The sequence below is a fragment of the Trifolium pratense genome, linkage group LG4, assembly GCF_020283565.1.
Source record: "Trifolium pratense cultivar HEN17-A07 linkage group LG4, ARS_RC_1.1, whole genome shotgun sequence".
Lineage (NCBI taxonomy): Eukaryota > Viridiplantae > Streptophyta > Magnoliopsida > Fabales > Fabaceae > Trifolium > Trifolium pratense.
In genome coordinates this window covers 55,069,081-55,140,853 of record NC_060062.1, presented here as the reverse complement: position 1 = coordinate 55,140,853, position 71,773 = coordinate 55,069,081, and the positions used below count along the sequence as shown (strand labels likewise).

At 32.3% G+C, this 71,773-nt stretch overlaps 9 protein-coding genes across 10 annotated transcripts; 4 read left to right on the top strand and 5 right to left on the bottom strand.

Moving 5' to 3' along the window:
• The first annotated feature begins 8,587 nt into the window (after positions 1–8,587).
• Positions 8,588–9,301, top strand: LOC123922950 (protein HAIKU1-like). Its single transcript, XM_045975606.1, has one exon. The coding sequence runs from the start codon at positions 8,588–8,590 to the stop codon at positions 9,299–9,301; it is 714 nt and encodes a 237-aa protein (XP_045831562.1).
• Positions 9,302–15,441: 6,140 nt separating this feature from the next.
• On the bottom strand, positions 15,442–16,139 carry LOC123922949 (ribonuclease-like storage protein). The gene is made up of 2 exons (XM_045975605.1): positions 15,978–16,139; positions 15,442–15,849 (listed from the first exon to the last, which is right to left on the bottom strand). Exons 1-2 carry the CDS (start codon positions 16,137–16,139, stop codon positions 15,442–15,444), a joined length of 570 nt encoding a protein of 189 aa, XP_045831561.1.
• Positions 16,140–21,233: 5,094 nt separating this feature from the next.
• On the top strand, positions 21,234–22,792 carry LOC123923554 (F-box protein CPR1-like). Its single transcript, XM_045976250.1, has one exon. The coding sequence runs from the start codon at positions 21,278–21,280 to the stop codon at positions 22,508–22,510; it is 1,233 nt and encodes a 410-aa protein (XP_045832206.1). The 5' UTR covers positions 21,234–21,277; the 3' UTR covers positions 22,511–22,792.
• An 855-nt stretch (positions 22,793–23,647) lies between these two features.
• LOC123924300 (mitochondrial carnitine/acylcarnitine carrier-like protein) lies at positions 23,648–26,665 on the bottom strand. Of its 2 annotated transcripts, none has more exons than XM_045977142.1 (3): positions 26,400–26,665; positions 24,395–24,786; positions 23,648–24,258 (listed from the first exon to the last, which is right to left on the bottom strand). In XM_045977142.1, exons 2-3 carry the CDS (start codon positions 24,784–24,786, stop codon positions 23,757–23,759), a joined length of 894 nt encoding a protein of 297 aa, XP_045833098.1. In that variant the 5' UTR covers positions 26,400–26,665; the 3' UTR covers positions 23,648–23,756. The 2 variants fall into 2 exon arrangements, with proteins under 2 accessions (XP_045833098.1, XP_045833100.1); XM_045977144.1 differs by having other exon boundaries at positions 24,395–24,801; positions 26,400–26,663.
• Positions 26,666–30,190: 3,525 nt separating this feature from the next.
• LOC123924763 lies at positions 30,191–33,990 on the top strand. The gene is made up of 8 exons (XM_045977730.1): positions 30,191–30,388; positions 30,575–30,652; positions 31,298–31,365; positions 31,474–31,614; positions 32,486–32,527; positions 33,106–33,242; positions 33,489–33,626; positions 33,700–33,990. Exons 2-8 carry the CDS (start codon positions 30,576–30,578, stop codon positions 33,826–33,828), a joined length of 732 nt encoding a protein of 243 aa, XP_045833686.1. The 5' UTR covers positions 30,191–30,388; position 30,575; the 3' UTR covers positions 33,829–33,990.
• Positions 33,991–35,234: 1,244 nt separating this feature from the next.
• On the bottom strand, positions 35,235–42,483 carry LOC123921479 (phosphoenolpyruvate carboxykinase (ATP) 1-like). The gene is made up of 13 exons (XM_045974045.1): positions 42,373–42,483; positions 41,739–41,925; positions 40,139–40,323; positions 39,438–39,591; positions 39,202–39,286; positions 38,880–38,980; positions 38,345–38,643; positions 37,367–37,540; positions 37,198–37,263; positions 36,755–36,933; positions 36,326–36,495; positions 36,053–36,221; positions 35,235–35,780 (listed from the first exon to the last, which is right to left on the bottom strand). Exons 2-13 carry the CDS (start codon positions 41,912–41,914, stop codon positions 35,637–35,639), a joined length of 1,902 nt encoding a protein of 633 aa, XP_045830001.1. The 5' UTR covers positions 41,915–41,925; positions 42,373–42,483; the 3' UTR covers positions 35,235–35,636.
• A 4,286-nt stretch (positions 42,484–46,769) lies between these two features.
• On the bottom strand, positions 46,770–56,428 carry LOC123923741 (tRNA-dihydrouridine(20) synthase [NAD(P)+]-like). The gene is made up of 9 exons (XM_045976463.1): positions 56,204–56,428; positions 55,999–56,104; positions 53,998–54,136; positions 52,460–52,568; positions 52,080–52,216; positions 50,170–50,306; positions 48,873–48,979; positions 48,492–48,619; positions 46,770–47,197 (listed from the first exon to the last, which is right to left on the bottom strand). Exons 1-9 carry the CDS (start codon positions 56,246–56,248, stop codon positions 47,119–47,121), a joined length of 987 nt encoding a protein of 328 aa, XP_045832419.1. The 5' UTR covers positions 56,249–56,428; the 3' UTR covers positions 46,770–47,118.
• Positions 56,429–56,723: 295 nt separating this feature from the next.
• LOC123922948 lies at positions 56,724–60,246 on the bottom strand. The gene is made up of 2 exons (XM_045975604.1): positions 60,114–60,246; positions 56,724–57,139 (listed from the first exon to the last, which is right to left on the bottom strand). Exons 1-2 carry the CDS (start codon positions 60,244–60,246, stop codon positions 56,724–56,726), a joined length of 549 nt encoding a protein of 182 aa, XP_045831560.1.
• Positions 58,922–62,922, top strand: LOC123923311 (protein RMD5 homolog). The gene is made up of 2 exons (XM_045975996.1): positions 58,922–59,066; positions 61,566–62,922. The coding sequence occupies exon 2, from the start codon at positions 61,608–61,610 to the stop codon at positions 62,769–62,771; it is 1,164 nt and encodes a 387-aa protein (XP_045831952.1). The 5' UTR covers positions 58,922–59,066; positions 61,566–61,607; the 3' UTR covers positions 62,772–62,922.
• The last annotated feature ends 8,851 nt before the right edge of the window (positions 62,923–71,773 follow it).

Below are 71,773 nucleotides of genomic sequence, written 5' to 3'. Positions count from 1 at the left end.
TATGAATGTAACAAGCTAACATCATGTAATTAGGATCATATATATAGAGAGATATATTTCATAATTGGAAGAAATAACACAGACCATATTTTACGTATTCAATATGCATGTTCCTAACCAATTAAAACTGATTAAAGAATTAGCTTCAACTAATGGTCATGATCATATACCAAGTGCCTGCATATCTAATACTTAGTCATGTAAGCATAATTCTTATAATAACAACAGTTGTGTTACCCGACCATATTTCAAGACATGATAGCACTAGATACCAAGTCAATTGAATTGAATGTGAGAAACTCAAATCCTCTCAATCTACTAAATAGTTCCAGCAAAGGAAATCACTGCGATTGAGTATAAGAAAAATGCAAAGTTTTTGATTGTGGCGGCTGTTCATGTGATGTGTGTTCCTCTTTTTCTTTTTGTGAGCAACCACTCTAATTATATGTTATTGTGAAAACAGTTTTTCTCCCATCAACTTAACCGTTACAAATTAATGGAAAATAAATCACAATAAATTAAATAAATAAGTAGTATGTCCAATATCATCAAATTAGGACTTAATTTTATTTATTTCCTCAAAATACACACTAGTATGCTACAACACACTAGTATGTTCTAGTACCCGATATGGGACTCAATTTTATTTTCAATTCACACACCAATGTGAACTTTGTTCCAACAGTAATTATTCTTAATTGGTAAGACTTAAAGTCATCTCTTATGTGATAGTGAGTATTAGAGACTAAAAATGAATATGGGTATATTTAGAATTAAAGGTACCACAAATATACTTAATTTTAATACACATTGTAAAGTTCTTAATTTGAATACAAATGAAAGCATCTAATTTAATAATATGAATATTGTGTAAAACTTATAGACATAATATATGAATGGAATCTCTGCCTTAAAAAATAGGGAAGTTGAAAACTTAAACTATCGATCAATTTGCAATTAACTAAACAATATGTAAATACTCATAAAATTTATATTTATGTATATATGATAGGAATAATTAATGGATTACACCACATCCTTTTATATGTGGAACGTTGCTTTTTAGGCCTCCTGTATTACTTTCAGACCCCCCATCTTGACCATTTTGCAAAATCATCAGAAACATAAATCGAATTTACGACATGAAAAAAATTGCATGCATAAACATTTTTTGGGATCAAAACATGACATTTTCTTATGAAGATGAAAAATTAAATTTAGTAATTTTGAATCGATAAAAAATTTATTCAACCCGATTAAATATAACGAATCACTGAAAATTAACAATATTACAATAAAATATATACACATTAAAAAATTTAAGTTCTTTTTTTTACTAGAAAATAAATGTTTTTTAATAATTATATACATTAATGATTAAGTGGTAAATAAATATTAATCTTTATAAACCAATAATATTAAAAAAATTGATAGGTAATAATATCGAAATATTAAAATCGTAGTTGGATCAATGATATTAAAAGTTTTAAAAGTTTTTTTTTGTTAGAATAATTAAAAAAGTTACTAAAATCATAAAAAAAAATAATTAAGAAAATACAAAATAATATTATTTATAGGATATTAGAATAATATTAAAATATTTGAATTTGTTGAAAAAACGTGAAAATCATATCTAAGTTCAACGATATGATGCATGATTTGATTTATTGTGAAAGGATATATTTACAAATATTAAAAAGTTGTGTTTAATACAAAAAACTTAATAAAGAAACAAAATCTGCATTAATTATTTTTTTTTTTTTTTGACAAATCTGTATTAATTGCGATATTATATTACTTGTTCAAGTGTTAATTTTTAGAAGAGATCTGTCCAAAAAAAAAATACTAGAAGATACTACTTGTTTGCTTCGTAAAACCACAACATATAAAAATCACAAAACCCCCTCACTCTCTCTAATCTCTTCCGCTATCACAAACACTAATTGAGTTGAAATGAAGAAATTTGTTAAAGTGGTTGAGACGAATGAAGAGGTAAAGGTAAACAACAATTCTTATATTCCTGATGATTTTTCCTTCTCTATTTTATCAAAACTACCTCTTAAATCTTTGAAGCGTTTTGGATGCGTAAGCAAATCATGGTCCCTATTATTTGAAAACCCTCATTTCATGAATATGTTGCGCAACCATTTCTTATCTAATAATCATCGTTCCAATTACGGTGTTACGTTATTCTTATTATATGACAGTGATCTACCTGTTCATTACACGCTATATTTGCTCTCCGATGACAGATTTGAGAATAGGGTCAAATTAGATTTGCCACCTCCAATTCAAGAGGTGGTTAGTACTCTTTATATTTTAAGTTCAACTAGTATTAATGGCATTCTCTGTCTCGGGAATCTGAGGAGTAGAGGAATGGTAAGTATCTTTCGAGCTGTATTATGGAACCCGGCTACTGCGGAATACATGTTCATTCCTCCCAGCCCTGACGAGGATGTACCTCCTTATCGAGATCCTGTTTGTCTGTTTGATGGATTTGGTTATGACCATATTAGAGATGACTATAAGCTGATTAGATATATTATATTTTTTGATCTAACCGATGATGATGAAGATGTGCCCTGGGAAGATAGATCTTATGACCCCTTGTTGGAGATATATAGTCTTAGAAATAACTCTTGGAGGATACTTGATATTGATATGCGTGATATTGCTCATTGTGCATATGATCAACCACAAGATGGTGCAGCAGTGTACATGGATGGAGTGTGTCATTGGTGGGCTAACAATGATTTATTTAATTTAACAGGCATTTTGGTGTCATATGACTTCAGCAACGAGGTGTTGTTTACAACACCTATGTTGTTAGACATGGTTGAAAGTTGTGATTTTATCGTAGATAGACGCTTGGTGGTGTTAAATGAGTCAATTGCTTTGATATCAAATTATTGCAAACCTACAACTTTTCACATTTCAATTTTGGGTGAACTCGGTGTGAAGGAATCATGGATCAAACTCTTTATTGTTGGACCCGTACCTTCCATTGAGTGTCCCATTGGATTCGGGAAAAAGGGCATTTGCTTCAAACAAAAAAATGATGAACTAGTTTGGATTGATATAAACACCCAGATAATTGATGAGATAGGTGTCAGAGCGGAAGGATATTCTTTTCAGATGGGAATTTACAAAGAAAGTCTTCTTTCAATTGGAGGAATAAATAATTAGTTGTCTTTCATGTTTTTCCCTAGGAATCATATGACGATGGTTATTAGGATTTCCAGCTTGTATGCAAAGTGTTTTGTCAAGTGTCTATAGTATTCAGTTTCTATATTCTTTTCTTATGGTTCAAAATTTCTATTAGAGTTGTGAAACTTTAATGCAGAGAAACTTGGCAATAGTACAAGGAGTGATTTTAATTTCATGTTAATTTTTTGTTTCCAAATAGTAAGTAAGGATATGTGTTTACTTATTTGCTTATTCATTTTCTTTTCCCACCCGGTTTCTCTATTTTGGTGCAATTGAATGTCTGTTGTGTTGGTATTTATATTCTTCCATCATAAGTCATATATTTGATTAAGGTTTCTGATGAGCTATAATGACAGTAACAATGTAATGAATGGAGTTCGGATGAATGTAGTTTGTATTAATATTATTGAAATAGGAACATTACAGAGCATTCAGGATATAGAGAGACCAATTCTCTTGGTAAATATCTTGGTGCTCCTTTGTTGGGGAGAGCTCCAAAAAGAGGTGATTTCAATTATGTTATTGAACATGTAAACGCTAAGCTTATGCATTGGAAAGCAAATCAACTCTCGTTTGCCGGTAGACTGACTTTGGCGAAGAGTGTGATGGAAGTCATTCCGGTATATCCGATGATGACTAATTTTATACCAAAAATTTGTATTAAAGAGATTCATAAACACTATTTTACCGTATATCTTTTTTTAGAAAAATAAATTATACTTGTAATTATCCTTAATTGGTAAGAGTTAAAAAAAGACTTAAATAAATTATACTTGTAATTATTCTTAATTGGTAAGACTTAAAGTCATCTCTTATGTGATAGTCAGTATTAGAGACTAAAAATGAACATGGGTTTATTTAGAATTAGAGGTACCACAAATATACTTAATTTTAATGTGTGTGAAGACAATGTTTATGATTTGAATTTAACAACTTGTGACATTATGAGTTTATGAAATTTTCATATTTTTTATGATTTTTTTTAGCTAATAATAACGACACTCCGGCCATTATCTTTCAAATTCTGCAGCAGTTGTCGAAAGATGATTCAGCAGTATTTGCTTGTGTTTTGTGGAGTATTTGGAAGCAACGTAATAATCAGATTTAGAATAATGTAATTGATGCTCAACATTTTGTTTTTTCCCGTGCTGTTAATATGTTGCAGGATTGGAAAGCATTCCGTATTGTCGCTTCCAAGCCAGGCCTGACTTTTCAGGACTCTGTGGTAAGATCTTGGCGTAGACCAACGACCGGCCGAGTGAAATGCAACATAGATGCTTCCTTCCCGCTGAGCTCTGACAGAGTTGGCATTGGGATTTGTATCAGAGACGAACATGGTGCTTTCGTTTTACCTAAAACGGAATGGTTCACACCAAAATGCGAGGTACACATTGGTGAAGCACTCGGTCTTCTGTCAGCGCTAAATTGGGTACATGAGCTCCAGCTAGGTCCTGTTGATTTTGAATTGGATTCAAAGAGAGTGGTTGATAGCTTCCATTCTTCAGTTAAAGATTACTCTGAATTTGGTTATGGATCATTGTAATCTTGTTTTTAATAATTATTATAGAAACTCTAGTGTAGAGTTTGTGCGGAGACAAGCAAATGAGGTTGCCCATTGTCTAGCTAAGGTGGCCACCAGTGCCAGCTACTAGCATGTGCAGGGTGTGCTACGTAGCCGGGCCTCAGTTTTATCGGGGCCTCAACAAAAATTTATATGATAGTAGATCTCTGCAAAATTATGAAAAAAATTTATTCACAAAAATAAAATAAGAACTCAATATTTTTTTTAACCTGTCTTTGTTAAAAAATAATTTCAAAGGCCCAACTAAAATGGCTAAGCTTCCGGAAAAAACATAAAGTGAACAAAAAAAATACAATATGAAGATTTGTTTCGATGAATTTACTTCAAAAACTGCTATAGAAGTTAAGTGTTGCACTTACATAGTTAAAATGTATTTTGTTGTGATTAATTAAAATATTAAAATATTAATCAAAAACTGCTATAGAAGTTAAGTGGAAGCACACTGATTCAGGTGAATTACAAATGAATGATGCATATTGTTTCAAAATGCAACCTCTTCAAGATTTACATTGGGCCAAAGTTATATGGAGTCCTGATATACCTCCCTCTAAATCTATTCTTGCTTGGAGGCTGATGCATAATAAAGTCCCAACTGATGAAAATCTTAAATCTAGAGGTTGTTATTTGCCTTCTATGTGCAATCTTTGCTGCAAATCTGAGGAGTCTTCCTTTCATATTTTCTTTGAATGTGAGTTTGCTGTCAATATTTGGTCATGGTTTGCAAGCTGTTTGGATATGGTAATGCACTTTACCTCCATGGAGGATATGTGGAAGATTTGTGACATGAATTGGTCTCCTCGGTGTAAGACCGTTATTACCTCAGCTTTGGTCAATTTCCTTAGCTCTATTTGGACCGCTAGAAATCACGCCAGGTTCAATGATAAACACACCAACTGGAGATCTTCGATATCCTTGATTGTTGCCAATACTTCTCTTTCGGGCAATCACTCTACAAAGACCTCTTCTTGCTCCATTAGAGATTTCATCATTTTGAAACATTTTAATGTAAACATTCATCATCCTAAAACTCCTGTCATCAAAGAAATTATTTGGCAGCCTCCTTTGTTCAATTGGGTTAAATGCAATATTGACGGTGCTTCAAAAGGCAATCCTGGCTTAGCTGGGTGTGGAGGTATTTTTAGGAATCAGAATGCAGATTTGTTGTATTGCTTTGCTGAGCCATTGGGCATTGCTTCCTCATATCAAGCTGAACTGTGTGCAGCAATGTCAGCTATAGAAGTTGCTCACAGAATGAAATGGCATAACATCTGGATTGAAACTGATTCAGCTCTTGTGGTCCTAGCGTTCCAAAACTCTAACTCTGTGATTTCTTGGAATTTAAGAAACCGATGGAACAATAGCATGTTTCTCTTTGGTCAATTGAATGGCATAGTGACTCATATTTACAGAGAAGGAAATCAAATTGCAGTCTCCCTTGCAAATCATGGTTGTGCTTTATCTTCTTTCACTTTTTGGCATCAAGCTCCTGTGTTTATTTCTGATAATTTAGCTAAAAACAAACTAGGTTTCTCAAGCTTTAGATATTGTACTTGATGGAGTTTTGGTTTTATGTCCCCTCCATATTGTATGTCGTTTTCTCTTTTTAATATATTTGGGGTTGGTTAGTTGTTTGCTACCACCCTTTTTGTTTAAAAAAAAAAAAGTTATAAGGATGACAATTTTTTATGTCATTAATGTTGTTTACAATTTAAATAAAAATTATTCTTTCTAAATTTTTTGCATTTTTTTTATTAAGGCTTCTATTCTTAATATTCGGAGCCGGGCCTCCAAATTGTCGGGACCGGCCCTGGTGGCCACATTATCAGCTAGTTTCCATATCTTGGTTCATGCTCCGAGTTGTATTGAACACATTTTAATTAAAGAAATGCTATAAGCACCCTTTTGTCAAAAAAAAAAACTATATAGAGACCGGTTTATTCACCGATTTAATCCGGTTTGTCATGCGATTCATTCAGTGACTCGGTGGTTCGACCAATGAACCAGTGACCCAGTACCCTCATCGATTCAATGTCCAGTCCGGTTTTTAAAACACTGGTTACAACTATCACAAAGAGGATAATAATATTGCTACTAGGGGAGAAAAAATAGTTACTGGTAGCAAGTTAATCTTTATTATTTTAATTTTTTTTTATGAACAATTCTAAATGGGAAAATCCTTCAAGTAAGTTTGAAATATTTTCAGATTTGTCATTTTCTTTTTCTTGCTCTATATTTGCATTTTTCTCACAAGTTGACTTAGGATTAGTTTTGGCTATTATTTCCAAGATTGAAACCATATTTATGGATCCTATTTTCTCAAAACCATAGCCAAGTTGTGTGCAAAGCGCATCAAGAGACCAATCGAAGCTCTTTAATTTTTTCAAAATTTCATCTATATATCGTCATAGACATCTCCTTATTAAATTTTTCTTGATTAACCATGAAATTTTCAAATTTAGCGTCTATGGATAATTTTTATGATTCAAGAGGTCATCAAGATTTGAAATTTTTTTGTTTGCTCTATTAGGAGAGGTGAAAATAGATTTTGATAAATCAGTTTTTAGAAACCCGAAAGACCAACCACAGTTTCAGCCTTAACCCTATCACCTCCACTATCAATTCATCCTTACTTTTATGATTATATTAAACATTATAAGGAATAAAATAATATTACTAGGATTTGGAAAAAATATATTATAAGGAATAAAAAAATATTGTAAGGAATAAAATAATATTATTAGGATTTGGGAAATAATCATTACAAAAAACAATATCACTATATTTTTTAACGTATAAAATATCACTATATTAAACACTCCATAGTTGGGCCTCTGGCCGTATTTTATGGCAAAAATAAATATTACATATTATATTTTAATTTTGTATTTCTCAATTCATGAACGATACATTAAGAATATTTTAAAACATTTACCAACATTTTATTGAATGTATTAAATAATTAGTCAAAAAAAAAATTAAAGACTTTTCATTTATATTATACTTTTACTTTTTTTATTTTGAAAGATTTTATACTTTTACTTATTAAACTAAATCCAACCTGTTCTCTTTTCTCTTTTGGTCAAATATACACTTACAAGAACTTAATAAATGGAATTTTCACAGATTTAGTAAAAAAAAAAATTGTTTAGAAAATAAAATTGAAAAACAAAGAAAACACTAAAATATAAAAACTATGTGATATATTTATTATTATAATATTATTTTGTGATTAAATTTGTAAATATTATAATGTAGTAATGATGTTCTCATGAAGAAAAAGAGTAATCATGAACTTTTAACCAACCACATTAAACTTTTTCACTATATATATAACACAATATTTTAAACCTAAAGAACCATATTTCAAGAGTATTATAAAAAAAATTGTTTGTCAACCAATTTGTATTTACAATGAATTTTCCGATTTTTTTCACTTGAACACCTTGATTAAATCCAAATTGTATTACCTAAAATACCATTCTACACCCTGCTCACTGAGCCGATATATTTTATAATGTGTCATATATAAAATTTTCATTTTCTTTACTCTTTCTCAGTTTTCTCAGTGTCATAGACTCTTGAGTCAAAGTTTTAATCTTTTTATAAATACGGGTTCCTTTTTCCTATGCTCTAAAGCAAGTGGGTCGGGTGTAGGTGATAATAAATTTTTTAAAAATTCTCGGTTTAGTTTTTTTTAATAGGTAGTGGTTTTATTTGGGTTGTTTTTGTTTTTGGCTGTTATTACTATTAATTATCAAAGTGGGACATTTTGACAATATAACTTTATCGGTTTGCAAAATGACGAATCTGAATTTTGGTATAAACAAATCAGGGAAAAACATAAAAAAGAGTCGTTTACAACAAATAATTGATTTTCGCAATAATGTTATAACTAGTGGTAGATATCGTTATCCCCAGGACAAAGTTCACAATATTCACAAAGATGATTTCAAGAGTTTTGTTCAGGATCATACTGGAAAACAATCTAATGGATCTAAATCTCTGGCTGAGAATGAGATAACAAGGTTGCAGAAGATTCGGCCTCCACCATTATCCATTACAAGGCCACAAATTCCAATTCAGGTTCCGGTTTCGGTGCAAATTATAACTTCTCCGCCAGCTCCTTACAATGTATTGTCTTCAAATGGTCCTCCTCTTGTTGACAATTCATGGACCAATATTGTTGAATCTCCAATTTCTGCTTTTGTGCGAAATTTTCTAAACTCTCCTCAAAAACAAATAATGAACAATGCTAACGTTCAATATCAACCAGACCATTTTCCTTTTCAAACACAAGTTGTTACAAATGTTCAGCATACTCAATCTACTTCTTCATTGGTTCCTAATCCTTTGATGCATCTGAATGCAACAAACCAAAATTTTACTATGAATGGTGGCAACCAATTTGTGAATGATTTCCCCGAATCACCAACTTTAGAATTCCTACTTTCTTCACCGACAAGTAACGAGAGTTTGTTATTCCCCCCTGGTCACTTTCTAAGCCTCTATTAGCTGAATTGGCTCTTCGTTCACAATTTCATATTTTGTAATAAATAATGAATTGATTGTCAAAATGCTTTGATTTTATTTATATTTATATACTATATATATATATATATATATATATATATATATATATATATATATATATATATATATATATATATATATACGATAAATTACAATCATATAAAAGAAATTTAAAGACTAATGAAATACCTAGAGCTGTCAAAATGGGCTAGCCCGAATGGACCGGTCCGCCAAGCCCAATTTTTTCTCGGGCTCGGACCTTGAAAATTCTAGCCCGAATTATTTCCGGGCTTTTAAGCCCGACCTGACAAAGCCCAATTAAAATATGGGCTAGCCTGAATAGGCCGCGGGCGGCCCGCAAGGCCGAAAAAATTAGAATTTAAAATAAATATAAACAATTTGTTTTGGATGATTTGAAATTTGTTTGTAATATATCTATAAAACATCGTCCGCTACTCAAGTAGCAAATGAGTAAAAATAGGGCACACAAGAAACTCGTAGGTAGCGGATGAGTAAAAATAGGACGCGCGAGAAACTCGTACGTAGCGGATGAATAAAAATAGGGTGCGCGAGAAACTCGTACGTAGCGGATGAGTAAAAATAGGGCGCGCAAGAAAGTCGTAGGTAGTGGATGAGTAAAAATATGACGCGCGAGAAACTCGTAAGTAGCGGATGCGTAAAAATAGGGCGCGAGAAACTCGTAGGTAGTGGATGAGTAAAAATAAGGCACGCGAGAAACTCGTAGATAGAGGATGAGAAAAAATTACGGCGCGCGAGAATTATTAATCCTATTTATATGGTTGAGTTTGAGCATTAGAAGTAAAAAAAAAAATCGGGCCTGCCCGAAAATCCGACAACTCGTACCGGGTCAGGCTCAGGCATTAATTTTGGTAGCCCGTTTTTTATCCGGACTTTTTAGATCGATCCGACAAAGCCCGACCGGGCCGCCCGAAATTTGCCGACAGCCCGTTTTGACTGACAAGTCTAGAAATACCAATATTGCCTTGATGGCACCGCAATTGGCCACATGTCTTCTTTACTATTCAAACTATTATAAATTTAACTAATTTTACAATTATTATATTTAAATAAGCTCATCGTCCCTATAAATGTTTCAAAATTTCATTGGAAATTTTGAATTTTTTTTGTGGTCATTTTTAATACATTTTTCCGCGGTCGTTTTTTAGTTAATATTTTTAAAGAGGCATGAATTAATATTAATTTTTATATTAAAAATTCTTATTTAATTTATCTTTTGTTAAAATATTCTAAATTTTTGTTTGAGAGATTCTTATAATAATATGAATATGAATAAAAAAAACTCATTCAAAAATATGAAGAGTACACATGAGTTGTTTAAAAGCAGAGACTAATTGTTGTAAGACGTATGTTTTGCGGAACCAAAGTTTAAGTTGTCTACCTCAATTTTTTTTTTGTTTGTTGAAATTAATACTTTCGTTAAAGAAAATAGTACAATGTGAATTAATACAAACAAAAAAACAACAATAATAGACTATGCATCTCATTGATATATTAAAATAACACGGGAGACATATTTATCATTGATAATTACAAACATACACATTTTTAATAATACTCATGAATATTATAAATGTTTGACATTAATATATAAAAAATAAAATAACAAAAAAATATTAGTCTTTGATAATTTTAAACAAAAAATAATAAAATAAATATTTATCATTGATAATAGATAAAATAAAAAACAAGACAACATGGTCTCACAAGACAACAACCAATCATAAACCAACCACACTAAAAGACTCCTTTTTTTTTTCCTTACTATTTTGACCCAAATCACAAATACATTATTTTACTTATTCATAACAAAAATATTATCAGCCAAATTACTTTGACTAAATTTTATTATTGATATATAAAAATAAATGTTAGTATATAACATATTGTTTAATTGTCTCGATGCGTATTTTTAAAATATAAAATTTTAATAATTTTTTATAATATATAATAAAAGATAGTAGTGAAGAAATTGTGTATTGACATATGTGCCGTAATTTAAAACGACATTTGAAAAAGAACGAAGGAAGTAACTAGTAAGCCTAAAAAAAAAAAAGTTTTATCACCAACTTTTTTGACAAATGATGTACAAAATTTTGTTGCGGATTGTCTTGGTGTTCATGTTATGCTTAGAACAGGAAAATATTTGGGTTTGCCGTCAATGACCGGGCGTCGTAAAAAATATTTCGGTTTCATCAAGGACAAAGTGTGGAAGAAGATTAACTCTTGGAGTAGTAAAAGTTTGTCGAAGGCAGGGCGCGAATTTCTTATTAAATCGGTCGTCCAATCCATACCGACATACTTCATGAGTATTTTTACTATTCCCTCCTCTCTTTGTGATGAAATTGAAAAAATGATGAATTCATTTTGGTGGGGTCATTCCGGAGCTCGTAATAAAGGTATACATTGGAGGTCATGAGATAAACTCTCTATGCATAAGAATGATGGTGGAATGGGCTTTAAAAGCCTTCACACTTCAATCTTCCCATGTTAGGGAAGCAAAGCTGGCGTGTTATGTCAAATCCGGATATTCTTATTTCCAAAATCTATAAAGCTAAATATTTTCCTCATTGTGATTTTTTTGATTCTAAACTGGGTCACAATCCTAGTTTTGTTTGGAGGAGTATTTGCAATTCCAAGTTTATCTTAAGAGCAGGTAGTCGGCGGGTGGAGAATAATGGAAGGTACTCAGTTAGGAGTGCCTATCGCCTGTGTGTTCAGGAATTAATAGATACTTCACACTTAAAAATAAATGGTGCGTGGAATTTACTTTGGAAAATTCAAGCTCCTCTGTGTGTTAAGAATCTTTTGTGGCGAATTTGTCGCCGTTGTATTCCGACTCGCAGTAATCTATAACAGAAGGGTGTGAATTGAATAACTACATGTGCACTCTGCAACAGTAATGTATGGGGCATGTGCAATTTTAATCCCATAATAGCTTCAGCAATGCAGAATATTCATGATGCAGTGGAACTGGTTTTTCATTTGTTGCAGCACCTCAATGCATTTGATTAATCTCTTTTGGCATGTGTTATTTGGAGTATATGGAAGAAGATAAATAATATTATTTGGAATAATGTAACAGACGCATAAAATATTGTTTTTACGCATGCAAATAACATGCTACAGGACTGCCGCACAATGCATGCTTCTAGAACTGGTCCTTCAGTCCAGCCGAGAGTGCAGGAACACAAGTGGAAAAAACCAGCGAGAAGGCGGGTAAAATGCAATGTTGATGCGTCTTTTTCGTCGTTACATAATAGACTTGGTATCGGTATTTGTATTAGAGACGAGTTTGGTGCTTATGTATTAGGAAAATATGAACAATTTACTCCGTTATGTGATGTGAAGATTGGCGAAGCTCTCGGTCTACTTTCTGCTCTTAATTGGGTGCACGAGTTGAATTTGGGTCCTGTTGATTTTGAACTTGATTCGAAGGTTGTGGTGGATAATTTGCATTCCAACAAGAGTGATGAGACTGAGCTGGGAGATATTATTTTGCGAATTGTAGAAGACTCTTTCGTAATCTTTATAATAACTCTAGTGTGTAGTTTATTAGGCGACAAACAAATGAGGTTGCTTATAGATTAGCTAAGGCGGCCTCATATATAGCTAGTCCCCAAATTATGGTTGACATACCTTATTGTATTGAACACCTCTTGATTAATGATATGCTATAAGTGCATTTTTCTCAAAAAAATAAATCAATAAATATATATTAGTCAAAAACAATAAATATATAATTAATTAACATGAAATTTATTTTGTTTATTTAGCGATTAATCTATTTACTTGTGGAACTAACTATGGTTTCCATAAATACATAAAACTTATATATTGTATTGTATTGAACACATTTTATTTAATGAAATATTATAAGTCTTTTTTCGTAAAAAAAGAAAAGAAAACTTATAAAAATCTATAGTTTCATTGTCATGCCTTGATTTATAAAAATCCATAATTTATAAAAAATCCATAAATATGTAAAAATCCATAAAATTTATATTTATGTATATATGATAGGAATAAATACATAGTTTCATTGTCATGGCTTGATTTACAAAAATGTGTATGTTTGTAATTATCAATGACAAATAGTTTACTTATCGATAACATTGATAAATCAAGGCAACTATTTATAAACTTTTATAAATAGTTAGAAGAAACTAAAAATATAATTATACATCAATCTAATGCGCACAAAAATATCACAATAGTTATTCGATCATATACACAAAATTACATAAATATAGCTCATAACTTAGGATAAATTGCCGTTTTGACCCCATGTTTTCTAATTGTGCGATTTTGGTCCTCTAGTTTCAAATGAGCAATTTTAGTCTTCACATTTGCCCCCTTTTGCATTTCTTGATCCATCTTCACTATTTTGACCAAAAATTACTGACATGAATTTTTTTAACAAGTGTCTTAATTTTATCGGACAACCTAAAATGTTTTTTCTTAATTAAAGAGTGGATTTTTTTAACACGTCTCTTCATTATGTTCGTAATTTTTTTTTTGTTGAGGTAAAGGTAAATCAATTCGTTTCATCATTAATAATAGTATCAATACAATGAGGAGGATAATAGTACATAAATTAATAATTAGCACATAATCAATTAATTAAATTAAACCACCACAATTAAAATAAATACCAATAAATAAATAATTACTAATAATTAAATCTATATCAGTTTTACCAAAAAAAAAAAAAAATCTATATCAGTGGTGATGGGCCACAATACACATATAATCGATTTGGGTTGGATTGGGGTTTTGAGCCCAAGCCCCTTGGTGACTTGTCATATGCACATCCACACTATAATATTTACGAATAGAGCTGTAAAAAGGGCCTTAAGGGGCCGGCCCTTTAAGGGCCGGACCCACTTATTCCTGATTATTAATTTTATTTAAATTTTAAACAATTTTTCTAGTGTCGTGAACTTATTCTCGTTTTCTTCAATCAGCACTGTCCACGATCGGCACCCTAAAAAGACTGTGTTTAAAATTTAAATAAAATTAATAATCAGAAATAAGTGGGTCCGCCCCTTAAAGGGCCGGCCCCTTAAGGCCCTTTTTACAGCTCTATTTACGAACATGTGATCGATGGAAAAGTGAAAGAAATTTATTGATTGATGAATAATATGTATTTTTGAAAATAATGGTAACCAACATAATATATTTTATATTTTTGGGTTAAATAGTGTTTATCGATCCTTTGCAATGTTGGTAATTTTCAGTTTATCTTCTTCTAATATTTTTTCTTTCAATTACCTAATGTAATTTTAAAATTCTGTCATTTTATATATTGTCTGTAATGTTAGCAAATTTCAGGTTACTCTTATTAAGCATATCACTTCGTCATTTATGTGAAATCTTAAGCAAATTAAACATATTCAATTAACGGCTAAAATAACGGAATCTTGACATTATTACACTGAATAGTAAAAAAAAATGTTACAAAAGAGTGAATCAAAATTCACTAACATTATAAATCAAAGGTAAACACTATTTTACAGTATATCTTTCTTTAGAAAAATAAATTATACTTGTAATTATCCTTAATTGGTAAGAGTTAAAAAAAGACTTAAATAAATTATACTTGTAATTATTCTTAATTGGTAAGACTTAAAGTCATCTCTTATGATTAGAGACTAAAAATGAATATGGGTATATTTAGAATTAAAGGTACCACAAATATACTTAATTTTAAGATTTTAAGATAAAACTAAAAAAAAATCTATAAACGAAATGACAAAGTTCACACATTGTAAAGTTCTTAATTTGAATACAAATGAAAGCATCTAATTTAATAATATGAATATTGTGTAAAACTTATAGACATAATATATGAATGGAATCTCTGCCTTAAAAAATATGGAAGTTGAAAACTTAAACTATCGATCAATTTGCAATTAACTAAACAATATGTAAATACTCATAAAATTTATATTTATGTATATATGATAGGAATAATTAATGGATTACAATTGGTGGTTTTACCTTACCACATATCATTGTGGGGTAATTAAACCTTTATTTATCTATTAATATATTTATTTATTATTACTTAAGGAAAACAACTATGGTTTCCATTTAAATGTAGATCCGCAATTTCCCAGATTTGGACAATCCTCGTAGGCATTTCCAGCATGATCTTTGCAGACCTTAATTTCTATTAGCTCAGTGGGATAGAAAGTACAAGAAAATTCAAGTTCAACAACAACTTGAATGTGATTATTTATTGCATCTTTAATGAGATCCCTTTTTTGAAAGTCAATATTACTTGGAAAAATTTGTTCATCATGAAGGATATCGAAAATTGGCAACGCTTTCCAAATATTATTTGCTGCATCGAAATATTGGGTTTGGTTGAAGGTGGAGTATGAGCAGGTTCCATGAAGGAGCCATTCTTGTTTCCAAAAAACTTCATCCATTCCTTTTAAATTGGGCCATGAAGTAGCGAGTTCAGTCCTTGTTGTTAGAGAAAGCTGATAAAAAAAAAATTAAATAAATAAATAAATCATGTAATCTACTTGTCAAAAAAAAAAAAAACCATTCAATGTACAATAGAGTAGAGGAAACAAACAACTAAGAAAATATATATAATTAAACTCACCATTTTTTTTTTGAAATTTGTCACTTTTGAATCACTTGAGCATTTCCTTGGTTGAGGATCTGTTTTGTTTTGAGGCCACAAACCGTGTATTTTGAACTGACTGGCGGGTGATTTAACACATTTCGATTGCTTAAGCCTGCAGAAAGCTGGTGGCCACTGCATTGTCATCATAAAAAACTCATATTGAGCTACTGAGCTCAATGCAAAGGTTAAAAATACAGTAAAACATAGAAGAAGATTGTTTGATGAGATCATGTTTGTTTGATGAGATCGGTTGCACTTGAATATGTTAATTGTGAGTTGGATGAACTTATGCATGGTATGGTACTATATATATAGAGTTGAAGATTAACTTCTTTTTTTTTAACTCTTTCAAATTAACTCTCTTTTTCTTTTCACTTCTTTCCAAAATTTAATTAGATTTACAATTTTAAAGTTGGTTCAGTCAGCAAGCAAAAAATTTCATTTCTAATTGTGTGTTAATAATGTATGATATTTATGAAAACATATTGATATGGTGAGACGTAAACAAACCTCCTTACCAAAATGATTTATATAAGGTAAGACTTATTAAAACCTCTTTGCTAAAACTATTTATTCTTTTTTTTATTATCTAAAAATATTAATCTTTATCTTTATTAATTAAAATTGGTGCTGGTAACTTCCAATGTGCTAATATGTGCAATTTGATCCATCCAGTGTGTATGGCGTGCCAACTACAGATAGACCAAGTTATTTTTGAAACAGATTCTCTTTTATAGTGGCAACATCGGTCCTCACCCGCACCACATCCATTTCTTATCTTAGACTTCTCTTGAAGGTTCTGAATCTTCTCAATCTCATTGTTGATCTGCTTCAATTCATCATTGTTTTCGGAAGGCTAATCGTTGTGCTGATATGCTAGCCTAACAAGGCCATGACCATGAGGCACCCTTCATTCCGGTCTTAGTTAATGCCGACTATAGTTTTCTTAGTGCCCTTCTTTTATTGAGGTGTAAGGCTTATTCCATTCCCCGTTTAATTAATCAGTTGTAGGCCTCTTTTATAAATAAAAAAAGTTTAATCTTTATTCACAATATTGAAAAATAATTATAAAATAGATTATAGTTGAAACAGTTTTATTGTTTTATTTTATTTTTTAAACTAGAAGTATATATTAAAATAAAAGGAAAAAATTAGTGTTTTTTTGGTGTTGAAAAAGTTTGCAAGAACATAAATAATAATCAAAGTTTTTACTCTTTCAAATTAACTCTCTCTTCTCTTTTCCCTTCTTTCCAAAAATTAATTAAAATTAAAATTTAAAAGTTGGTTAAGTAAGCAAGCAGACAATTTCATTTCTAATAGTATGTTAATAATGTAAGATATTTTGTACCAAAAAAAAATGTAAGATAATGTAATAATTTAAAATAATGTACCAAAATGATTTATATAAGGTAAGACTTATTAAAACCTCCATGCTAAAAATATTTATACGAGAACTTTTTTTTTTATTATTTATGTGGTCACTCTCTTTTGGTCACCATTTTTGGTCACACACTCAAAAAACTTCAAATCATATAATTATGTAAAAGATATATATATTAGTTTTTCTTCACTTTTTCATTTTTGTATGTGTGACCAAAAGTTGTGTCCAAATCCTTGAGACCACCTAAGAATTATTCTATTTTCATATTCATTTTAATTTTGAGCCATGATGAAAAGTAGAACTCTAAACCTATACCTGGGAGCATTTGGAGACATAATATTAGGGGTGAGCACAAGGAAATTGAATTTTACTAAAATAAGATAATACAAAAAAAAGAAGTTCTCATATAAATATTTTTAGCATGGAGGTTTGTATAAGTCTTACCATATAAATATTTTTGGTAAGGAAGTTTGTATACGTCTCACCATATCAATATTTTTTTCATAAATATCTTACATTATTAACACTATTAGAAATGAGATTGTTTGCTTGCTTACTGAACCAACTTTTAAATTTTAATTTTAATTAATTTTTAGAAAGAAAGGAAAAGAGAAAGAGAGGGTTAATTTGAAAGAGTAAAAACTTTTATTAGTATTATTTATGTTCTTTGCAAACTTTTTCAACACCAAAAAAACACTAATTTTTTCCTTTTATTTTAATAAACTTCTAGTTTAATAAAATAAAACAATAAAACTGTTTCAAATATAACCTATTTCATAATTATTTTTCAATATTTCCTTTATACAAACCTCCTTACTAAAAATATTTATATGATAATTTCTTTTTTTTTTGTATTATCTTATGTGAAATTCTTTTTTTTTTCTGTGTTCGACATTTTATGTCTTTTTTTTCTTTCTAATATATAAATATTAATCTGGGTCAAAATAATATATAAATAATATTTTTTGCATAAAATAAATATTAATCTTTATTAAATTTGGTGCCGGTAACTTTCAATGTGCTGAGATGTGAAATTTGGTCCATCTAGTGCGTATGGCGTGCCAACTCCAGATAGGTCATTCTACTTTACGCTTCAAACTTGTAGTCTCATCTTCAGCAGGTTAGGGTGTCTTCACTGATGCCAATTGAAATTCTATTTGTCAGGGAACAAATGTCTTACACGTTGTCTGGGACAATTGTGCTCTTTGTATGATGTATGAGACAACGTGTATAACAATTGTGATGCAAGATATAAATAATAAAAGCAAGTAAAGGACATGATCAATTGTTAACCCAGTTCAGTGAAGCTACACCTATTCTATTTTGGGGGATACCAATCCCAGAAATGAAGATCACTACGTCGAATCAATACTTTGTCTTACAACGCACAACAAAGTCTATTGTTGTGTATGTCTTTTCTTAATAATCCTAGATCACCTTGCCTGAGCAATCGTAATTCTTCTATCACGAAGTAAAGTGATCTTGAATAGCGGGCACAAGATCTTTAACTAGCAAATTCTAGCTTTAATCTAGAGATTTATTCAATTGTTATGGGTACTAAAAATGTTTGCTTGAGTCTTCTATTTATAGCTGATGGCTGATAGCTTATAACTGGTAGCTGATAAACTAATTGAGTTGTTTAGTAAAATTAGTGGTCAACTAGCTGATAAAAGTAAAATGACATAAAAGTACATTCTTAATTCATAAAAAAGTATTAAATTAATATTTAAAACACCTGAAATTTGTTAATTTAATATATCTTTTATATCTTATTAGGAAATTAATTTTTATTCATTGAAATTTCATTTTAAATTTAATTTATTTTCATTTCAGTTTTTTTAATTTATAAAAAATTAAATATGTCCATTTTTTTATTTATTAATTTAGACTATAAAATTACTAAAACTGAAATCACAATGGATATGGTGAATGTTATGCTTGTCCGGATTAAGTTTATTTTGGTTATTTTAGTTCTTATATTTAATTTTAAAATAGAAAACAGTAGCCAAAGCATATATGTGGTTCATGTACCAAAAAAGAGAGCATATATGGTTCATTACGTTTCCTTAAAAAAAAATGGTTTATTACGTTGTTTTTACATTGCACTGGAATATATTTTCACTCGTGCATACACTCGTACAAACACTGAATAAAGGTAGAAATAGAAGAAAAAATGATAATCTATGAGCTTAAAAGCTAATTGAAATAACATTTGAAAAATAAGTTATAAGCTAGTAAAATAAGTTATAAGTTCGTGATGAAAAGATTGTTAGCAAACAGAGCTTTTAATTTATAAGCTAGCAAGTTTATTTATCTTCCCAAACAAAGCCTAAAAATACAATTTTTATCGGTGAAAACCATAAAAATTTATTTATTTACATAAGCTAAAAAATAAGTTAAAATAAACAGACCCGTAACCTAATAATATTGACATTTTTTTTTTGACAAAAATAATATTAACATTTTTAGTTAAACTATGACTTAGAAACTTTTTTTTTTTTTTACTTATCACTTATGGACGGTAATATACTATAATATGCATTTTTTATTGCATGATGTTCTTCAACTTAATTAACAGACACAATTTCCATTTAGATTTTCTTTTTACTCGAACCGTTTTACAAATTTGAGAAATCAAACGGTTACAATTGTTTTATGAAACAATTTCAATGAGAAAAATATTATTTACTCCATTTTTTTTATAACCAGCAACACATACCATGATGTTAATATAAGAGAATATATACTAATATAAGAATCTTTCTAAAAGGATGATTAAACTTGTAAATAACTAATTATTTACAATTTTTGTCAAAAAAAAAAAAAAAAAACTAATTATTTACAATTTGTCAAGTTCTAGTTTTTTTTTTTTAACTAAAAGTTCTAGTAATTGTTAATGTCGTGAAGGTATGAGGACAGATTTTGGGTGGCACTTACATGGCCCAAACGCAAAACTAAATCTGGACTAATATTCAAAGCCATGAATGAAACTTAAAATTTGCTTTTTAGGCCTCCTGTATTACTTTCAGACCCCCCATCTTGACCATTTTGCAAAATCACCAGAAACATAAATCGAATTTACGACATGAAAAAAATTGCATGCATAAACATTTTTTGGGATCAAAACATGACATTTTCTTATGAAGATGAAAAATTAAATTTAGTAATTTTGAATCGATAAAAAATTTATTCAACCCGATTAAATATAACGAATCACTGAAAATTAACAATATTACAATAAAATATATACACATTATAAAATTTAAGTTCTTTTTTTTTACTAGAAAATAAATGTTTTTTAATAATTATATACATTAATGATTAAGTGGTAAATAAATATTAATCTTTATAAACCAATAATATTAAAAAAAATTGATAGGTAATAATATCGAAATATTAAAATCGTAGTTGGATCAATCATATTAAAAGTTTTAAAAGTTTTTTTTTGTTAGAATAATTAAAAAAGTTACTAAAATCATAAAAAAAATAATTAAGAAAATACAAAATAATATTATTTATAGGATATTAGAATAATATTAAAATATTTGAATTTGTTGAAAAAACGTGAAAATCATATCTAAGTTCAACGATATGATGCATGATTTGATTTATTGTGAAATGATATATTTACAAATATTAAAAAGTAGTGTTTAATACAAAAAACTTAATAAAGAAACAAAATCTGCATTAATTATTTTCTTTTTTTTTGACAAATTTGTATTAATTGCGATATTATATTACTTGTTCAAGTGTTAATTTTTAGAAGAGATCTGTCCAAAAAAAAATACTAGAAGATACTACTTGTTTGCTTCGTAAAACCACAAAATATAAAATCACAAAACCCCCCTCACTCTCTCTAATCTCTTCCGCTATCACAAACACTAATTGAGTTGAAATGAAGAAATTTGTTAAAGTGGTTGAGACGAATGAAGAGGTAAAGGTAAACAACAATTCTTATATTCCTGATGATTTTTCCTTCTCTATTTTATCAAAACTACCTCTTAAATCTTTGAAGCGTTTTGGATGCGTAAGCAAATCATGGTCCCTATTATTTGAAAACCCTCATTTCATGAATATGCTGCGCAACCATTTCTTATCTAATAATCATCGTTCCAATTACGGTGTTACATTACTCTTATTATATGACAATGATCTACCTGTTCATTACACGCTATATTTGCTCTCCGATGACAGATTTGAGAATAGGGTCAAATTAGATTTGCCACCTCCAATTCAAGAGGTGGTTAGTACTCTTTATATTTTAAGTTCAACTAGTATTAATGGCATTCTCTGTCTCGGGAATCTGAGGAGTAGAGGAATGGTAAGTATCTTTCGAGCTGTATTATGGAACCCGGCTACTGCGGAATACATGTTCATTCCTCCCAGCCCTGACGAGGATGTACCTCCTTATCGAGATCCTGTTTGTCTGTTTGATGGATTTGGTTATGACCATGTTAGAGATGACTATAAGCTGATTAGATATATTATATTTTTTGATCTAACCGATGATGATGAAGATGTGCCCTGGGAAGATAGATCTTATGACCCCTTGTTGGAGATATATAGTCTTAGAAATAACTCTTGGAGGATACTTGATATTGATATGCGTGATATTGCTCATTGTGCATATGATCAACCACAAGATGGTGCAGCAGTGTACATGGATGGAGTGTGTCATTGGTGGGCTAACAATGATTTATTTAATTTAACAGGCATTTTGGTGTCATATGACTTCAGCAACGAGGTGTTGTTTACAACACCTATGTTGTTAGACATGGTTGAAAGTTGTGATTTTATCGTAAATAGACGCTTGGTGGTGTTAAATGAGTCAATTGCTTTGATATCAAATTATTCCAAACCTACAACTTTTCACATTTCAATTTTGGGTGAACTCGGTGTGAAGGAATCATGGATCAAACTCTTTATTGTTGGACCCGTACCTTCCATTAAGTGTCCCATTGGATTCGGGAAAAAGGGCATTTGCTTCAAACAAAATAATGATGAACTAGTTTGGATTGATATAAACACCCAGATAATTGATGAGATAGGTGTCAGAGCGGAAGGATATTCTTTTCCGATGGGAATTTACAAAGAAAGTCTTCTTTCAATTGGAGGAATAAATAATTAGTTGTCTTTCATGTTTTTCCCTAGGAATCATATGACGATGGTTATTAGGATTTCCAGCTTGTATGCAAAGTGTTTTGTCAAGTGTCTATAGTATTCAGTTTCTATATTCTTTTCTTATGGTTCAAAATTTCTATTAGAGTTGTGAAACTTTAATGCAGAGAAACTTGGCAATAGTACAAGGAGTGATTTTAATTTCATGTTAATTTTTTGTTTCCAAATAGTAAGTAAGGATATGTGTTTACTTATTTGCTTATTCATTTTCTTTTCCCACCCGGTTTCTCTATTTTGGTGCAATTGAATGTGATTTTGTTTGCTTATTATCATGCTTTGTAAATGTCTGTTGTGTTGGTATTTATATTCTTCCATCATAAGTCATATATTTGATTAAGGTTTCTGATGAGCTATAATGACAGTAACAATGTAATGAATGGAGTTCAGATGAATGTAGTTTGTATTAATATTATTGAAATAGGAACATTACAGAGCATTCAGGATATAGAGAGACCAATTCTCTTGGTAAATATCTTGGTGCTCCTCTGTTGGGGAGAGCTCCAAAAAGAGGTTATTTCAATTATGTTATTGAACAGGTAAATGCTAAGCTTATGCATTGGAAAGCAAATCAACTCTCGTTTGCCGGTAGAGTGACTTTGGTGAAGAGTGTGATGGAAGCCATTCCGGTATATCCGATGATGACTAATTTTATACCAAAAACTTGTATTGAAGAGATTCATAAACTTCAACGTAAGTTCATCTGGGGCGATACTGGCTGGGAGGTAGTGACAAAACATAAAAGTTGTGGAGGATTGGGATTAATGCGATTAGATGTTATGAACAAGGATTGTATATTTAAGTTGGGGAGGAAATTACAAACTGGTTCGAAGGATTTTTGGTGCGAGGTTTTGCGGGGGAAACATCATAGAAGTAACAGTACTGATGCAGTTATTTCAAAGAAAAGGTGTGTATGATGTTTGACACATCAGTGTGTCGGATAGTGACACGTGTGATTACATTCAATTAATTAATTTACTCAAATTGTTACCAGTGTTGCGTTCAATGGCCGTGTCTATGCTTCATCGTGTGAGTTTTGCCCTTAGCCTCTTTGGATAAAACAATGACTGTTGGTTGAAGTAATAACAAATGACAAGCATGTATGGCCCATATGGTAATTAATGGAGTGGAAAAGTTTTGGGAACAAAAGAAGAAAAAAAACATGACAATTTGATAATAAGCTTTACCATAAGAATTATTCATCCTAAAGCTGATCTTGTCATCTCATATGCTAAGAAACATGCTGCATTTGCAGGAACACTTCTGCCCATTGCAGGACCAAAACCTTTATATAGGCCTTTGAATCCCTCAGAAGCCATAATCTTTCTGAAAGCATCAAATGAACCCGAAAACTTAGGGTTCTTATAATCATCTACTTGAAGCACACTTTTAATAACATCGGTTGGGTAAACAAGGAACCAGAAAGAACCTCCAGCCAAGCCTCCGGCAACAATCAGAGAACCTCTACTTAGACCAGAGGTATCGGTGCCACCTGCAAACCGTTGCTTTAATGCTTCATATACGCCAAACATTATTGCATTTCCAGGTATCTCACGTGCCATTGTGGGAACCAAGCCTTTGAAAAGACCTCTCATACCCCCCTCTGACCGGAGAACTTGCCTGGCCACATCCATCGGTCCTCCATATTTAACAGCCACAGCTGCAGTTCCAGTGCCAGCAAGTGCACTTTGTGCTTGTAACCTGATGATATTAATAATGGAACAAAATAATTAAGTACAAAATCAGTACATAGTTTGAGTAACTTTGTAATTCAGTCACTAAAAATCTATACACGTCGATTGAAAGAAAAGGAAGAAAATGAGACCAACAGAGCTACCTGCATTTGATTAATTCAGTTGGGCAAGCAAGAAAGGAAACAGCAACACCAGCTCCAGCTCCACAAACAAACTGCTGATTCACAGTGAGGGGAGCACCAGGATGGGACCTCACTATTGATTCCATTTGTCCCCTAACTGTAAATAGGACAGCATTGAAGGCTGCAACCGTAGCGAGTGGGGCGCCCATACCTTTGTATAAACCCCTTGGACCTTCGGCTGCTATTGTCTGCCTGACGGCATCAAATGCGCCGGCATACTTGGGAGGCTGACCAGGGAGTGGTGTAGGCTGGCTTTGGAGCTTGACCTTGATGGTATCAAAAGGGTGTCCACATATCAATTGTGCAGCCCCTCCAACAGTTCCAGCTGTAAGGTCCTTTGCCACGTCTCCCATCTACAAAAATATAATCTTCCAAAGAGGGAAACAAAGGATTAGGATAAAGAAATATGAACATATGAGATCAAATCACTATTGTCAATCGCACATCGCAGAATATAGCAGTTTGTTCAATTTCCGCCACACTACAGTGCTATAGCGCTGCAATAGCCTCTATTTGACAACACTTCGTACTAAATCATGTATAACGAAACAATAGTGGTTTGATTAAATTTGGCAACGCTGTAGCGTAGCACCCCTATAGCAACTATTTGACAATACTGAGTCATATTACACTAGATGTATGAAATACGAAACTTGAGAAAACTGCCTTAAAAGATACAGGAGATGAGAACAAACATTTTTACATTAAGCTTTAGTTCTGATGAAATTCTTACTTTTTCAGAAACATGGTACTTTGTTTTCTTATTGAATTTTCACGATGTTTGATGTTCAAGGCATATCTGTTAGGCAACAAATAGTGCTAACAAGAAATATAAACTTCACATTGCAAAACAGTGGAATTCTTAATAACTCGGAAGGGGAGCATAATTCTTCGGTTTTTTCCTAGCATAGCTCGATATAATTTTAATGACAGGCCTAAGTCTTTTGCTTTATACTGGATAAAATGTGAAAGAGATCAAAGTTCAGTTTACCGAAACAGAGCTTAAAGAAGGATAAGATTTTCAATTTATAGATATACAAAGGAACATCATAGGGTTTATTGTTATTAATTTCTAATTAGGTCAAAACTACCCTGTATTATATTGGCTTTCAACCCTCGACCTAAATTTCAACCCAAGAATTAGCGGGAAAAAAACTTGATGTAACACATCAAGAATGTGTGTTCAAAAAAAAAATTGTGAGTGTATAATGCATTGATACTCATATTTTAGGCACAATCAACATCAATACCTCTCTCTATAAACTATTTACAAAGGAAAAAACTGAAGAAAACAAATAATAAGAATTGAGGTTTCGCTTGATCAACGTGTAAAATTGTGGTCGCGATCCTTGATATTGCAGAGAACTACACTCAAATGCAATCGATACAGTCTCAACTACAGTCACATTAAAGTGGCAAAACAAAACATGGACAAATACACAAACAGAACAAAGGCAAGTTAGAATAAGCATAAGTACAAACACGGACACCAAACACAACATTGACATCGACATGGATAAAACATTTACGAAAAATGAAAGTGATTGAATGTGACTCCATGTGTCGGTGTCAATCATATATGTCGTGCTACATAGAATGAAATATATGTCCCATAAGTACAGCTCAGTTCGTAGTGCCTGCCGCAGAAACACTACTAAATATGCAGTTGTCTGAGTTCGAACACGGAAATCCACACTTAAAAATGGCCGAGTCTAGTCACTAGACTTCTGGACAACAAAAATGAAATTTCTTGAAAATAACTAAAATAATTACTACATTACTAGACTGTCACCAACTAATGGAACCAAAAATAGATGGCAAATCTGATTGAGGGTTAAAATTCAAAACCATGAATGAAACTTAAAGACACAAATTTTCAATATAAATTATATACTAAGAAGTGGCACTTATAAAATTTGAAAGCAATTGTTCCTAATAAATTTGAAGAAAAGCTATAGAATCTTACCGAGCAGTAGCAGAATCCAAACTAATCAAAATCCCAACACTCTGGAAGAGTTTAAAGAATGTGAGCGTATTAATAGTGACGTGGTAGAATCTAAAGACAATGAGCGTATAAATATAAGGGAAATTGAATCTGAGAGAGCCACAAGATAATTAAGAAAGGACAAAGAAGAGATGAGATGTGGTTGTAAATTGTAATGTAAGAAATGGATTGGTTGGAAAAGTGAAGATTGGGAATCAGAGGCAGCAAAAGAAGCACCTTTTTTTTACAGACTGAGTAAGCCACTACTGTACTACTCTTCTAATTCATTCAGCAATGCTATGCTATGCTATGCTATGAAAGTGACTTGCATATATCTTTTTGCCCCTTTTTAAATTACTGTAATTATTATCTTATCCAGCAAATGGTATAAAAGTTTACGGAAATTCTACCCCCAACAATCTTCATTCTACCCCAACATTTTTTTAAAAATACCCAATATACCCTTATTAAAAATTAATATATTTTAATTTTTTTTGTCGTATTATACTGTTCCGGTAGAATTTTCAACCTCCCAAAAAACTGTTCCGGTAAGTATTTATCATTACCGGTAAGTTAACTTTACCGGTACACACTTTTTAAAAAGTGTTCCGGTATGTTAATATTACCAGTACACTTTTTAAAATGTTTTCCGGTATGTTTATGTTACCGGTACACTTTTTAAAAAGTGTACCGGTGTTAATTCTACCAAACAGTGCCTTAGTTTTAAAAAGTGTACCGGTAATATTAACATACCGGAACACTTTTTAAAAAGTGTGTACCGGTAAAGTTAACTTACCGGTAACGATAAATACTTACCGGAACAGTTTTTTGAGAGGATGAAAATTCTACCGGAACAGTATAATACGACAAAAAAAAAATTAAAATATATTAATTTTTAATACGGGTATATTGGGTATTTTTTGAAAAATGTTGGGGTAGAATGAAGATTGTTGGGGGTAGAAAAAAAATAATTCAAGTTTACGTCATTTGATCATGCTAGGCATGGGGCGAAAGATAGAAAACCCAATTTTATATCCAATCGGATTTGCATATCTCCATCTTGTCTTGAGGAAGGATGGAAGAAAAAAAATTTGTACCCGACATAAAATCTGTCAGGGACAAGAGACGATAGCGGATAATTTAATAGATATTTACGGATAATATAAATAATGGATATTTTAATTACTCGTATTTAGTGGATATGGACGTAGTTTGATATTACCGTATCCGCGGATATCAATACCGGTTATAAATTAATAAAATTATTTAAATATCTCTACTTCTTTTTTTGTTACATTTAAATATCTCTACTTCTTGAATACTATAAACTCTAGTATTTTTATTTTATAAAAAGGTAGTCTTTTCTACCTAACAAAAAAAAGATAGTCTTTTTATGGATGGATATTATATTTGGATTTTATATTATGTTTTGATGTTATTATATTTGGATCTTTTGTTCAGATCACTATACTACTTGTATTTTGATCACCGTTTTTAAATATTAGCTATTTTTTTTTGAAGAAACTAAAATGGAATATATTAACACAAACAGCCTCCCCAGCACAAGGCGTACCGAGGTAGACTACACAAGTTTACAATAGAGTTAAAGAAATGCAATCACAACCAAATCAAACAAAACTCAAACACAACAATGGACTAGATTTAAAAAAATAAGTTATGTTTTCAAATTGACTGAAAAAAATGTATGAATATTATATGTTAATTTTTATGTCTTTTAAAAAAGCTAAAAGCATTTTATTTTTAAATAACAATTTTATTAAAAAAAATAGTCATCAATGGATATCTATAAATATTTGTGGGTACCTCAATATCCACAGATTATCTGCGTAGCGGATACCCATAAGGATATGGAGCAAACAGGGATATCATATTTATTCAACGGAGCGGACATAAATATCATATTATACGCCCCAGTGGATATTCATTTACTTAGGGAGAATTTTCTCCCCTGCTTTTTTTTTTTTTTTTTAAAAAAAACTAAACCAAAATTTTGTTAACCGAAGGCTCAAGTCTCCATTTCAACCCTCCATTATTTTATAAATAATTAAAAATGTTTATTGTACAAAACATGATTGGATGAGATTCTACATGATAAAAATGTCATATGAGATTATCTCCACCCCTCCATCCTACCTCATTTTCGCATGAAATTTTCTTTCCTTTTTTTTAAATAAACATTTTTTGTATGAACTTGTAATGTATTGTGATACTTTTTCGGTCTAGTAATTTAATGGTTAGAAATTCAACTTTAAAGGTGAATAAGTCGTTCGGGGTTGGAACCTCCATCTCCTACTATATGTAATGTCCCTATCAACTGAATTAAGTTCACAGGATATCACCTGGAATTGGGTTTGGCACATCCCAACACCGGAGAAGATAAAGTTCTTTATTTGGACAGCTCTCCATAATGCCCTTCCAACTAAAACTATGCTTTCCCATCGAGGTTTGCTTCAGGTTAACTTGTGTCCTAGATGCAACATTGACGAAGAGACAACCTTACACTGTTTAAGAAATTGTGAGTTCATAAAGTGTTTCTGGAAAGCTATCGGTTTTGTGGACCAGACATTCTTCCAGGGTGATAATTTGTATGGATGGCTGCACAATGGCATAGATGGTCCCTCTAGTTTTCTGTTTCTAGCTGCAGTGTGGTGGATTTGGCGCGCGAGGAATCTCCAGTGTATGGAAAATGAAGTAGCCTCTTACTTTACTCTCAGGACGAACACCGAGAACCTGACTCAACTGCTAAGAACGTGTTTTCTTAAACCCAACATAAGTCCAACCACTACAATGGTTCGCTGGAATGCACATGGTGGTATCGGGATGATTCTGAATGTTGATGGGAGTAGCATCGGCAATCCAGGTATCTCTGGCTTCGGAGGTTTGATTCGGAACTCTGACGGGGCGTGGGTGCACGGTTTTGCTGGAAATATAGGCTTTTCGAATATCCTTCATGCGGAATTATTGGCAGTGTACCATGTTTAATTTTGGTGTGGGAGCTGGACATTAAGGATTTGTGGTGCTATTCTGACTCCAAAATCGTGATTAAGCTGTTATCTAATCATGTAAATGAGTGGCACCACTATGCAGCGATTATCTATAACTTAAAGGATCTTCTCACTAGAAACTGGAGGGTTAGGTTGTTGCATACTCTTCGGGAGGGGAACACTTGTGCAGATTTCTTGGCCAAGTTTGGAGCTCGCAACCCTGAAGCTTATTCTCCTATAGCTGTTCCGCCGGATGAAATGAGTCTTCTCCTACTAGCTGATGCTAGTGGGACAATTTTTTTTAGATAATTTTTTTTTGTCTTTTCCTTTTTTCTTCATCTTGTACCAAAAAAAAAATGCCACTATGTTTGGTCCACCGTATAAAAAGTGCGATGTCCGTTTGATTCGCTAAAAATAAGGGACTGGACAGGACAACTGTAGTTGTACTGTGTTTGATTGTAAAACTGTTTCAGGAACTGGACAAACTGGGAAGCAATGGACAGGAAAAAAACAGAATTTTTTGTACCTCACTAAACCACAGCACAACTTTTTGTCCGCAGTACAAGTTGTCTAAAATGCCAAAATACCATTTTATTAACAAAATATCGTATAAGACAAAAAAATGTTCAATATCCCAAAAGTTTGTTCTGTACTATTCTGTCATGTGTTGTGCTGTTCTGTCTTGTACTGTTCTGTCCAGTACTTGCCCTTTAACAAATGAAACGCTTTATAGTTATAGAAAAGAAAGAAGTAATTTTTGAACGGGTAACCTAATTAATTTCCCTTCTCTCTCTCTCTCTCTCTCTCTCTCTCTCTCTCTCTCTCTCTCTCAGAGACACATACACGCACGATACAACACTGAACACTGTTATCGTGCGAGTTCTGCCACCATTCCCCCTCCGTCCGGTCACGTCCGGCCGCCATCCACTTTCCCTGCGGCTTCCGACCACGCCTACGCCATCACAGGTATTATCTCTTCCCATCAGCTCAATCAAATACAGTAAAATACATTCTCTACCGCTTTCAACTCAACTTGCTAGAAAACCCTTCTTTATGCATTTTATAATGTTACTTTCAGATGTCATTTCTCACATAGAAGCTATTCTTTTTATTAATCAATAATTTACACTATTTTGTTCATATCAAATGCAGAATGGGAAGCATAGAAGACAAATCAATTTCTGAATTAGAGAAACAAATTTTCCACAAATTCAGAGATTTCATGACAGGGTAATTTCTAAATGTTTTATATGCTGCTTGTCTTTGATGTACCTTCAAAATTTAATATTTCATTGGAATATGTTTTTGTAAGGTTGAAAAATAAGTTATCATATAGGGGATAGGATAGATACCTTTTCCAAACTCATACATAAATCACATTTTACTAGAATAGGGAACACCGAAAATTCAGATTGAACGCGTTTCTGATTGTCTGACACTTGTGATTACATACAATTGCTTTTATTTTCTCAAATTATTATCTGTGTCAGCGTCATAGTGTCGTGTCTGGTGTCTTTGTCCATATCAATGCTTCATGTCATAGTTTTTTTACGGAGTTCCCTAAGTAATTTCCGATCAATAAACAAATTCATGTCTATATGAAGAGTGAAATGAATTAGTTTAAAGTACAATATTTTGCAGATATAACATTTTAAGCATGAGTTATAATTCTTGATATATTTTGTATTTTTGTAGAAGAAATACATAATAAAGAATTGATTTTAAGACCTACTGCAAACCATATAAACACTAACCATACTTATATAAAATATTTTATATTTTGGAATTAGTGCTCCAATAGGATCATTTTGTACTTGTTTTATCACAGAATATATCTGTATAATTTCATATTTCTCAACAGCTACCCTATGATAGGATTACAAAATTTGATGAATTGGGAACCGCAGGAAGCAAGCTGTTGTATGGCTTTCAACAAGCATTAGGTATTCTTCAGAATTTAGTTTACCATATGTTGGTATTTACTGTAAAATAATGAATTTGATATTGCTATCTCTAAACTGATGTTTCTATTTTTTGCTTTTGTCGTGCAGAGTTTATTCGGAAGCCTTCTATAAATACGAATTCTAAATTAATCAACAATATCATTAAAGCTAATGAAACAGAAAGACTTAAGTCCTATGTCAACTTTGAATGTAAGAATCGCAAAGATGTTGTCCAGAATGCAACCAGTTGTAAGTAAATCTCTATTTTTTTGGTAGTTAAGAGGAAGGGATAGATTGTTTCATTACGAGCTTAGGGATTCCTGTGTTGTCAAATAGCGGTTATAGCTTAGTGAAATTTTAACAACTCAATAATGCCCACAATACAGCAACACACTATATATAGTATACAGTATGTATTGTCAAGTAGAGGCTATATCACTATAACGTAACGGAATTTGAACAAACTGCTATTATCCGCGATTGACAATACTGGGGCATTCTGCAAGTCTGAACGAATGCTTGCTTATATTTATGTCTAACTACAATACAACTCCTTTTTAACCTTCTTTATCAAGTCGGATATTTTCCTTCTTCTTTTGGTGCAATCATGAATCTTCCTTTTTAATGTAATTTTTAGTGCATACTGAATTCTGGAATACTACTTTTATTCTTATAATTATTCATCAAACTGTTCAGTTTTACAATAATTATTACTCTAACTTTTATTCACAAATTATGTTATTTTTAAATGGACCTTTTCACCTGTTTTCCGTTTCCTGATAATTCTTTTATCCACTTTATTTTTGTCACTTTGCCTTCAAATTTTGATTGAACTCCCAACAATTGACCATCTAATGTTCTTTTTGTTCCAAAACACATCTGTGTGCAATAACTACAAAATCTTTTTCCCACTTGATGCACGGATCAAAACCATGTGTACCGTCTTGTCGTGATTTGTGAATCTTGTCTAATGACAATTTGAGAAACTATATAAACACATCCACACTTGAAATGTCATTATGAAGTATACATCTATACTTATTTTATTTTTTTGATATTTCTTTGCTCTGATTATATTAATAATTAATTGTTTTAACATGGCAAAATATGCATATGGAAGTGGGCTCATGTAAACAAGGACTTCTTCACCAAATCAGAGATGGTATGGCTTCTTTTTATATACATTTCTCTTTTAACCATTTGGACTGTTGAGCCTTTATTTATGCTGTCTGCGCTCTTTTCTTGGCTTACATTTAACATTTATGCCTGGAACAAACAACCTCAGCTTAATTTATGAAGATGTTTGTTTTCTATTTTTCAATAATTCTTTCCAATCGCATTACTTAAGCAGTAAAGAACTTCCTTTTGACTCTGATATAAAATGTTCTTTTACATATTAAGTTGTTTTTTAAGAACTGGCTATCGTTGATACGAATATTCATTCCGGAAAAATCAAGGCCCCTTTCTTGCGGTCGGTGTAAGAAGAATAAGTTGTTAGTCCAGCTTTTTAGTTTTCATTGAGTTTTCTGTTGTATATATTTTTTGGGTGTAAACCTAAAAAAAGTCACACATAAACTTTGTCTGTTTCCTTGCTGTAGTTGTGAAGCCTCATGCTCCTTGTTGCAAAGTTTCTATCTTTTTTCTTTGCACTTTATTGGGTTGAATAATTTCATAGCCATCTTAGTGATCCTGCCTTCTTTCTTTTTGTTTAACAATTAACTAGTTGGTCATGTCTTGCAGCAAAGGTAGTACTTGATGAACTTGAAGATATACTGGTTAATGTAACAAATGTTACACAAAGTATACATGGAAAATTATCAGCCCTTTCAGATCAGGACAATGTTAAATTAAATGAGCAAGGAATATATAATGATTTGGTAATACTATTAAATTTTGAATTGAGAGAATTTCTTGTGCAAATTCTATCGTTTTACATATACTATCTGATATAAGGCTTGATACTGATAGAGATATGTCAAGATTGTTCAAAATAATTTTGAACAAAAATGTTAGTTATACACCTATACTAGATTTGTGCATCATTTACACGATTTCTGATATATATGTAATAATGGAAATTATAGAATTCTAGCTCACTAGATAAGCAATTGCTTCTTACTCAGGAGGAAAATACTGATATATGTCACTCTGGAAGAACTGATGTCACAACTACAAAATTTAAGGAAAATGCTGATTACACAAGTTTAGCTCCTCTGATGGCTATTGTATACAGTATGGTCAAGCAAGACTATTTGATGCAGGTAATCAATGATCTCTCTGTGACTTTACTGTCGGCCAAATGAAGAGCGCTTAAAATCTTCCATTTTGTTACAGGAACGAATTGTTTCTGCTTTAGATCTGAACGTGTTATCGGAAGAACTGGAAAGCTACTGCCAAATGTGGTCTTTACATCCCTTCATAAATGATGAAATCATGCAACAGGCTTGGAAATATATTCACTGAACAGTCTTTTGTTTGTATTGGACAGAATCAGTTACCATCAGGCTAGATTAAGTTAGTATTACTCATAAAGAATTCTATTTACAGAATGGCCCTAAGAGTTATGATATTCATTGCATGTATGATACTAAATGTAATTGGAATAACAATACTTGAATTTGAGTATTTCTCTTTTTCTAATAGCAAGGATTGTACAAATATTTATATAAACGTGAACGGTATAATCTAAATACAACTGAGATCCTATCAATTTTGATTACAATCAATAACAATCAATATATATCAACCGCACCGCACATAACTGTTTGTTTAGAAATATTGGAACAGGCTTTGGAGTTGGGTATTTGTGGTGCATATTGGAGGTGCAATACTGCAAGAGTCTTTTTTTTTTTTTTTTCTTTTTCTCTTCTTCCCATTGCTATATGAGGTGTGTTGTTACAAAGGTAATTCTCGTGTAGAATGAAACTTAGGTGATCCTAAGGATATAGGAATGGTGTATATGTCGTACGATATGGTTGTTGTGTAACATAATATAGTTGACAGGTAGTGTCAAGCAAAACTTATTGGGACCTAAAGGTTGTTGAGATCATATTAATTTCATACATTTAGGTGATCCGTTACATAAGAGTAAGTTGTTAGGAGTGGTTGTAATCAAGTATAAACATAGGTGCTGTGTTGAAACTTGAAGAAGGTTGAATGTGTTTGATGTGTTTGGAGCATGCTCTGGCATTTTTTCCCCGTCCGTAGACGAAGTGGCAACCACCACTAAAACTCACACAACTGTGAGATCCCAAGTTCGAATCCAGGTAAAGGCGTCCAACCTAGCAGTATCAGCATTTGCCAGTAGAGCTAGGATTTATGGACTGCTCTAGTATTTTAAATTAGACAGTTTATGGTGCATGCTGGTGGAGCTTTATGTTACCTAGTTAAAGCTAATTGTGATAGGTTTGCGTATAAATTGTGATTTTGTGATTTTGCATTTTAAATTTGGATGTGAGTATTCCATTTATGATATAGAACAGGGCTATTACGCAATAAATCAGGTTTGGGGTATAGAAGACATTGTAAGGACTGATCTTTGATATTGTAATTTTCTTGTGGGATACTTCTTGTGCTTACAAGAAATGCGTTATATAAATTAAATACTTTAGTTTTTGCAGATGGAAAGAACCAATAAGTTAGTGCCTGTCAATGAGATCTGAAGCGCGAAACAACATAAAAGAAACCCTTGGAAGGAACACACCTTCGCTTGGGACCCCCAAGTTGGAAGAGGTCCTAACAACAAAATCGGGAAGCGAGAGCAAGTCGGATGAGATACATGGTAGTATGAATGTGAGAACGATGGCACGTGGTGCTCACACACCCAAAATCTCAAGGCTTGATAAGACAGAAGTAAATCTTTGTCAATCTTTTTTTTTTTTTTTTTTTTTTTTTTGGAAAATCTTTGTCAATCTTAATATTAAAAACATAACACTCAAAGGTTATTGATAAAGCAGTTTGTAGCTAAGTAAAAAAAATCAGTTAGAAATAACTGTCTGAAAAGATAGGTAAATATTTCTTCCACAAAAAAAATTATTGCAAACTTGTCCTTTTAATATCCCTCACAACTTTTCTGCCAAACCAAAAACAGACAACATAACTTCATTTGAATAACAACAAAATGACATGAACTTTCTTCTAAGTTTCTAAGTATGACGGCTATCTTGTACTTAAATATCGTCTTTTTCCTTCAAATTCAATGAATCAATAAATGCAAAATCAACAGACATTTGATGCAGAGAGGAAGAGTGGGGAAGGAGTGCTCTTAAGTATCAAAAGATTGGACCAGCTGCAAGAATATCTTCTGTCAATTTGCTGTCTTCACCAATCTTATAGTCAGTGAAGGTTTCAAAATTCTTCTTGAACAATCCAGCCAGCTTCAACAATGTCTCCTTGTATGCTGTTTTGTCTGACCACTGCAAAGGAAGAAAAATATCCAAAGGTTAAAAAGTTTGAAAATTGATAGGACCGAATAACGTGTACTGAGCTGGTTTTAAATAAAGGTCCGAAATTAGGATCTAGGCCGCGACATAATGGTTTTTTAATGTTGTCAAAACCACTATGCGACTGCAATTGTGGTTGCATCAGCCATATCTAATTGAGATTCTCTGAAATATTAGTGATCGCGATGCAATTGTTTGCAGCGACCGCTATTTAAAAACTGGTAGAGAGTTCAAGCGCAACTAACCGTGTTCTCGGGGTCCAGAATTTCAGAGGGAACTCCTTCCACTTCAGTAGGTATCTCAAGCCCGAAAATCTCAGTCTTCTTGTACTCAACATTCAATAGGCTTCCAGAATGAATAGCATCAATAATTTTTCTGGTATATGGTAGTTTAATGCGACTTCCGCAACCATAGCTGCAAATAGAGTGAAGCATGAACCAAGTTAATTTCAGATTCTGTAAAGAAAGGGAAAAAAATCGACATTTTAGTAATGATCATATTCATAACTAATAGCATACCTTCCACCAGACCAACCAGTGTTAACAAGCCATCCAGTAGCACCGTGATTTTGCATTTTTTCAGCAAGCATGGCTGCATACTTTGTGGGATGTAGCATTATAAATGCTGCACCAAAACAAGCTGAAAATGTTGCTTGTGGCTCCTTTATACCCTCTTCTGTTCCAGCCACCTTCAGTTATGATTCATAAAAGAATTAAGGAATGATAGATACATAAAGAAGCAATATTACCCTATATAACAGTCACACCTCAAGTTGAAGGCGTGTTCGAGTATCCAACGTGTGTCAGTGTCTAACATTGACATGTGTGGTTACATTCAATTACTTCCATTTCTTCAAATTATAATTGGTGTCTATGTGTCAGTGTAGATGTTGCGTGTCGTGTATATTACTAATACTAAGATATATTGGAGAGTGATTTAGACATTACCAAAGCTGTATATCCACTGATGAAATGATACATCGTCTGTGACAGGCTTAGCTTACTAATAGGTGGAAGCACACCAAATGCATCACATGCCAAAAGTATAACATTTTTCGGATGAGGACCAACACAAGGTAACTTCGCATTTGGAATGTACTCAATTGGATAAGCTGCACGAGTATTTTCTGCAATACAAGACAGAAATATTTATCAAATCGCGATTCAAATGTGTAAGACATGTCTATATGATGCACCCCATAAAATATGATGAATTTAGTCAACTTAGTTGTTTAATGTCTAAATAATTCTTCGTGTGTGCTTGAAAAATCACGGTGGAAATCCATGGTGAACTAGTAGATACTACACATTAGAGCTTCTAAATATTACAGTGCAGAGCTCTATTCTCACGGTTATGTACTCAGCGACTAAAAATTGAAGTAATTACTTACCTGTAACTGATTTGTCACTATAATCAACTCCTCGAAAATGCTCATCAAAAACAACATTCTCCAACACTGACAAGAGAGTGATAAAAAACAAATCAAAATGCATTTCCCATGAGAGTTAATTAAAGATGAAGTGATATTAAAGTAGACTTAGATTAATAAGGTAATATACCTGTACCAAACTTGATTGCATTCCAGATATCAGGTTCTTTCTCCCTAGAGAGATCAATGCACTTTGCATAGCAACCACCTTCAATGTTAGACACACCATTCTCACTCCAACAGTGCTCATCATCTCCAATCAAATACCTATTATTGTCCGTTGAAAGAGTGGTTTTTCCGGTACCTAATGTAGACGATAATATAAAGAAAAGGAAAAAAAATTATCATTATGAAGAAGGTTCAGACAGTGCTTTTATTTAACTACAATAACGCTTTTAACCGTTATCAACCAATGTGGTATCTATTAGAGAGATACTTATTGTACCGTTATAATCACGGCTCTCTTAAGCACTTCGCCATCAAAGCCTTGTTCTTGTGGGGCTGTGTACCGTTATAACACTGTCAGAGATAAGAGGTTTACTTTTGCCCCCTACTCTGACTCATTCTGCCGCATGCCCTACGAATTTACCAAAATACCCCCGTCTGCTATTTAAGTAGCGGACGACATTTGTCAGAAATTCTCATTTTTATAACGTGCGCTACTTAAGTTGCGGAAGGGTAAAAAGGGAAAGGTGTAGGGCACGCGAGTAACTGGTAGGGAGGCAAAAGTAATTCTCCAAAGATAAAAGCTAGGCCCAATTAAGACGCAACGGCACGATGAGCCCATTGGCGTTGTGACCTCGCCTTCCTCAGCCGGAGAGATCGTGGAGAGGTAACCACCTCCTACCACCTAACTCTCTACGTCCTGAGGGAGTAAGGGATATATAAGACTCCTAAATTCAGTTATCATTTGATTCACTTTGTACACAAACACAGAAAATCTCTAAGACCTAGGCCTGATACGCTATCAGTCAGGTACCTTCATAACCTTAACAGGAACACTTACAGATAATTCTTTCGAAGTGTTATCTGAGTCGCATTTCAGATAACATTTTTTTTTATAGTGTAAATTAATTTTATACTAACGTTAAAGTCTTTTATGGTATACCTGAGAGTCCAAAGAAGAGAGCAACATCACCATCTTTCCCCATATTGCAGCCAGAGTGTAAGGAAAGGATTTGGCGCTTAGGCATGAGATAATGCATGAGACTAAAAAGACCCTTTTTCATTTCACCAGCATATTGTGTTCCGAGGATAACCATCTCCTTCCTTGCAAGATTAATATCAACGCTAGTTGAAGATGTCATGTAATGTGTATAACGATTACATGGAAACTGTCCTGCATTGTAAATAGTGAAATCTGGTGTGCCAAAATTCTCAAGCTCTTTAGGAGTTGGTCGAATGCACCTGCCACACACCATTGTACATGAGAACTAAACTAATTAACTGATGACACGTCGACACAAGTAATAATCTGAAAAAATGAATCTGATCACATGTTTCAGTGTCATGTTAGTGTCAGACACGTGACGTACACATGTCTAACACCGAACAAGTCTTTCATCAGAAGTGTCACTATAATGAATGCAAATAACAAAGTCATGGTAAATTATTCTATTGCTTAACTTAGAGTAATAACTTACATGTTGTGCATAAAAAGTGAATGATAAGCTCTAGCAGAGACAATCCTGACTTTGATTCTGTTCTCCGGATCCCAGTTCAAGAATTGATCATTCACAAAAACCTGCAAATTCAACTATATTCTCTTAGAATTCTGTCTATTTCCGGTTGATCAGTCTCAATTTCTTTCTAAAATAAATTCGCTATAGAGGCTATTTAATTTTTTTCCTTTTAAAAAAAAAATGCTTTAACAGTTTAGAGTTCGGTTAAGAGATAAGTAAAACTTAATTGCAATAATATAAAGATTCATTTTGCATAAAATGAGTGGAAAAAGTGAGAAATGACCTTATCCAAAGAGTTCAAGTAATCAACAGCTCTTTCTCTATTCACCATGAAACTGTGCTCATCCATCTCAATGTTAGGGGAACCCCTTCAAAAGTATAATAATGTTACCATCAAATAGAAAAGAAATTAACACATGCATATTATACTAATATTAGAAGGAAAAAAATTACTACTATACATAACATAATTAATTATATAGTATATGGTGAAAATTAAATAAAAGAAAAGATGCTTACTTTCCCCACCAAAGCTCATTCTCAGTAAGATCATCCTTGACCACACGCTTATCTCTAGGACATCTTCCAGTCTTGGCCCCAGAAAGTGTAGCCAATGCACCATTTGAAGTTATGAATGATCCTTTCTCATGCTTAATAGCTTGCTCATAAAGTTCTGCACCATGTTTTCACATTAACTAATACTTTTGCTAATATACATCATTATTTACTAAAACCATATTGTTGGACAAATATGTTACATTTTTTTCTTGGCTATAAAATTAGATTTGGTATTAGAAAAAAATATTAAGTTTAACAAAAGTCGGTTCTTAAAAATAATCTGATTTAGACACGTTCTGAAGTCAACTCAGATTAAACTATTCAATTCATTGACTTTTATTAAGTTTGTCATACTTGACCAATTGATGTGCAAATTGTTATGAGACATTTTCGCACAATTGAATTGATCATGTACGGAATGATGTAACACTACTTATCTTTAAAAAATTCAATTAGTAAATTAAAACACAAAATGCATATCATATTAATGTAATTAAGACATAGTGTTTGACATTATCTAATAACATAAGGAATGAGACTTATATATCCTATATGATGATGAGAAGCTTAGTTGGAAAAAAAGACATTACATTTTATTTAATGAAAACGTACTACAATGATAAAAGTTTTTGAATGAAAAGAAAGAGTAAAAGAGTTAGAACCTGCAGGGGAAAGATTATAGAAAACATGAGTAAACTTGAGGGCACTATCACTGACAGCAATGGTTGGTGTGACACGATGGTGAGGTACATGAGCAACCCCTTTTGTTTCTGATCTACTAGTACTAGATGGGTCTCCCTTCACTACCTTAGGCCCAGTTTCTCTTGTCAATGATGCTAGAGATGCACTGTTTGTTTCATTAACAAATAAATAAATAAATATATCACCACATAAATATATATGTGATTAATCATTTAATTAATATTTTTATATATAAATAATTTAATTATTATTTGCAAAACATTAGTTAGAAAATATTTGGGCTAGAATAGCATAATTTTAAATTTATATATTTTTCGGAGAAAAACTCCCCCGAGGTGGGAACGAGGGGTAGGGGTCGAGTATGTAATATAGGGGACTGAACGGAAGAGTACTCATCACCCCACCTTTGTTGGCACCCTATCTTGTATCGTTATATATGTCTTATTTAGAATATTTTTGTCTTAAATTATTTGTTACTTTATAATACCAAAATGTTTTTCTAATAGTATCCTTGATTTTTTTTTTTTTTTTAAAAAGGTAGTCTACTACTACCACTTTTTAATACTAATATGATATGATATTTTACTATTTCATAAGAGAATTTTAGTTTTAACACATTATATATAAAATAAAAAACATAAGTTTTTTTTTGTCATAACTGAAACATAATATTTTTGTTGCTTATATTAAACCGAATGAGATATTAATTAAATTATTATCAATAAAAAAAATTAATCATCTTAACAAAAAATAATAATAATAATAATAATAATAATAATAATAATAATAATAATAATAATTAATCACGTACTCTACTACTACCACTTTTAAATACTGTACTTTAACTAATAAGTTTTTTTTATTACAATTACAACAATAAATTTCATTTTGTTGCTTAACCAAATACTATTAATGTAGTGAAAATAAATAGCACGAAAGAATTTTTTTTTTTAAAAAAAAAAACGAGCAAGTCGTAATACTTTTTGACATGAATATTATTACTTTCACGTTTTCTTTCTTCCCATAATTTTCGCCAGATGATTTTGTTTTGGTTTGGACAAATAATATTGTTATTTTGCACCGGAGAAATAACACTATTTTTTTTTTGTTAGTACCAGCAAATAATAATACATATTATATATTATATATTATATATATATTAGAGAAAAATAACAAATAAAAAAAAAACACGAAACTTATTAAAATTTAAAACACATTTTGTTTGTGAAACAAAAGCATTATAAAAACTACACATCATCGCCAGATCCTAAAAGCTAGGAGGAAAGGAAAATAATAGGAGGAAATGCTTGAGGTGATTAATTGATTAAGAAATGAAACTTTGTTGTATAATGAAAATTAAACCCTTTCTTTATAAGCTGAGAATGAAATCCTTAAATTAAACCATGTCACGATTGTATTATTATAGGTATAAAGAATATCCAGACACATGAAAAATTGTAAACACATAATGGCATAATGCAATAGTCACTTCTAATGTAACAATATATTTGGATCCTCGGTAACAACTGCAATTATTACATAGAGGATCCAAACACATACCTTATAGATTGGAGTTGTTGTTTGTTTCGTTCTTCTTCAGAAAGAGTATGTAAGTCGGTCTGAGATGCGCTGGGAGTTATATTTTTCTTTCTCTGTAACGAGTGAAGCTCGTCGATGGTGTTAGCCTTAACTGTTGGAGCACTTCCGTCATTTTCCATTGCAAGACTACCGGGCATCCTACAATTATCTGCCATGAATATATGACACACAAATTTACAACATTTACTCATAATAATTGTAATATTTTTCAAATCCTAAACTATTGCATGGGTGATGATCATGACACTAGGCCATGTAAGGTTTATATTATGATCTACAATTACATAAAAATGTGACAATACATGCATGTGTTATATAACTATAACCTATTAATCATCGAGACAGATACAAACATCAGACATGGCACAATCACATACATACATGTCAATGGTAATCAGATGTTGTGTTAGACACAAATGCACCTTCTATCAAAAGTATACATAAACTATAACAATAACTTATAGTAAGCATGTGCGCGCGTGTGCGTGTGTGAGATTGTTTAATGTAGATCAATTAACTATGGAGAGAAATGAGAGAACCAGAATTTGGAGCTTGTTGGGAAGGTGATGAAAGCTAGATTGAAGAGAGAACTTACCGAGTAATGAGATGTAAAGAAAGAAAACGGTTAGAATGAGTATGAAAGAAAGGACCACGTTTTTATGATGCAGCTTCCAACAAGTGTGGCTTTTAAAGGGTAAGAGGGAAATTAACCCTATTATCCCTAACCTTAAGGGTCAAGCTCTAAGAATAGAAAATTTCAAATCATAATACAACAATCTGACTCAGATAATTAATGTCTCTCTTCTAATCCCTATCCACTTGTCCTAGTTTGTTGTCATGTAAATAGAAGCAAAGATAATTTAAAAAATTAAATGTATTTGGTCATTTAAAAACAATTACATTTAACTTTTAGGTTCATTTTCATTTTATTATATTCCATTTCAATGGAGGTATATATTTTCCATCTTGATGTTTGCAAAATGCATTCACCCTTCCTTGTACATTCACAACTGTGCTTAGTATATGCAAAAATCATTTATTCAATGCCTATTTGGTTGTTGACTCCGTGAATCAATATAGAAACCTATTCATTTTACACATTTACTATTTTTCAATGAATATTAACTAGTCATATAATGATATATCCGGTTGATTAATAGTGCCTTCAGGCAATCGGACTCATACTCATATTCAGTGTACCCGTAAAAAAATTCACAATAGATAGAGTAAACATCCGCATACGAGCATAGGTATCCATAAAAATTACACATACATATAGGTTATTAATTTACAACCAACTAAAAACGTTAAGGTGTTAATTAGCAATGCATATATTTTCACTTTGGACAAAAAACCATTGACATTTAGTTATTTTACACTAAAAAATTGAGGGGTAGTTAGGTAACTTTTATTAAATGTCGTAAACTCATTTGCTAATTTACACCCACATAATTATAAATATGTGCAACCTAAATAAACAACCTATTTAAAGAGTTTTTTATTCCAATTTACATATATAGTTTCTCTTTCAAGAAACTTGTTTCATCGTTTTTTTTTTTAAATAAACTGGAGCATGAAAAATTCATCGTTTTTGGTTGTAAGGTGAGTAGAGGCAAGAAGCATGTATAAAAAAAATAATCTGAAGCATGAAAAATAAAATAAGTGTAGTTCACGTGAATCCAAATAGCATAGGCTTACATAATTAGTTTTTTACGCAAGCAAGACTTACATAAAATTATAGTTTTTTCTTAAAAATAAAATAAAATTGGATTGTATATATTTTCTCAAGTTGTCTTTTTTTATTTCCTAGGTTGTCTTCTGTTTATTATGGTTGTATATATTTATAATTGTTTGGGTGTAAATTAGCAAATTGGTGCACATCATTTAATAAATTTTACCTAACTAACCCCAAATTTTCTAGTGTTAAATAAGTAAATATCAAGGTTGTTTTGTCCTATTAGAAAATGTGTGCATTGCTAATTTACACCTTAATGTTTTTGGTTGGTTGTAAATTAACAACCCATATATATGAGTCAGGATCCGTTGACACCAACTAGTTTGACACCAAATGTTACACCTCTCAATAACGTTTTAACCGATATAAATTTTATAAAATCCACCGTTGGATTGAAAGTTTACATCATATAGATCATTTGTGTAAAATTTCAGACAAATCCAAAATCATTTGATATGCTATTGAGACACATAAAGATTAACGGCATTTAAAAAAATACAAAAACCGTTAATTTTGATGTATCTCAATAACATATCAAATGATTTTGGATTTATTTGAAATTTTACACAAATGATCTATATGATGTAAACTTTCAATCCAACGGTGGATTTTATAAAATTTATATCGGTTAAAACGTTATTGAGAGGTGTAACATTTGGTGTCAAACTAGTTGGTGTCAACGGATCCTGACTCCATATATATATATATATATATATATATATATATATATATATATATATATATATATATATATATATATATATATATATATATATATATATATCAATTTTAAAAAAATACAACACTATTAAACTGTTACACATTTTTAAGAAACATATTTATTTATAACATAATGTAAATACAATGTGAACATGTCAACAAAGATATGAATTCGAGTGAGATTAGTAATAATTTTGTTTATAATTTTTACGTGTCAACATTAAAATGTTTGAAATTTTTCTACGATTTATTTTTAGCAAAAGTACGTGCAATGGGTACGGGTATGAGTATTTAGGTATCCATAGAATATGGACACGGATACAAAAGTTGTTTTCTACGCGATTATAGATCTAAATACAGATATTTTATTAAACTGAGGGCAAGAAGATGGATATTATCATACCCTACACATACACTACTTACCGTCTCCCTTCTTAATTTTTATTTTTTTCACCACAAGTATTCGGCCCACTAGACCACCTAATCTGACCAGAGGGTCATTTCTGACATCAAGTGGGAATCAAACAATGGTCCTCCCTACCAAGTACAATGTTAATCACCACTGGACCAACTATATGAAAGGTGAATGTGTATTGCACAAGTCAATATATACATGAAGATATCAAGATAATGTCTCTTCTGACCCCATGTTTCTTTTATACCCCCTAAAATCTCATTTTTTCCTTCGAAAAATTGAAAAAATTTGGAACACAAAATTTCGGTTTATACGAACCGAAAGATACAAACTTCGATTTTTAGAAACCGTTCGCTAAAAAATTCGGTTAACGTAGTGATCCTTTATATCAGCAGAACTTCTGTCACTTCTTATTCTTCATCAATACACAATTAAAAATCCAATTCGAATCAAATCCGTTTTCACACGCATTAAAGGCTTGAAATCAAGATTGGAACATATGCTAAGGGTTTCCACATGCATTGAAGCTCAATCTTAAGGTAACCTTCGCTTTAAATTCGTTTTTTTAGCTATCATAGGTGTTAGTTTCATAGGTTTTCTGACACCGAATCATTCGGTTTCAACGAATCGATGTTTTTTGGGACTTGAAGTTTCTTGCGTAGTAGCCTTTGCTTACTTTGGCTTGCCTTGGCTTAATTATGGCTTATAAATTGTTGTACAAATTTCATATTACTATTATAGTGTCTAATTAGGATTCTAAGTATTATATGTGGCTAATTTAATTTTTTGCGTTTTATATTTTGTAGTTATGGAAGACAAATGCATTCATGCTAATATCTAATCAATCTAACAACTAATTAATAATCAACAATTCAAACAATATAATCAACAATTTAACACAAAATCAGAGATAGAAATTTGCTTAGGGAGGAAAAAAAACGAAGAGAAATGTTAATGGTGATGAGGAATACATAAAATGATAAAAAAGATAAGGAACTTACTTGATGAAGTATGAGTTGAAGTTTGATGTTGAAGTAGGGCTCAAAATCGCGCACCAGAGGTTGAAGATGTTGGGTGGTGGTTTTTTGAAAGCGGAAATGTAATGAAGAGAGGAGTTATGCTTTTGTTTATATATAAGTTAACATAAACCAAAAAAATTAGCGAGCAGTTTTTATTAACCGAAATTGTTAAACGTTGGAAAAACATCAATTCGTAGAAACCCAAATACTTTGCAAGGGCAAAAACGTCAATTAGGGGGTATAAAATAAACATGGGGTGGGAAGAGAAATTTTCAGATTAAAGTACTAACACCATCTTTATTTTGTAGAAAAAGACAAGTATAAACTTTTGAAAAGTAGGATTGGTTTAGCTTGAAACTCTATTCGAGTTTAACACACTCTTTTTTCGCTCGAGTTCGGTTTGTTTAAAGTTCACGAACAATTTGATTCGGCTCTTTAGGTTCAGTTCATTTTCAACATGAAACTCAACTCTAGAGCTCGCTCAACTCCAGTTGAGTTCACAAACACAGTTTGATTCCTTAGCTTAAACCACATAACTCTAAAATAAAAAACAAATAAATTTTAGATCATAAATAAATTGAAATTTATACCAATTTTTAATGAGAAACCACATAACTCAAAAAACAAATTTGGTATCTATTAAATAAATTTGTAGAATCAAATATGTAAATTTAAAAATATTTTTAAATTGTTATATGTAAATGAATCAACCCGTGAACCAAACAAGTCAAATTATATAGCTCAAATTCAGCTCATTTAATTAACGAACTTAATTTTCAGTTCAAGTTCGACTCATTTCATTCACGAACCTAGTCCAACAAACTAATTGTCGAATTGAGTCTCAAACTTTGTTCGAATTGGCTCGGTTCATTGCCAACTATATTGAAAAGACTTCACAATTTACTATATATAAAAAAAAATCTCCACAATTTTTATACAAAAAAAAGTCTACACAATTTAAATCCAAAAAACACAACTAAACTAATAATAAGTTATAATATTATCCACCTCCTCAACAGCAGCTATCCACCAATATCCATGTGCCTATTGTTAAGGAGTCTATTGACCAAAGAATGGAATAAAAAATAAAATTATACCAGCTGTAAAAACAATGAGTTTTTCATAATAATAAAAAATAAAAATAAAAATGGGGCTAAATACAGAATGAGTCAATCTCATTTTTGTTCACGTTACTAAGAGCATTTCTACAAAAAAATATTGCAACTCCTTAAATAAATTACAATTCATGAACAAAGTCTCTAACATTGTCCATGTCCATGCTTGCAGGTATTGGTTGATCAAGTTAGCTCCATCCTCAAATTCTAGAGTCTTGAAATATTAGGTTGTGTATGAGTAATAAATAATGCAAGGGTTTACTTAGCTTGGGAGGTACAATAATCCAAACCAAGGCTTTCATATTCTGCCAATGAATTTTTCTGTAACAAAACAAAATTATCTATACCCTTTGTTGGAATCTGATTTTATTAATCGGTAGTGTTCTTTGTAGTATTCTTGCTCCCCGTAGAGTTCCCTGAAACATCAAAGAGCATCTAGTACATGTAATATAAATAAACATAATGTGAAGATGGTTTACAAGCTTCAACATTATTGAATAACTTTTTCTATTGAATAAAGAAACAAAGACACAAGATACACAAGCAAAAAATTGTCATAAGACAAAAACTTAAACTTTTTTTCTAAAATATGACCAAAAAAAACTTTTTACAAAGTGTTTTGCTTAAAAAACCATGGGTGAGAGGCTTTTACATGTAGCTTACAAAAGGATTATATTGTATGAGCAAGTAAGCACGTCATGGGGGTCCAAAGGGTGATTCACCAATTTAGTCTCAGAATTTGAAAATTCTTAATCACATCAGTCCCTGGTAAACAATCTTAGGGACCAAATGGGTGATCCAAAAGAACTAATATGAATGAAGATTTTCAATTTCAAAGACTATTTTGAAATATTAATAATTTTGGAGATTAAATTGACAACACTACAATTTCAGAGATTAAATTAGTGATTCACTCTAATCCCAAAGCCAGAAGCTAGTTAAGTGGATGTTATGTGAATCCTGGTAAGGCCTATAAATTAAGTGTTTGGAGGGGTTTCGACCAAGGGTAAGTTTTCAAGGCAGCGCCATTTGGCATCCTGAGTTGGAGAAAAATACTCCATTTTTCAAAAGTTTTTCTCTAGGTTTACTATTAGGTATATGACACACATATTTTCATGGCTTCTTGTTAGTGTTCAGGTCTAGGTTTATTTCAGATCCTCCTTGCTTCGGAGACATGCAGTGAGATTGGCGAGCTCTTGTTGTATATGTTTTTTTTCCTTTGCTTACTTTTACTCTTATTATTATAATTAGGAAAATGCTAAACAGTGCCCCCGGGGCACTGGTTAAGCATGTTAAAATAGAAATTTTGTCTCGAAATGCGTACACTCAATGCCTCAAAAGTACAAAAAGTTGTCTTTTCAATATAAATTTTATTTTTTATTTCCTTTTTAGGTATACTTAACAAGTGCCCCGGGGGCACTGTTTAGCATGACCCTTATAATTATAAGGAGGTCTAAGACCTTATGTGGGGAAGGGGAAAGTGGCTAAAGTGAAATGAAATTGAAAACAGCCTGATTAGGATTTTACCCCATGATCAAGTAGACACCTAAGGAATTTCATGTTTTTTTTATTTGTTTACATATGACACAGTTTAAAGTCGCTGAAAAGTGATTGGAAACGCCAAGCTTGTGAATATTGAACAAACATTGTTCGTAGTCAACACAACATATATTGCAAGCATAAAGGTAAGCAACAAATAAATAGACTTACGCTACATCTGCTGTGGACTCTGCTTTAACCACAGCCCTCCAAAAAGGGACTTCAAGAGACGTATAATGTGACTTCATGTCTCTTAATGTATGCTTGGTGCTTCTAATATCATTATCCCACAAGATGCACTGAAATCAAAAATAGAAAAGAGCACATGTAGTTAGGACCATGACACCCACAAGTCGATAGCCATCCACAAGCAGTATGAGACTAAATTCATTCATCTAAATTGGAAACATCACAGAACTGAAAGAATAAAAGTCTAATCTGTGTTTACAAACCGCCTATTCATATGATTATCATTCATCTCAAGGTACATATGATAAAAGGTAATATGTGTGTGATTGTGTTGTAGTTAATGTTGAATAAAAATATTGTTACCTTCCTAATGTACTCCTTTTCCATAATTTCATAAGAAACTTTGCCTTCAGGTGAAAATATTGAAGGATTCCAAAGTGCCCCTCTTGCAGCCATCACCGACGAGGCACCTTATGCCAAACCAAGTCAATTAGAAAATAAATATGAAAAATGAGTTGCCAGTCTCTATCATGATGAAAAATAAACACACATAACATAATTGTTGTGAATATGTAGATATCTCTAATAGTAGAATGGTATCTTTAATTATTAGGAAAATAATATAGGTAACTATTAGCGTATATTGTATTTCCTTATTTCCAAATTAGCATTTCTTTGGCTTAACCCATATATCAAGATTGAAGCTTGTACTTTCAGATTATCGAATAATATTCAGAAGCTCAATTCTCAATTTCTTATATGATATAAACAGCTCCTGATCTTCAGGTTTCAGATTCAGTTGTGTACTTGCCTAACTTTCCTTTAATCTGAACTTGTGAGTTGTGAGCCTCGTCAGTTACCTTTATCGGCCCATGAGTGACTTGCATTAAGCACCCAGATAAGCCTTGGTAGATACATGATACATACATACATAATGTTGACAACCTCCTCCCCACTGCGACCCCCAAAATATACACACACAAAATTAGTTCAGCTCAGTCTCTTTGGGGTTACTTTAGTAGTTTGGACTTTCTAAATCTTCCAAGAACTACCTTGGGAGTTATTATAGTGTTTGTTTCCAACATTCAATATATAGTTTACAAATAGAAGAATGTCTACATCATATTATGAAATCACTTCTCTATCTTTAGCGCTTAGCATTGAATGTCAAGTGTTGTCACACGGAGGACAAAATATCACTTTTATCCAGAAAGAGCTGAGTTGAAGTTACACAAATGGGAATGTAAAGATTACCAGCACTAATAAAATTTGGAGGCTTGATCCAAGACAGCTATTGGGAAGGCTAAGTCTAGGGATATGCCCAAACATTCCTGCAGAATTGAGGGAAATCTACCATGGCCTAAGAGGGCAAGGAATACGCCATATATGGATGTCATGGAACAAATAACTTTGTTAGATTTGGTCTATCTCCTCACTTTCCAAGAGATTGGGTCACTTCTACTTGGATCTTTTATTGCAACTTGTGGAGAACTCATTAACAAGGACGGAGAGATTAGATTGCAACAGAAATACAGAAAAAAGAAATCGGACTTCTGAAAATTATGATCATAAACTAAACATAAATTTTTTTGTTTCGCAGTACAGTCTGTACAATAATAACTGAAAATCTGTTAAATCTTGAAAAATTATTGTCAGATACCTGTTGCAGATTTAATGCGTTGGAAATCATCATACTCGAAGACATCACCATTTGCTATAACTGGAATAGATAATGCTGATGCAACATCAGCAATTCCACTCCATTTTGCCGGATCTCTGGGCCTATCTAAGACATGTCTGTAAATAGATTAAAACAAAAACGTGAGGCATATTTTAAGGCAACAAAGATAAACGATTAATGAATTCATGATCTAACTTAGGGTTGTATGTATGCATGTTGCATATGTTATTTTATTAGTTTCTCCAGCATCCCTTTTCCAAAATAATAAATAAGCCCTAAGCTGCCCTAAACTTAACAAATAGTAAGGAAATGGCATTCATCATACAGTTTAGTTGTCTAGGACTCCAATTAAGTCAAGGAGAAGGACAATATGCATAACTACAACATAGGATACTTTCTTCAAGGAAAAAGAACATACATGAGTCTTTCCAGAAAGAAAGTAAAAAAATACACGAGTCTTTCCAGAAAGAAAGTAAAAAAAATGTACTCTATTAATGTTTAATGATGAATTACATGCCTGTGTAATAATGATATCAGGTCCTGAATTCTGCAAACTGAAAGCATGAATGCAGATAGAGAGCAAAATAAGATAACCTAGACATTAACAGAAAGTGCAATCTCTCCCATGAGTCCTAAACAAATTCAGCTTACCTCCTCTCCACTCACACTACCATGTCTTAAACCCCTTACAAGTGAATCCTCTCCTCTACCCATTCATTGCCTACTCCACTGAGTTACCTTGACAATGGCAGATCATTTTCTCTTGCTACGAGTCCCTACACCGCACCCTCTTTTACTCCTTACAGTGAAGTTAGTCTTGGGCTCCTATCAATAGTACCCCACTTTCAAGACACACCTTGTCCTCGTGGTGGAAGTCAGGAAATTGATCCATCCTGAATGTGGACAAATTCTTGCAAGAGTTTCCAAAATCTGACGGTTTTCCAAACTTAGTAAGAACTTCTTTTCCTCCATTGCCATTAGTTCCAACTGCAAGGGCTCCACCTGGCTGTACTTTCACTTCTCAATCTTCTACTAAAAGTGGAAGTAACAACTGGCCGGTGACATGTACATATAGATTTCTCCAGCAAGAAAATGTGAAAGACAAGATTACACTTGGTTCCCTCTGGTAATTTTAACGTGCAAAGAACTAGGTTGACTTTCTCCACTATTTCATAAGGCTAACAAAATATCTAGGGCTGAATTTCTTATCCACCCTTTTAGTCTTTGCCTTCAATTCATAAGGTTGTATAGGATTCTGTATCTATTACACCTTTCATTCTTATGCAGCTTACTTTTATTTTCATACAGATTTATTTTAACCGCTATGTGGCTTCCGCCATCTGCCTACAATAGTGACTGCAATATGACAGTGGATTTTTTACTTTCCGACATTTTCTACAATTTGTTTGTGATAACACCAAGACGATATCCTAAAAATAAGGTAACACAATTATCCCAAAAATAACATAAATGATTAAAAAAAAAATGTAAACTTATCCTAATTTATTATGCATTGTTTTCTTCCCCTAATATTAGATTCTAATTCTAAGAAAGATGTATCAATATAGTTTGTTCGGTATATCGTAGTTGTTTGGAATATCTTAGTTGTTTGAAAACAGTTACAATATCCAGAAAGTAATTATCCTACTTAATTTGGCCAAACATATAGAATTCCCAACCATATAAAAGAGGAGGTTTAAAACACATTGTAAAATTTGGGTGAATCTATAATAATATTTATCTACGTAAACTAATTAGTAGAATGATGCATGTTTGTTGGTTCTGTTAAGTGATTTGAAAATGAGTTCTTATGAAATTAAAACAGCCATATTGTTGTTCCCCCTTAATTTGGAAGGGTCCAGGAAAAACAAAGAAAATTTGGAGATTACCTTCCATGGACTGCAATAGCATGAACACCAGTTTTCTCAATCCGCCTGGCTAGTTCCACTGTATCATGCGGTGATTTTAGTAGCCGGATCTTACATGTTACTGGTAGAGTCAAATTCCTCCGTAGTGTTGTTAAGATCTGGATTTTTAAAGAGGAAAGATTAAAACATGTTGCAAAAGTACAATCTAATAGGAACCCAAGAAAAAAATAGTATGAACTTGAATGTATTATTTGCTAAATAAAAAATATTACAAGAGTCTGTCCCTACAAACCAAAACCAACCACATCAGCATTCCCCACTAACTTCGTGTTCATTCCAGATACCGAGCTTAGGCCCAAATCCGGTATCCTATCAAAACAACAACAAATTATTACACTTACATCACTAATAAGCTCTGGCTTGGACAACAGAGCAGCACCCATCCCACCACTCAAAGAAAATGGCTTGGGGCATCCCATGTTAATATCTATTGCAGCAACATCATTACACCTACAACCAAAAGAAAGATAAATGAACATACGAAAAAGTTAACATAACGAAAACAACTAACACTTCTTTACTAAGGAACTCAAAGAAAACTGCCAACACATGTTTACTAAATTGCGAGTTTAGTGTTAGAAAAGCCATTGGATATCTAATCTCAAGGGCCTACAACCTCCTTTTCCCTAAAGCCCTCAGAAATGACTAGTCATCTCTCCCTCACAACCCCTCTTATTATTTATAAGCAGCATGCCTTACACAGTCACAAGTATGAAGGATCCTAGAGCTTTTCAAACAACAAGAACATGATATCAGGATTCAGGACTTTTCCTAGATCTTCTCTCACAGCTGAATTTAAGATGTTTTTCATATTATTCCGACCCAAAATGACTAACTAACAAAATGACCATGGGGGTACCTATCAATACTCTCCAGTCTCTCCTATTACCTTGTCCTCAAGGAAAAGTGTTGTGTAAAGTGGTCTGAAGTTACATACTCCCAATAACTATTTGCAGCTATTTGATCAATGCACTATTTCCAGTAGGTTCCCCAGCACTGTCCTAAACAAGGACAGCCATACAATACTACTCCAACCTCAGTCTCATTGTTGGAAGGATAAAACCCAATCCTATTTAAAAGTGTTGGATAAGCACCGGCGCAATCTAGTAATCTACAACGGTCCCAGACTCCTAGTATAAAAGGGACCATCGGTGATCCGTCACAGATAACTGTCAGATTATAATAGAAAAAATCCAGAACATTTATGATAAAAAATAATAATAATAATAATAATAATTTGACAAAAATAATCTCCATCATTCATATTTTAAAATATAGATTTCTTGCCCCATCTTAAGTGTATCTCTGATAGCAAATAATAGGCACCGGATATCTTACTGTAAAGAATTGGAAAAATCTCTTCTATTACAATTCTACAACCTACATACCCGAACACCCCAATTCACTTACAAATGACTAGCCGTATCTTCCACTCAACCACTTTTATTTATTTGCAGCGTGCCTTATTTCTCTCATTACCCTAACCTGCACCTAACTGACTGACTAAGCAAGGGGTTACCTGTCATCATACATACATCATCATAGAATTTTATAACATAAAATAATTGGGATGATATATTTGGAATTGGAAGAGGCAAAAGTAAGATTGCCATGTTTTTAATGAAATACGCGAACAACGGCCTTTCATTCTAATATAGTAAGATCAGTAAAGAACTATAAACAACCAACAACAACAATAACAACCAACCTTTATAACACTAGTTAAGGTCAGTCAGCTTCTGTAGGGCATGATTAATGCCAAGAAGCAACTAACTATGTAAAAAAAATTGTACGCTGCCAATAATAAGTCGCTATTTCACTTCAAATATAAATGCAAAAATAATATCACAGAGGAAAACTAAATATACAATTAACTTACACTAACTGAGCAGCAGTTAGGGCCCTCACGGCATCAGATGTGCCTATTTGAAACACAACTTTATCTTTTTCTTGATCACAGGTTCTGAACACAACACTTTCCGTCCCTTTCTCCACAAAGTCAGTGGATCCAAGGAGTTCTGTCCAAGAAGTAAGATAATGTGTTGTTAAAAACCCAAAACTAAACAGGAGTGAGGGAAAAACCACAGGCATATAACTGATTACGAATCTCCAAAGTTTCTGTCGCTCTCTTTGCACTTGATGTTAAGCCACGAGAAAAATAAATAAAAACATTTGACTTTTTAATATCAAGAGTCAACATGGTTTCTTTTTATCATGCTAATAAGTACTCTCACCGAGATATCAGAGAGGAATAAAACATTAGAGGGTCAGTTATCCTACTAAAAACACTTAAAATAGAAACAAAGAAACTAAAATTTTGAATCAGTTATCGAGATATTAGTTGTAAACAGAGAACATAAAGCAAAAGAAATGTTGGGCCTCTTGTCCTTCTATTTGTTAGTGAGTATAGTGCTGATAAACGGCACAAAAATATAGGGCTACCTTCGTCAAGTTTTTCTTTTTAGGTAATTGCTAGTTTCTTTTTGTGCTTTCTGCAAACATCTATTTGCAACAATGACTGGATTTGAAGACCCAAACTACAGATACTTGACTTGCATTCACTAAATCACCGGTTGCAATTTTTAGAAGATAAAAAAAAAAAATTTGAAGAAGTTAGAAGATAAAAAATTATCTTATAATATCTTGATATAATTATAGATTATCTCTTGAGATCATTTTCTCCTTTCAGAGTATCTTAAATTACCTATTATAATTTGTTTCAAATCTCTTGGTTATTATCAGGGTTCGTTTCTCTACTTGATTTGATTTAGGAGTCTAGTGTTTGTACAAAAAAGGATTAGTGCTTTTACTTTTGTATCATCATATACCAAACATAATCCATATGTCTTGTTCTTTCTCATTTTTCCTTACCCTATTACTTCAATATGGTATCAAACAAAGCAATACCATCCTCCTTAACTTGTCAAATTACTATTTCATTGCCAAGATCCCCAAAGGCTGGCACTCTATGATATATTTTTTCTTTTGTTGTCCGTTCACAGATTCATGCTATTCTTTGTCTTTCCCAAATTTTCTTTTTGTTAAAAGCTATGTTAATGTGCCCTCTGTCATGAGTCCCATGACATCTCCAACAAGACCGTGAAAATATCCAACTTGAATAGCCACCACCATCAATCCCCTACAATGCAGTCAGACACGTTTTCCATCCATCAAAATACTGCTGTCTGCTGCCTACCATGAATCTCCTCTCTAGCCACCATCAATTACCTCCCTCCACCTCTTCACACACTACACCGTCGTGGGCGATTCTCAACAAACTCAGCGTATGAACTTGTTATCTGCACAAATTAAGTTCAAATCTATGGTTTGGTTGGATTTCTTAACTATCTCCACTCTAATTTCTAGAGGATTTATCTAGCTTGAAATTTGGTGGAATTCATTATTAATAATAAATTATTAACCAGAGTAACTCATCTCAGAGTTACTCGTGGAGTCAATGTATCCCCACCCATATTACATAGAGACATAAACTAAAAAGATATTTAACCCCTCTTTATTTATTTCACTTTTCTCCTTCCTTAACAAAACCCTATAACTAGAACAATACTAGTTAGTCTTTAGCAGGCAGCGCGACGTAAGTGCTGGTTCTTCCTTTCCCATAAAACTCCATATGCTCCAAAACAAACTAGCATTTCCAACTAATGTTACATTACTTAAACTAATTTAACCAAAAGTTCAACTTGTGTGATATCAAGTGAGGTTTATGTAGTTAAACAAAATTAAAATTCTATATTAGGTTTAAACTCCGAAACATGAAATTGATGATTCTATACAATTGAAACACAACAAAGTTGATAATAAGAGAGGTGGGTAGAATTGAAAGAGTGAAATGAATGAGTGCGGTTGTGTACGTACGTACCATTGATTCGGCGGTCGCATTTGACAATTTTATGGTCAACGATTTCCTCACCGTAAGTGATATCTGCACCATATTCAGCAGCTAGTAATCTAAGTGGAAGAGTGCCCTAACAAAAATGTTAAAATCAGTAGTAGAAGTTATTTGAATTTTGTGATTCCGCGTGGAAGTGAAAGAGATGAGAGAGAGAGAGAGAGAGAGAACTCACAACGCGAACCATAGGAGCAAGAATGAGTTTGTTGTGGTAATCCATCTTTCTCGGATTGATGAATCCTTTGACAACTCCTCTGACTCGCTGACTTTGGAGCCGAGAAAGATAGAAGATGAAATGGGGGAGGGAGTTGAGACTTAAGATGAGGTTTTATTTTATTTTTTGGGTCACTAAAATAACTTAAAGCAAAAAAGAAAACTAAATTCCAAGTGAAGCACCCTTAAAACACGACAAAAGAATATTCTTTAAAATCTCAGGAAAAATATTAATAGTTAGTTGGTTCAGTGGTAATTGACACTGAATTTAGTAGGAAAGACCATGTCAGCAACTATGATCAGAGGGGGCTGGCACCACTTGATGCCAAAACTGACCTCCGAACCAGAAAAAATTGATGGTGAAAGCAAAAAAGATCTGATACTTGATTTTTTTTTTTTAAATAAAAAGCAGATTAATTTTGATTTTGATTTGTTAACTAAATTGTTTTTTTTTTTTTGAAGAAAGAATTATTATTAGCAAACTAGGGAAAAACAATGAGGCTCTTATCTTTTTGTATAAGAGACCAAATACAGGGGGGTGTAGTATTTAACCACTCTCTATTGGGCTCATGATCGGCCCATTTTGCTAACTCATGAGCAGCCTTGTTTGCAGCCCTAGGAACCCATCTGATGTTGGCTTCAGGGTTCACCTCAAGGAAGCGCTTGCACCGGCGAGTCACGCAGCCCCATCCCTTTCGAATCATCGCTTTCTCTTTCACCGCTTTCACTATAATTTGAGAATCCAATTCGAAGATAACCTTGTGTTCTCCTAACTTTTCAACCCAGTCCATGGCGTCGTTCAGTCCCATCGCTTCTCCAGTTGCCGCGTCCGCTACCCCATTATGAACCCTAGTTGCAGCTCCAACGGCGCTTCCATCCGGCCGTCTCAGAACCAACCCTGTTGACCAATGGCCATCACTGCTTAGGTGAGCATCCACATTGATCTTCAGGGTGCCCGGCTAAATTCTCAAAATACTTTTATTTGTTGCTTAGGCTGTGAATGAAATTCGCTATGTAGGTAGCAGATATGTAAAAAAAAATCAACTTTACGTTTTAAGATTTCACACCCCTAGAGATTTCTGTTGAGGAAAACTCTTAATTTTATGTTTTAAAGATAGCAAACATCTTAATTATATTTTAAGTGACTTCTGTCTTTCATGGTTATCTTGAAGCTCACGCAACAAAACAAATGAGCAAGCCTCATTTGATCTAGGCCAAGTATCAGTAAATTTTGGAGAACGTTATGAGAACGTTCTTGCTTTGGACAGTTTTTTCTGCACATTCTTTGATCATCCACTCCAGTTGTCTCCAGAAGTTTTTAATGGAATATAATAGCCTTGCGCCGAAAATAATCAACTTGCATCTCACATATTATGAATATATGATCATCACATTAGACATCTGATAAATCAACAGTTGTGCTTGTAGTGGCCTACAACAAAAATAAAAGTGAGAAACATATTCAAATTCAGTGTCTCCTTCACAATATTTATCTAAATCCACCAATCTATTCTTAACGTTCATTGCGTTAAATTTTTCCCTTAGTATAGTTGTCAGAACTATTGTAAATTTCTAATAATGTTATGATTCTAGAACCAAAAACAACATTACCCTTAACTAAATCAGGTGAAAACCATGGCACATGTAGTGCGCTACCAAGGTTTTGTTCGTTAACGATTTAAACAGAGACAATAATCGGAGAGACGATTGGAGAGGGTTATGTGAGTGTTTTTGGGATAGGGTATTAGTTTTTACCTAATTTTAAGTGTTTTTGGGAACATTTAATAATGCCATGATTTTAGAACTAATAACAACATTACCCTTAGTTAAACTAGGTGAAAATCATGGCACATTAAGTGCGCTACCAACCTGTAGCAGCAACTACAACACAAGTCTGGCCACTAAAGACTGACAAAAAATAAGTTTCTTTTCTTTTATTGTCTTTGTAATTTATTTTTCCTAGGTTAGGTCAAGTAGGTGAACTCCCTTATGAATACTTGAGACATATAATTATGGTTCGATAAAGTTTATGCTCAATTGTTATTAAGTTATTTTATATATTTGTCTTTGCTTTAATTATTTATTCTTAACATTGATCACATTAAGTGAATAAACCTAGAGGAAATTAGTTGATTCCGTGACAACAGAATTAATAGGCAAGACCAAAAAGACATCTCATCTTACCAATATGAGACCATTAAATTTGATATCTGATGGTACGGGGGCAGGATTAAGAATTGCACGTAGTTAAATTCTGCAATGATATTAGGAAATCGAGTGGGGGTAGAGAACTTGTTAAATTCTGAACTTCTAATGCAAAACCCTTTCAAACAAACAAAGCGAATGCAGATCAACTTTACTTTCTAAATTCCTAAGCGAAACTAGTAATTTTGGAACAATCCCTGTGGAGAACGATAACTTATCACTTTATTACTTGGTTGCGATTCTGTGCACTTGCAGAGCCACCATCATTTATCAGCCATTAGCTATAAGCTAGCTTATCAGCTATCAACTATTTTTGTCAAACAGAGCCTACGTCAATAAGAAAAAGTAAGGATATAAATGTAAATAAAAAAATAAAAAATTAAAGGAATTTGAAAATATTTTTTTAAAAATTTTTAATTAAAAAAAAAAATTAGAAATTGTGGGTTTATGGGTTGGAATGAAAACGGGTAAGTGGGCCGGTGGATAAAGATGAAACAACACATGAGGAACACGTAAGCCTCCGCCCTCATTCATTACAACTCCTCTTTCTCCGTTTCCTTGTTTCTAGCTTTTTTTTTTTGCCCTAACCACCAACCACATATCTCTTCCCTCCATTTTCAGTAAGCTACTCTTCCTTCTCCCTCTTTTTCGCACCAATTTTTAATTTGTTTTTAATTTTATTATTTACATTTTAGTAAGCAAATCCTGGTTTAGGTTTTTCTTCAATTCACTATAATCGATTTTGTTTGCGTTTTTTCATATTTTTTCTTCAAATTATTGTATCTGATAGTATAAATCTATTATTGTTATGGTTGATGATATGAAGTTAAAACTTGTATGTTGGATTTTGTTTTTCAACTCTGTTAGTGTTTTGATCTGGTTGCACTGACGGTGTTTGTTTGATAAATGAGCTGGAATTTGGAGTTTGAATTGAAAATATTGTTATTTGTTGTTTGCTGAAGTTAATTGTTTTTCAAATGAAGTGATTTCTGATGGTTTTGGTATTATCTTATGTTCATTTGACCAAATCCAATTTTGTATGGATAAAGACCTAATTGATTTGATTTATACGCTTTGTGTGACTTGATTTGGCTGCTTATGAATTATGATATTTATCCTAGGGGTAGATTAACCCTTCTTGTAATCACTATTTAGATTTCAGACCATATCACTGTTTAATATTGGTAATAGCTTTGTAGCAAAAAGTTAATTAGTACTGAAATGATAAGTTGATAACAGTTATAGTGACATTTATTATAAACTGATGCTCATTTAGTTAATGTTTATGTTTGTATTTGGTTATTTGCTCCAATTAGTCGTACTCAATTATTTAGTCAGCTGGATCTAATAATCAGGTTAAGTAAGTTAGAGTGTTAGACTATAACGTATTTAACTAAGAGGGAAGCTTACTAGTCATTTGTGAGTGAATTGCAGCCTTAGTGTAGGGAGGTTGGATTGCAGGATCTTGAAATTCGGTATAGCTGTAATCGACGGGTTTTCCCTATTTTTGCTAATGAAATTTCAGGTTTGTATTAACTGGTATCAGGGCTCCAATCATGGAGGGAGACATGTGGCAAGTGTTTTTGAAAATGATATCGATATTTGATGGAAAGGAAGGTTATTTGATGTCTGTTCAATGTAGATAATTATTGGAAGGTAAAGCATACCGGGAAGGGAAACACCAACAAAAGCAGAGGAAAGATGGAACTGTGATGATAGAGGAGTAACAAGGCGAAGTAAGAAAAATGAAGGAATCAAACCTGGCCATAGAAGTGGTGAAGGAAGAGATTCGTCAAACATGGACAAAAAGCATAGCAGTCATAAAATGTTAGTGGCTTAAGAGGAATTTCAAGGGATATGACAAGTAAGGTGGGTTTCAGCAGCGCAGAGCCTTGGGGTGGTGTGACTTTGCAGGCCAAATGGCCCATTTCTGCCACTCGAACTATCAAACTCAGCCTTGGCCCTGGATGGTACAGCAGCAGCAAGCAAACTATGCATGTGCATGGTTTTTGCTACTCCAGTGGTGGATGCCATGGTGGAGAGGCGTGGCATCCTACAACTCCAAAACTTTGGGGTGGCATCAAGGACGAAGCACTGGGTGGCAAAGCTTCCACTGCTATAATGTCGGACCAAGCCCTTGGGAAATGTTCTGGCAATATGTTTAACAGAATTGGTAATAAGCATGTTTAGGTAGGAGAACAAATGATTAACAGAATTGAAAACGGGCCTTTCAGACCAGGTCCAAAGCATTGGAAAGAAAAATTGGACTTTATATAAAGTGTAGAGGGATGCAGCTATAGCAGTTTCAAACAGAAGGAAAACAACAGAATAGTTAGATGTTTTTTTGACCCGTTGAACAGAACCCAAATCATTGGAGTAAATTGGAATGATGTAACCCAAAAAAAGAGACTTGAATTCGAGGAGGGAAGGATAAGCCAAGCCCAAATCAATAGCAAGGATAAGGATGTTGGCATGGAATATAATCATCTGATTTCATTGCTAATAGTGTCCACTCATTTAGTCATTTACTCAATTACTTAGTTGAAAATAATTAGGTTGAGTTAGGGTAGATCGTTATAGGCTGTGATGTATCTAACTAAGAGGGTGGTGTGCTGGTCATTTGTAAGTGAATTGGAATCTTAGGGAAGGGAGGTGGCAGACACTGAAATTCTGCAGAGTTGTAATCAAGAGGACTTTCCCTATTATTTCTAACGAGTCTTTCTGGCAATGCTTATGGAACCATAAATGCTTTGAGGGATGCAAAAGAAGGGTGTTTATTTTGATTTATAATGTTGCAGTGGCCATGAAATTGGATCACACTAAAATACATTTCCAAATATAATGTTGATTTATTTTGATTTATAATGTTGACAATTGAACTATTCATTTTTGTATAGAATACATTTTCTTACATGTCTATCTTCATCATTTGTTCCATAATCTGATCCTAACTTTTTTTATTGGAAATTCATAACAACTTCATGAAGATGTCTTTTAAAGTCTTCTTTCTTGTATTTTGTTAGAATTAGAATTAAATATAAATATAGCAAACTGTATTACAAGCAGTTTGGAATGTTCATCTTAAAAATTCAGTTTATTAACACCGTGAACCTTTGCAGGTGTATCGGCCTTACAAACTGTAGTTACATTTAATACTCATCATGGAGCTAAGTTCTGTTAAAGATGCTTTTGACCGAGTTTCTAAGAAGCAAAAGTTATCCAGTTCTAAGACTCAAGAGATGTTTGATCAGATCAGACAAGAAATTGAGGGTGTTTTAGACAAAATGCAGTCAGCCAATAACACTGACCAAGTGCTTGATTATAAAACTGTCCTGAATGAGCTGAAGGATAGTGTACTTAAAATTGCTCCACTTGGCCAAATGGAAAGTACACAGAAGGAGTTCAATGTAGCACTCAGCAAGTACGGGAAGCATCTTGAGAAATATTTCACCCCTGATATATCAAAAGCTTACAGAAACATCGACTTTGATATACACACTTTAAATCAAATTATTGCCAACCATTTTTATCGCCAGGGCCTTTTTGATGTAGGGGACCATTTTTTAAATGCAGTCGGAGAGCCTGAATCTGCTGCAATTATGAAATCTCCATTCTTGGAAATGTATCAAATACTCCAAGCCATGGAGAATCAGAACTTGGAACCAGCCCTCAACTGGGCTTCCACTAATTCTGACAAACTTGCTCAAAGTGGATCTGACATTGTGTTGAAACTTCACTCGATGCAATTTATAAAAATACTTCAAAATGGTGGAGGTAGAGATGAAGCTCTTCATTATGCAAGAACTCACATTTCTCCTTTTGCTACCAGTCATATTGCCGATGTCCAGAAACTTATGACTTGTCTTCTTTGGCCTGGAAAGCTTGAAAAGTCTCCATACCATGCATTACTTTCCCCATCTAACTGGGATAGATTGGCTGAGGAACTTAAAAGACAGTTCTGCAATCTTTTGGGACAATCATACAACAGTCCGCTGAGTGTGACAGTAGCAGCAGGGATCCAGGTTTTGCCAGCTCTCCTTAAATTTATGAATGTCATGGCAGGAAAGAAGCAGGAATGGCAGTCTATGAACCACTTACCAGTGCCGATCGAGATGGACAAGGAATTTCAGTTTCATTCAATTTTTGTTTGCCCTGTCTCAAAGGAACAAGCAACCGAGGAAAACCCTCCAATGTTGATGTCCTGTGGCCATGTCCTCTGTAAGCAATCTATCTTGAAAATGTCTAAGAATAGCACAAAAGTTTTTAAGTGCCCGTACTGTCCCTTTGATATTGATGCAGCACAGTGCAAGCAACTATATTTGTGATTTTCATGTATTTGTATCAAACTATCTGTATCATCTGAATTACATGTTAGTATAGGTGTACCTTTGTATGTTGATTTCAAAAGCCAATGGCTAGTTGTTATGTCTGTATGTTTCAGATACTTGTAAATATAAATTCTTTTTAGTTTTGTTATGACTAGTGTTTCGTGATTAATTTCCAGCATTCATTTGAGTAAGATTTGATACACCAAAGTAAATTTTAGGAATGGTTGATGGTAACCATAACAATTCCTACTGCTGTTAGTCTGTGACTACCGATAAAGAGAAGTTACTAGACATGCATGTTCGGTATCACTTGGTGGGTTGAAGAAAATCAGTGATATTGTGGTTCGTTAAAAAGCTATAAACTGTAGTTTTGTAAATTATGTAGTAAATATACACTTGAAATATGTTTTTAAATCTTTAGTTCCCAGTATCATACATTTTTTTGGTATGCCAAAGTCTGACTCAATTTTCTTTTATTTCATCCTATCTAGATTAGTAGAAGCATAACTAACCAATTGTGTATATGGTATTTATACATGTTCATATTTACCACTTTCTGAAAGAGAAACAGATATACAACTGCTAATAGAGTCTTGTAGTCCTCTTAAAAAGACAAGTGATTGTCTGGTTATACATTTAAAGTTGTATGTATATATTTATACATGTTCATATGATATTGTAGTTGTGTGAACAGAGGATTTTGGTTATACGCTGACAAAAGTTTAGTTGAAATGAACTAACTGAATAAAACTTTGAAATTAAAATTCTAGTTTAGAGGTAAAAGTTTTAAATTTAAATTAAATGTTAAAAATTGATTTCAGATGCAGAAACAATTCTACTTGAGAATATTGATGCATTATAAAATCAATTTATATTTAAACATTATTAGAAACCTTCACACCTCTCATTCCTCATCATTTTCACCAAAAACATGTCATTCACTCAGTCCACAATATTCCTTAAGTACAATTCAGGGGTTCGACATTTGTATGTAATTATGATATGATGACCAAATTACAACAAATAATCACAAGACCACATTTGGATGGAATGTCCCAAAATCATTTAGGCTTATAATTCTCAACTGTTTTGATACTTAATTAGTTAGAAGTTTAGTTTGTTAGATTGAATAAAGTTGGTTACAACTAACTAAGGGAGTTAGTTACAACCAAGTTAGTTAGTTTGTTAGGAAGTTTGTTACTTGCTTTCAAAGCAAGTGTGCTTTTAGATTGTATAAATAAGGATCATGTGTATCACTTGTAATACAACTTTTACATGGCCCAGTAGTGGAAGAATAAAATTTTTCTTTTCTCTTCGTTAGCAATCTCGAGTATTCTTCTTCTTCCTCATTCGAAGTTCACTCCTCTATTTCGAAGCACAGTTGCTCGAAACAAAGTTCATGCTCATAGGCTTGCCTTGAGCCTATACAAATTGTGCAATGTGTGTGTGTTTGATGCTTCTTGTTGCGCCAACAGGCTAAATACATACATCATTTAGGATAAATTTTAGTGTTTTAAATTGCAGACCACATGTTTCCTAAGTAAAATTCAATGGTAAAATGTTTTAAGGATATTTGTTAGTTGGAGCAAGTTCAAACTCGCAATTTTTTCCCTCTGTAATAAGTGTGTTTAGTTTTGCCATTAGACTCTTTAGAATTAAAAATAATAGTTGCAGACCACATTACGTGATGTGGTTGCAATCTTGCAGCCGCAACAATTATCTACCGTGACATTAGCCCACAATTGCATTGTGATGGTATGGTAAATCACATCAAAATTCACATCACAACGACCACAACACATCACAACAACCTTATGAAGTTGTTATAGACTATACAATGCTCATACAAGTTATTTTTCGAACTTCATCTTTTTTTTCATAGATTTAGAAGACGTTTTAAAGAATTTGAGATATTTTATAGTGATAGAAAGTTTGTAATGAGATAGATATGAGATTATATAGATACTAGTCTTACACCCGTGCGATGCACAGGTGTTATGTGGTATTTTATATTATAATGTTGAAAAATTATTCGTATAAATTGTAACAATAAGTATTGTGAAAATGAAAATAATAATAATAAAAGTGATGTACTTATCACTTCCTCCAACCAATATATTTTCAACCTTATATGTTGATACTTCTTCAACCAATTTTTTTATCTTTGAAACCAAACCCTTTCCCACAGTAGCAAGAATCTTATCACACTGGATGATCAAAGTAAAAAAAGGGAAAAAGTCAATAATAATAAAAAAAACATCAATAGAGATTTTGTGAAAATGTGAGAAGTATATCAAGATAGTACATCACTTTTTCATCAACAAACATCATATTCATAGACGTAACCTTGGTTTGTTTTTGTCTGTTACATTCCACATATGAACTATTCGAACTTTCAACTTTAGATTTGCTTTTCCAGCTACTATAGCAGACACATGAGGGTAGATAGGAGCTATGGTTTGAAAGAGTGATTTTTTTTTAACTAAAAACTAAACTCAATAGAAATGTATGCATAGATAAGAAGTAACTGTTATACTGATTATATATACCTATATGTATAGAGAATGAGTAAGGACCATCAAAATTGAATGAAATATGATAATGATAATGGTTATATATTTCAATCTCATAACCTAACTTTTTGCATAACCTTCACTCTTCTCTACAATTATAATGTAATTAAGTCAATAATGTATACACACTTCGTATTTTTTTGTGTGACTAAATTATAAACTCTTTGTTGTTTCTATGAAAACGGTTGACATTTAAATGAGATAAATGTTGAAAGAGAATCCAACTATGCTCATCTTCATTGTCACTAAGGAATGTTATAATCTATATATAATGTGTGGTACTGATTATTATTATTATTATTATTATTATTATTATTATTATTGTTTTGGGTTATTATCCATTTTAATTTTTTTTATTATTATTTTGTGTATTTTATTGTTTTTTGTTCAAAATAGTTAATGTTTTTGCTAATAATCTTTTGTCCATTCTTTATTTTATTGTTTTTTGTTAATCAGTAACTTCTTGTGACATCAATTTTTGGATAATTAGAGAAGCATAATTCTTTATTATTTATTATGAGATTGATATAATATAAAAAAAAATAGAGATGAGAATGATATAATATAAGGAAGTGATGTGGCATTATTGTGTGATTTAATTGGATGTAAGTGGGTGATGTGGATTAGGGTTAAGATGGATAGTAGGAGAACTATCTAGGAATTAATCTTTTGTCCATTCTTTATTTTATTGTTTTTTGTTAATCAAAACTGTAACATCTTGTGACATCAATTTTTGGATAATTAGAGAAGCATAATTATTTATTATTTATTTTGAGATTGATATAATATAAAAAAAATAGAGATGAGAATGATATAATATAAGGAAGTGATGTGGCATTATTGTGTGATTTAATTGGATGTAAGTGGGTGATGTGGATTAGGGTTAAGATGGATAGTGGGAGAACTATCTAGGAATTATATATATAGATATAGATAAGATTATTCAGAGAAAATAGAAAATATATGATTTTGAAGATAAGTAATAAATTATAATTATAATATTTGATACGAATTAAAAATATATTCACACTCCAATGAGCAGTGGCGGATCCAGGACCCTAGTTCAGGGGGTGCAAAATTTTTAATTTTAATTAATAATTATTATAAGTATGATATAAAATACAAATTTTTTAAATTTATGTATAATACTCCTTTTAGGAGTATATTAGTAAGTGTAATTTTTTTTTTTAAAAAAAGGAGGAATTTTAATATAGACAAAAACCCAAATAAAAAATATTTGGGCAAACACATGATTGAAAAAATTTAAATATTAAATAATCAGTCACATCATTTATCATCACTTTATTATCATTCTTATTATTTTTTTTATATTTTTTAGTGTGTACGCCTAAATATAAATACTTTAGCCTTGTGCCCGATCAAGAATACCTCTTGAAAAAGATGGTAATATCTACTCTAAATATGCATTTTGCTAAAATATTCCTTCTAAAAAATAAATAAGTACAAGTTAACAATTTTTAGAAGCGTTTTATAAAACAGTAGTGCTATATCCACTTATTTTTTATTTTTTGAAGTAGTAGTATATTGGCAAGTAAAAGCATCCACAATAAAATTATTCATTTTTGAGTATTTAACTGAGTCTCACGTGTACACGTCACTTATTCTTTTGCTTGATATATAGAAAACAGGCAGTGTTTGGCTATGGTAACATTTTTTATTGACGGAATTTTGGCTATGGTAGCATATCTTCTTGTTTTAGCCAAACTGATTTAAAACCTTTAAAAAAATTGAAGAGATTTTGAATTAATAAAATAAAAAATACAAAGTATTGTAAAAAGAAACTATGAAAAATCTAAGACCACATTTGCTTATGTGTCGTTTTGTTAAAACTCCTTAAGGTTTACATATCCAATTTTGGTTGATTTTGATTTCGATCTTATCTTCTTAATTAATTTGATCTTATATTATTAATCAATCACTACCACCATTCTCACAATTGTCTTAATTATTACACGTTTTCTATTTAATTGTTTTAAATTAGGAACCAAAATGACAAATTAAGGAATGTTAATTAATATTGTATTCCACATTTCAGTATAAATATAAACAACTCTTCTGATACATTTTTTCCAACTTTCTCTCATCATTCATTCTTTCTTTTATTCTTCTATATTTTCTTTCATATTTTTTTCTCATGATCTAATTTTTTTTTTCATGTGATTCAGGTGATTTTTTATGCGTTAAATCCATATTGATCCATGATCCTAAGGGCATAGTCGTTATTTTAGATGGAACAATTACAAGCATAATTTTTCATGCAACAAGAAATTCGATGCTAGATTTCAATAATTTAATTATGTCTATTATATAGAACGATTTATAGTTTTAGGTTTAATGATTGTATTTTGTAATTTAGCCAATATTTATAGTTTGGGGTTCAATTTCAAGATCTCACGAGAAAAAACATTAATCATCACTTCTTATATAATTTTTATTCCTCCTCAAAATGATGCGGATGTTCTCTATAAGCATTTGTTGAGGTGCCATTTTCTCACAACCTTTTCAATTATCATTAATTCATGTACTATATTAATTTTTATAAAGTCAATTATTTGGCAATATGACGATTATCATTATAAATCAAATTCTAAAGTTGGATTTCATCTACTTTATTTGGCAAAAATCGTTATTTCCAATTTAGAATTTTTTTTAATTATTTATTGTCGGTTAATTTACATTAATGTGCTCCACCAAAAAATAGATATTCATGCACATTATTGTAAATTTCTTAAAAAAAATCAAATATAGAATAAATCAAATAATTTATTGACCAGATTATTTTATATGAACAATGTCTATATTCATGTCTTGATTCAACTGAAACATTAAATATGGAATGTTTTAATTATTAATCCACTAATTTTTGAAATATATTTAATTAAACCAATCTCAATTAATTATTAATATGATTAATTACTATTAAAGTTTGGAAACAAGACTCTACAAAAAAAAATTGGAAACAAGATCATTTTGTCCTATAATTTATCAATAAGATAATTATTATTATTTTTTTTGACAAACACAGACTTAACTAATCAGATAATTATTATAAAATTAATATTAAATCATATTTACAATTTCGATGTTCTTCCTATTTCGATCTTTATTCTAATTTCTGACAATTTACGGAGAATGAATATTTCACATGATTATTTTACAACATACGGGGAATGAATATTTAATTTACACGAACTTTTGATAGAATTTTACATGATTATATAATTTTATCCTATGTAAATAATAGTTGAGATGATAGTTCAGGAACATAAATTTAACTTCGTAAAATCAACGAAATTAATTTGTCTTTTTCCCCAATTGTTTTTAAAATATTTTTATGGAAATTTTTTATTAGTTGAATTATCGATGTAACTATATATAAATTTAACACAATAATTATTTTAAATGATTAAATAATAAAAAAAGTTAGAGTTGCGACTGACAAAAAAAATAACATGGGAGTGAAAGATCACTCTCCACCCTGCTTCCCTTTTAAAATCACTAAAAAAGTATTATTTTTTATATTTAAATAAATTACATTAAATAAAAAAATAATTTTATAAATAATTAAAAAATCACAAAATAATAAAATTTTAATAATTTATATTTTCCAATGAACATTAACCCGTGCAATCGCACGGGTAAGTTAAACTAGTATCAATAATATGCATCGGTTCTTTAAAACAAGATAGAGTTCATAAAATTGGGGAAATCTGGACCGCACACGCGTCCGAGTTTGGGTGCAGAGTGCAAATGTAAAATGTCAGAGGGTGCAAAGTAGAAATAACAGAGGGTATTGTTGGGAAAAACCGGCATAGAGAAAATAAAAGAACGCAATCAACAACACAAGCATATAACGTGGAAACTCCAAAACCAGAGAAAAAACCACGGCCGTTGTCAAAACCGACAACCAGAGAATAAACACTATGTGAAAATTGTTACAACACATAGACTACCCTCAACCTTCCCTTGGCCCCTAATACACCCACACTCTCCAAAGCAAATACCTAACTACATCTCTCAACCCTCTAATACAAGAGTACAAGAGAAAAACAAAAAAAGTCAGATATAAGCTTAAAGTGCTACTGACTGGTGCAATTATAAACAAAGAACTTAGGTCCATTATATAGCCTTGATTCCCTCATTGCTTCACCATTCTAAGCGATGTGGGACTTCTTCAATATAATTTCTTTGACTTTTTTTTTCTCTTCATTAGCAATGTGGGACTTACATTGCAATCAATCCCAACAATCTCCACCTTGATTGTAATGGTCTTCAATCTTCATTGTCTACACCGACAATCATTATCTTTTGCTTCCATTGTCTATACCGACAATCATTGTCTTCACCGACAATCATAATTCTCATTGTCTATACCGACAAATTAAATTATCATACTCCACCATAAAAAGTACACTTCACTTGGAACTAAACCATCCCAAGAATTTTATTCACTTGGAACTAAACCATCCCAAGATTTTTCTTCACTTGGAACCAAGCCATCCCAAGAATTTCATCTCGAAACCTCGCTGACAATTTATGGTGCAACTTCCATGTTGGCTTTCTCTGGAAGTTCATCAGCCATCGAGATAACCGCGTACCTTGCATCAATGTCAACCAATGCCCGCACGCTATCATCACACACCTTGAATCTATGTCAACTGATGCCCATGTGTCACTTGAACAACTTCAAACATCTGTGAAACCACCTCAGGCCATTGTTAGGCTCCGACAATTCCAGTTTAGTTACATCACCTAGTAAACCTTGTTTCACTAGTCCAACTAAACTCATGTCACTAACAAGTACCCACCCGAAGATCCACAACTTAATCAAAACATGAGAATCACCACTAGTAACAGATGCATAACCAATAATAGTAGAACTATCTAACAAGTAATCTACCTACTATCTATGCATCAAAGTTCAAGAAAATACCTCGCACTGTGTTAAAAGAAACTCACCCATACCTTGAACCTTACAAGCTTTCCGTCACCAAGATGAACAATTTCACCTTCAACTAGCTCTAGGGATTCAAAAGTATTTCTTCTTCAAACACATGTGATAGGAGCTTCCAAAGTCCATGACTCAACACTCCACCGATTCTCAACTTCCACTAGCACCTCCGCATCCTCATAATAAGTTGTTGTTTCAGACGTAACCCGAGTATTCTTATCACCGCCTCTCCAGACTGATGTTGAGTATTATTACCACCGCCTCTCCAGACTGATGTTGAGTATTATTACCACCGCCTCTCCAGGCTGACCTTGTGTAACCCAGATTGCATCACCACATCCTTGACTTGATTTTCCACAAGCCAAACATCAATTTTCTCTAGCCTAAACTTCACAGCGGAACTCCCTCCTCCTGAATCAAACCAAGAGCTCTGATACCAGTTGTTGGGAAAAACCGGCATAGAGAAAATAAAAGAACGCAATCAACAACACAAGCATATAACGTGGAAACTCCAAAACCGGAGAAAAAACCACGGCCGTTGTCAAAACCGACAACCAGAGAATAAACACTATGTGAAAATTGTTACAACACATAGACTACCCTCAACCTTCCCTTGGCCCCCAATACACCCACACTCTCCAAAGCAAATACCTAACTACATCTCTCAACCCTCTAATACAAGAGTACAAGAGAAAAACAAAAAAAGTCAGATATAAGCTTAAAGTGTTACTGACTGGTGCAATTATAAACAAAGAACTTAGGTCCATTATATAGCCTTGATTCCCTCATTGCTTCACCATTCTAAGCGATGTGGGACTTCTTCAATATAATTTCTTTGACTTTTTTTTTTCTCTTCATTAGCAATGTGGGACTTACATTGCAATCAACCCCAACAGGTATTAGGTGCAATTGTTCAAATTTCAGGGTGTGCAGGTGCACCCCTGGTTGAACATTGGATCCGCCCCTGCCAATGAGTATAATGTACTACCTATTACAACTGCAATGCCACAATTGCGACCACAACTGCAATTTAAAATTTATTCCTATCTCATCAATTAGAAAACAAAGAGTTTTTCGTTTTTTATATATAGTTTTTGCAAATTCCTATAACCTATTAAGATAGATACATAAGGACTATATAGTAGCTTATACCTGTATGAACTTTGAAGTAATGCAACACTAAATTGATAATGGAGATTTTGAGCGTGTGACAAGAAAGTAAAGGAGAATTTTACTATAATATCATCGATTATCCAAGATTAGATTTTGGCTTGGAATAAAATATATAGTTGATCTTGAGATGAAATTTTTCTACTTTTACATGCTCAACATAAGATTTAAAGAGTAACCACTAACACCTGCTGCAAATGATTGTATAAAACAATGTTGCTTGTTCATTTGTGGAACTAAATGTATAGATAAGAAGAGTTGATATTTGGGTAAGAGGTAAGAAC

Bases quoted from the DNA above. Each gene is read 5' to 3' on its own strand.
- LOC123923311 (XM_045975996.1), top strand. From the start codon at position 61,608: ATGGAGCTAAGTTCTGTTAAAGATGCTTTTGACCGAGTTTCTAAGAAG.
- LOC123922950 (XM_045975606.1), top strand. From the start codon at position 8,588: ATGACGAATCTGAATTTTGGTATAAACAAATCAGGGAAAAACATAAAA.
- LOC123922949 (XM_045975605.1), bottom strand. From the start codon at position 16,139: ATGCAGTGGCCACCAGCTTTCTGCAGGCTTAAGCAATCGAAATGTGTT. The intron at 15,850-15,977 runs GTGAGTTTAATT...TTTTTTTATCAG, and splicing joins CAAATTTCAAAAAAAAAATG to CTTTCTCTAACAACAAGGAC.
- LOC123923741 (XM_045976463.1), bottom strand. From the start codon at position 56,248: ATGGATTACCACAACAAACTCATTCTTGCTCCTATGGTTCGCGTT. The intron at 52,569-53,997 runs GTAAGTTAATTG...TTTTGGTTGTAG, and splicing joins CTAACTGCTGCTCAGTTAGT to GTGTAATGATGTTGCTGCAA. The intron at 47,198-48,491 runs GTAAGTCTATTT...TTGATGTTTCAG, and splicing joins GAGTCCACAGCAGATGTAGC to GGAACTCTACGGGGAGCAAG.
- LOC123924300 (XM_045977142.1), bottom strand. From the start codon at position 24,786: ATGGGAGACGTGGCAAAGGACCTTACAGCTGGAACTGTTGGAGGGGCT. The intron at 24,259-24,394 runs GTAGCTCTGTTG...TAATATCATCAG, and splicing joins ACTGAATTAATCAAATGCAG to GTTACAAGCACAAAGTGCAC.
- LOC123924763 (XM_045977730.1), top strand. From the start codon at position 30,576: ATGGGAAGCATAGAAGACAAATCAATTTCTGAATTAGAGAAACAAATT. The intron at 31,366-31,473 runs GTATTCTTCAGA...TTTGTCGTGCAG, and splicing joins TGGCTTTCAACAAGCATTAG to AGTTTATTCGGAAGCCTTCT. The intron at 33,627-33,699 runs GTAATCAATGAT...ATTTTGTTACAG, and splicing joins AGCAAGACTATTTGATGCAG to GAACGAATTGTTTCTGCTTT.
- LOC123922948 (XM_045975604.1), bottom strand. From the start codon at position 60,246: ATGTTTGACGAATCTCTTCCTTCACCACTTCTATGGCCAGGTTTGATT. The intron at 57,140-60,113 runs GTATGCTTTACC...ATTGGTCAACAG, and splicing joins TGTTGGTGTTTCCCTTCCCG to GGTTGGTTCTGAGACGGCCG.
- LOC123921479 (XM_045974045.1), bottom strand. From the start codon at position 41,914: ATGCCCGGTAGTCTTGCAATGGAAAATGACGGAAGTGCTCCAACAGTT. The intron at 40,324-41,738 runs GTATGTGTTTGG...TGAAACAAACAG, and splicing joins CAACAACTCCAATCTATAAG to TGCATCTCTAGCATCATTGA. The intron at 39,592-40,138 runs GTTCTAACTCTT...AACATGGTGCAG, and splicing joins CTATAATCTTTCCCCTGCAG to AACTTTATGAGCAAGCTATT.
- LOC123923554 (XM_045976250.1), top strand. From the start codon at position 21,278: ATGAAGAAATTTGTTAAAGTGGTTGAGACGAATGAAGAGGTAAAGGTA.